This window comes from Scleropages formosus, unplaced genomic scaffold (genome assembly GCF_900964775.1).
Source record: "Scleropages formosus unplaced genomic scaffold, fSclFor1.1, whole genome shotgun sequence".
Classification (NCBI taxonomy): Eukaryota; Metazoa; Chordata; class Actinopteri; order Osteoglossiformes; family Osteoglossidae; genus Scleropages; species Scleropages formosus.
In genome coordinates this window covers 58,872-130,960 of record NW_021641040.1, presented here as the reverse complement: position 1 = coordinate 130,960, position 72,089 = coordinate 58,872, and the positions used below count along the sequence as shown (strand labels likewise).

General features: G+C 47.1%; 2 pseudogenes; one reads left to right on the top strand and one right to left on the bottom strand.

Moving 5' to 3' along the window:
* Window positions 1-21,390, bottom strand: part of LOC114909708 (plexin-B2-like) — a 21,914-nt pseudogene extending 524 nt beyond the window's left edge.
* Window positions 21,391-49,743: 28,353 nt separating this feature from the next.
* Window positions 49,744-71,676, top strand: LOC114909707 (plexin-B2-like; annotated as a pseudogene).
* The last annotated feature ends 413 nt before the right edge of the window (window positions 71,677-72,089 follow it).

Sequence of the window (72,089 nt, the reverse complement as noted above, 5' to 3'; positions counted from 1 at the left end):
GTCCCATCCTTCCCATCATTGAACAACTGGAGAACATTTATCAGGCACAAAAATATGACATATCAAAAACAAAAAATGTAAATATATAAGGCTTTCTGGGTAAAAAATGCACAATAAAAACTATAAACTTAATTCTTAATCTTATTCTAATATTCTGTACTATTCTTAAACTTTTTTTATACTGGAAGAAATTGAACATTTAACTGAACAACAACAACTAACAACAGCTGAACAGATAAAGCCTGCAATTAAGGAAGGGCTTATTTCAAAGGCCGGGCTGCAATGGTCACATGTCTCATCATTGAGAACGTCTGGTGTGGTGTCTCCTGCAGATCCCTCGGCCCCTTGGCACGTGTTGTATGATCTGGACCAGCACAGGGAGGGGGATCGACTTTGAGAACCGTTAGGGAATTGTGACACCGTTTCAGACACAACAAACATTTAAGATGGGGGGGGAGCTTCCTCGGAACAGCCCCATTCCTTCCCTTCCCCACGTCTTTGCTATTCCACTCAGGACTCAGGCCATATGAAATAAACTCCGCTTTAATTTCTGGCCCCACAGTACCAAAACCGGCCCCCGCCCTCCTACAGAGGTTAGGGGTCTGTCACTTTGTTCTCCAGTACAGCCACTATCTGCTGCAGTCTCAGAGCAAGCTGTTTATTCTGGGCAGCGGGGTCCTCGTCAAAGGAGGTGATGATCTGGAAGGAAGGCAAGAACAGATTCCGTTAGAGAAGATGCACAGCGTCGTGTTCGATCTCAGATCCTTGTGTTCATATGTGTCTGACAGGAAAGGGAGAGTGAGTCACATACCACATCATAGTACTTGTTTGCATACTGGTACAGCTGATGCAGAGCCACCTGGGTGCTGAGTTTGTCTGTGTGAGACTGCGAGACAAAGAACAACTTGAAGTAAGGAACTTCTAGGACTGACCAAAACCAGCCGAAGCAGCCATATCTACACCCCCTTTGAAGGTAAGATCTTCTGGCTCCTCACTGTGTCCACATAAGACATAACATCACAACCTCACAGAAGTATCTATTCTGCACTTACGTGAGCGATGAACATCGGTGCATCAAGTGGATAGTAACAAACTAGGTTTACTTAATTACATGTCTACAGCCATGTCTCCTTCTCTTAATGTAACGCACAAATTGTATTTTTGCTGAGATGTATGTCACTTTGGAGAAAAGCGTCTGCTAAATGAATAAATGTAAATGTAAGTACAAGGGCAATAGTGGAAGACTCACTCACCCGTGACACCTTCGCTAAGTGGGTGTTCATATGCTGGTTGCTGACGGGCACCATCTCCCTGATGCCCTTGTAGTAACTATGGACAAATACAAGCCGAGACAGGTCATCTTGATTAAAGGCAAAGGGATTTTTGCAGATGGTAGGAAATGGTGAGATTACCAAGTGGTAGCCCTGACAATACTTACTCCTCCACCATCTTCTTGTATGTGGAGATTTCCTTTGCATAGAGTAATTTGTGATTCGGGGAATCCTGTAAGGAATAAAGCAAAAGGAAAATGGTTACAGAGGGATCATGGGCTGGAGAAAAAAATGAAGTCCTGGCTCATGGATCCTTCCCTTTGCTTAACATCAACAATGGGGTAATGTCAAGGCGCTCCCAGGCTCACCCTGCTCAACTTGCGCTCGCTCTTGGTGCAGGCATCCATGAAGGTCTGGACAATAACAAACAAGGAGGCGTCCACCACTTCGTTCACGTGAATGTCGAAGATGAAGTGGGGGTTCCTCAGGATGTTCACCCAGAACCTCAAAGGCAAGCTGTGGAGACACAAGCCTTTTCAAGAAACACACACTAGCACTCACACTCATTCCATGCAAATATAACTGTGGCCTCATCTTTAACCCTGTTTCTGCATGTTATTCCTGTTCTCAGCTCTCATATGTCCCAATGAATACTCCCACAATTAATCAGAGTTAGAATCTGGCTGCAATTCACTTTGCCTTATCAACTGAGTACCGAGGCACACGATACAGGGATCATACAAATGCATTATTATGTTGCAGATTAATTTTAAAAATGCAGAAAATAGACACTTCTTCCCCCAGATTTATTTAAGAGTTGAGGCATCTGAGCCAAATAAGTTTGGAATTCATCTCTGATTTAATACCCAGAGAGATGTTCCAAACAAATGAACAGAAAGAAGTGGATTTAATAAATTAGCAGGGGACATAATTATGCTGTCTGTTCAGCATGTAATAGTACACAAATTCATCAGTAAGCCAAAAGTGTTGTAATTACACTGTTCATCACTCATTCTCACAATACCAACACTTCTAGTCTATGCTGCCAGAAGAACCTGTCAATCAAAGATAAATGTATATGACGCAGATGGTTTACTGCGGTATAAATTCCACATCAACGTATCCAGTGTGTACGGAGCTCTCAGTAGGAATTTTAAACGAAAAATACAGTGTCAAGCACGCACACGCACTGTCTGAAGCTGCTCGTCCTGAGCAGGGTTGCGGCGAGCCGGAGTCTAATCCGGCAACACAGGGCGCAGGGCTGGAGGGGACACACCCAAGACGGGATGCCAGTCTGTCGCAAGAAACCCCAAGCAGTACCCCCACGCCCTTGCGCCTCCCCTCACCGTGAAGCATTTGTCTCTGAAAACTGACAGCTCCAGCGCTGCTTTCTCGGGAATTCTCTCTGCCAGAGACGGCAAGAGCACTCTACCTGCTGGTCTTCCAGATGTCAATGGTCTGGTCATCCACGTTGTCGTGCTTCTGTGCCTGTTCGTCCAGGAAGTCAAAAAAGTACTTGACTGCTGGGGGCCCAACGAATGAACAGAGGACACTGCGGAAGAAGTCGTCCACAAACTGTTGTAGAGTGCCCTGAAACAAACACATTTGCGCATATGTAAGCAAGTCCAGGTGAGGAGGAGCCGTTTTCAAAAGCATAGCAATCCTGTATTTCTGTCATGAAATCTGATAAATATATTGTAATGACCTGCGTTACAGTTTTGAGGGGGAAATATGCTTATTGTCATGGGTTAGCGTTTGGTGACGTGCGGGGGATATAAGGGGCTGATTGCGTCTGCCAGGGGAGAAAGAGGAGTGAGCCTGGGGGTGCTAAGCAGGGTGGGAAGGCTGGCGAGACGCGCAGGTCCTGGAGGAAACGGGGTCCCTGGTGCCGGTGTTCAATAAAATGTTCGAGATGAACGGTACCTCTGCGTCCTTCTTCGCCCCAACCAAGCCCACGGCGCTGCGTGTCACAATATGATATCCAAATACTAATCCAAATATTTCACTTTGCATTCCAAATACAGATTTAATTATTAGAACTATCTTTTACATATTCAGGGCTAGAATCTAGAAGTATGATTGGATTCTTAGCAATGCACAACCAAATTGCTGCATATTAATGTATTGTAGGCTTCACCAGCCCAGTGTATTTAGCATTCTAACTGCAGCAGGCTATTAACAAACCAACCTTGACAGACAGCAACCGCATCAAATAAAGCTCTGTGATGGCTTTGGTCATCGACTTGTCCTTCATGTTGCCCCTCTTGGATTTGACCTCATCCACCTCCTCTGCTGGCCGCACCAGGTGGAACACCTTGTCCTCTTCAAGCAGAGCATTTCCTGAAGGAGTAGGTAGAGTAGGGTTGTCAGCAAGACCATGGGAACACTACGGAAGGCAAGAAGTAGTACAGGAGCACCACTCACTCTCTTCATGACTGTCCTGGTGCTGGTCATAAGACTGCAGAGGATGCAGGACCCTAGACAGGACGAGAGTGGCGTTGTCTCGCACCTGAAACACAAGAACTGTGTTCAGCCCGAGCTGGATACAGTCTGACAGATTTCAGGTCTGGAGCAGACACGACACAGACATTTGGTCACCACGTAAGGGGCAAGCCGTGACTCAACCTGTACCGTTAGAATCGATGCGTCCATTTCTTAAGCTGTAACTCACGTCATAGTGGGCCAAAGTGTTCATGCGCTTCCATCTGCCCTCCTTTTGCGATGTCAAGTCAAGGTCCGACAGAATCTGCCCAGCAGATTCTACAGAGCAGAAAGACTATTTCAACATTCATTTTATATCCCAATCATATGCAGACTGGTGCAATCCAAGCAAGGAAACCCTTGCCTATAAAACAGAAATAATGTCATACCTACTTCAGTAATAAACAATTCATGTCATGAATCGTTATATTATGCAACTGTGCTCCAGCTCAGTTGGTCCTTACCGAGAGTGACGCTTTCCACCTTGGGCCTCTGAGAATAGGGCACATTTTTGTACACTTGCTCAAGGATCTTCTCCTTCACTTGGGAGATGGTGTCACAGTTGAGTACCTTGACCAAAGTGACACCTGGCCCTTCCCCGTGAACGAGGACCTGCAGAGTCTAAGGCGAAAAGGGCGGTTAGCACTTGGCCTTCTGTGCATGCATCCAGTTCCCACACTGTAGATTTAACATGCATCTTCAAAACTGTCATAGATCACAAGGATTCTGCTGATCACGAAAGTGTCCACCGGTATTGTCTTCTTCCCATTTCTTGGAGTTCATTTAGCACCACAGATAATCCTTTCAAAATGAAGCATTCATACCCCAAGCGACTGCCGACGTGTGATCGGGTTCAGCCTACATAATACTCACCAGCATACAGTACTCCACGTCGTCCCCCAGCAGGTCAGTGTCATTCAGCGTGTACTTGGCCTTTTTCATGACAGCATCCACTGGGCCTTTCTCCACTTGGTGTTTGACGGCTTTGAACAGCTTGTACAAAGGCTCTCCTGCCGAGTCCTGCCCGCACAAGAATTCACCATCAAGCTTCTTTCAGAACAAAACCGTTCCCTGTCACTAAAGCAAAAACCTTCATTTTGTTCAAACAAAGATCTGAACCAGTAGAAAATAAGATTAATCCACAGAGTGGAATCAAATGAGATTAATTTTGTGTCACAAAAGATGATACCTTCAAGAACTGATAGAGACAGATAGACATCCAGTTGCACAGCATTTTCTCCACCACCGTCTCTGACCTACAAGTAAGGGGCAGAGAAATTACTTTTTTAAAGTGGGCAGGGGAAGATCACATTATTTACAAAAAAAAAAAGGGCCGTTCTGAGACACCTTAAAGATACGCTGGTCTTATACACCTCACCTGTGCAGCATGAGCTTGGGGTTCTTGCTCCGGGCATATTGTTCCATGAGTTCTAACAGGAGTGTCCTCATGATGTCTGTGTAGTAGTCCAACTTGCTGTGAAGCGCCACCGTCAGCAGAGAGGCAAAGTAGCCCTTTGACCGGGCATTGAAGTCAGGATGCCCCTCTAAGGTGCGGATGAACTGACAAAGGCACGATCTGCTATACACCTCATATATCATTCTAAATTGTGTGCTATACAAGCTGGAAAACACATAAAATCCATTAACTTTTATGCTGTGAAAGCCAGTCTGATGATTGTGATCACACACAGGCTGAAATCACTTATCCCAACAGGGGTCACGGCAAACCGGAGCCTAACCCGGCAACACAGGGCGCAAGGCTGGAGGGGGAGGGGACATACCCAGGACGGGACGCCAGTCCATCGCAAGGCACCCCGAGCCCCCTCTCTTTCAAACACAGGGGAAACGTATGAACTCCACACAGACATTTGAATTTGAACTCGCACATAAACCCACAGCCCAGGAGTCACCCATTGAATGACAAGAGCACACTCGAATCCCCAGACCTGCCAGAGAGCGGGACCTGGCCAAGGCCGCTGTGCCACTGCACTCCCCAGTGATGATTGTGAGGATTGTATTAATTTCACATTAAAAAAGAACTGGAGCAGCAAAGAACAGATGGGAAAAGACACAAATATGCAGTTTTTAGGCACTTGTGACAATAAGGAAAGGTTTTGGGAGCTGCACTGATGTCAGGACCTACACTGAGAAGGAAAGGCTTGCTATTCAGCAGGTTGAGGAACTGGTTGAGGGCCTGCGTCACTGTGGCCCTCCTCGCCTCAGGAATGTCCAGCTTGCCAGTGATCATCACGTCACTGGCGCTGTTCTTGAAAGGCAGGAAGAAAACGCGGTCTGTGTAGGTCTTGTAGTCCAGGAAGGGGATACAGGGTTCACTGAGGTCACTGGTGTGGTCCTCCATTTCAATCATGAGCTCTGAAAAGGGTTAGGAATAAAACTTTACATGCGCTATACAGGGGATTGTGCAACTGTAGATTAAAGGGCTCTTGCAAGTGGTAAGAGCCAGAGTAAAGACTGCAGATGAGCAGAATATTAGTTATGGAAAAGACCTGTGAACTCCTTCTTGCAGCGGTCACGAACGCTCCCCTCCAGGTTCTCGAGCTGCTGCCTCAGTTTCTCATATTCTCTCTCAGCTTGCTTCCTGTGCACACGCATGGAAATGATCAAATTACAAAATTGCCTCAAAAGAAGAAGCAATAAAATTCATACACTGAGTAACGGTGTTATGTAACTCCCTACCCACAGTTTTATCTTTATTTTTTTTTAAAGAAAACTCAGGATGTGTGATAACTTATGTTCTCTCAGTTGACATTACATTTACATTTATTCATGTAGTAGACGCTTTTGTCCAAAGCGACATACATCAGCAAAAGTACAATTTATGCATTGCATTGAGAGAAGGAGACATAGCTGCAGACATGAAAGTCTCAAGCAAACCTAGTTTGTTACCTACCACTTGCTGCACCGAGGTTCATCATTCGAATAGGTGCATAAAACACAGGACAGACAAATCCCGATACCCTCCCACCATTTTTTTTTTTAAATATTATAAGATATGACCCAGAACAGAGAATCTCCAAGCTTTACCTTTCGTGCGCGGGACCACCAAGCGAGCAGAAGTAGACAAGCGAAGGGGCCTGCTGGGGTGTAGCAGTTGAAGGGCATACGAGCAGCAATGTTCCAAATTTGGAATTCATGCTCTGAGGTTTAAAACAAAGTCACTTACCTGTAGCAGCACACTGAGGCTATGATTATGATTATGGTGATCCCCACCATCGGGGCAATCACTTCAGGAATTATGATGTCCAGGGGAGATGTCCAGGATGCCTCAGTCTTCTTTTCATACTCCACTGAGCCTACAATCCACTGCCCATGGCCGAACTTAATCTGAAGGAAGCAGAAACGATACAGTTGGAGTAGAATTAAACCATAGGCATTCAGGCAACTCCACTAAAGCTGTAGTTTTATTTAGCAACTTCAGTAAAGCTGAGTAGCCTTTTCTCCTCTTCAAGCTTCAATTCAGGAATCCTTCTCTGCACAGCACAGTGCCTTACCTTAAGTTCCAGCAAATCTGCCTTTGTGTCTCTCTTGGGCCTCTTGAAGCAAGATGTTGGTTGGGTCCAGTCCAGGAAGAGCATGTCATCCTGTAAGATGCTGACCCCACAAGAGACGTCTCCCACAAAGGCTTCTGCTTCTTGGGCTGTCATTGCTTTGGCGAAACCTTTACCCTTGGGTGCGAGAGACAAGAAGATGGCTTAGCCACACTGTTCTGTGTGACCTGCAAAAGCTCTAATACTGAGAAAGAGAATTTATTGTATTTCAGAAGTACTGTATCAATTGGGTTTCATCAAGAAAACTGGGGACATTACATCACCTGTAACCGTTGCTTTTCTCAGCTGTAATTTTACATGTTAAAACAGACAACAAAAACAGTATGCAAACGTTTGGTGAATATAAAACAATTTTGCAGGAATTACTCCTAAATAATGCCAACAGAAGATTATATTTACAGTTACAGATATGATGCTGTTCTCTGAAACAACCCTTTTCTGGTTCTCTTCAAACGTAGGATCCGGGTGGTAGTCAAAAGGCTTGAGCTCAAGCTCAATGTTGTCCATGACGATGTAGGTCCTGAGAGGCGCTATCCCATCGGTCACGTTCACCGTCGGGGAGGAGAACTGCATTACTGTGTCATTTTCGCCTTTTACCTCCACTTCAGACTGCAAGGGAAGGATCAGACTGAGAGAGACACCAGAGTAGAGTCCATGGCTCCTACCTGACCCACAACAAATGTATACACACACATTAAAATACTGGTGGAATGCTGGTGCTATAGGTGCTCCATTACTTAAAACCCCTACTGCTCCAAAAAGCAGAGAAGACAGGCACTGCACACTGGGAATGGTCTTTTGGTAAGAAGCCTTTCATCGGACACAAACCTTCAGTGGACTGATGACGCCTGACTGCTCGCTGGAGGGCACCACTTTCACGGCAGTGTTCTGGACGAGGTCAAACCCGGTGCCGACGATAAAAATGATCCGCCCCCCACTGAAATTAGCACAACACTAATGTCACCCTAAATCTGTACAATATGATCAATAAACACCAGCTTTCTTCTCAAGGATTTGACACGTATATGAATATAGCACGTGCATGTTTAACTCCGTAGGTAAGGATAGGAAGTCGAACCCAAAGCAACCATTGTCTCATATGAAGCTGGCACAAAGCAAGGAGATGAGCTAAGGTGAGAAAATGCCACCAGTCATACCCATTGTTCATCACCTAGTGATGAGTGATCTGTATAATCTACTGAAAAGATGTCACACAATACGGTTCATTACAGCATAGTATTACATCTCCTGCTCAGTCCAGACCTATGGGAATGTGGTCCATTACCAGCATAATGCTTCAAAAAGATTACATGTTGTGTAGTTCTCTCACTCTCCCAGTAAGAAGGGAAAAAGAAGTAGAGGACAGACTCACCATACAAAACTTGTGTCTGGATAGTGGTGATCCAGTTTAGGATTCTCAAAGAACCTGAACGGCGTAGGCACATCTTTCGTGGTGTGCTTCCCGTACTTCACTGTCACTGTCAGGTTATCAGAGGGGACCTTCTGTACCGTGTACTCTCCGGTTTTGCAGGTTATATTTTTCTGGAACGTCTCCCTGTGGACGGGAACGGTGGGTGCAGTTTGTGGTGGAAATTTACACTGGGGTTCAGCAAAGAGAGGTGCGAAGACAACAGACATCTCGTGTCTCAGTGACCTCTCATCGCTTCTTCTCAGAAGCAAACTGGGAATTGCACTGCAGAAACTCAGACTCGGAAGAGCATCGCTAAGGCTTGGTGTCATGTCTCCAGGGCACAGAGTACTTACATGATACACACCACCCCACCGACAGTGATGCTGACGTCATCCTTGGTACCGGTTTCCAGGTCCGTTCCTGTTATTGTGATAAGAGTTCCTCCCGCCCGTGGGCCTCGGTTAGGCTGGACCCTTTCGGGTCTGGGATCCTACAAGCGTTTGGTAGGACAAAAAACCTTCAGGACTTCTTGGAAATATGAATCCACACGACACAAAGTACTCAGCAGTGAACAAGTGAGCAAGTTCTCGACACGGACTGACAGCGACCGGGGCGACAGCTGGTACGGGAACGACGGTATGTTTACGTCAGCCTCAGTGACGCTCTCACCCTGTATGTGAACATGACACTCGACGTCCCGCTTTTCCCTCCTTTCACCTTCACCTCCACAACCCCTGACTGCTTCTGTTGGACTCCACCGATCTCACACACCACGCTGAAGCAGGAAGGGAAGAGGAGCGGCAGTTACAGAAATGCTGCGGCGCAACCAACAATGCCTGTTTGCAAAAGTGCAGGTGACCGGGTGCTCTGCTGTACCTGGTGGACACGGAGTACTTCTCTTCCTGGTGCACGCAGGGCTCTCCGGCCACTCTGATGCTCTCTATGTCCTCTTTCACGATACCCAGGTTGGAGCCTTTGATGGTCACTGAAATCCCCCCAGGGGGGTGCGGTGGCACAGTGGGTTAGACCGCAGTCCTGCTCTCCGGTGGGTCTGGGGTTTGAGTCCTGCTTGGGGTGCCTTGCGGCGGACTGGCGTCCCGTCCTGGGTGTGTCCCCTTCCCCCTCCGGCCTTACGCCCTGTGTTGCCGGGTAGGCTCCGGTTCCCCATGACCCCGTAAGGGACAAGCGGTTCTGAAAATGTGTGTGTGTGTGTGTGTGTGTGTGTGTGTGTGTGTGTGTGTGTGAAATCCCCCCTTTCAGAGGCCCATACTGAGGTATGATCTGAAAAAAGAGCATTTCCTCTTCAGATACATACTTACAATGTACAGACAGGTTATCTGCATTTTGTAACGATTAGAGAGCCCGTGGGGGGGGGAAATGTTTGCCAGAGTTTATCCCTTCTTGTTATTACTTTCGGTAGAAAAACGATAAGGTAAATTTGTGTATTTGTGAGATGTTTGTTTTGTACATGCATTTTTCGTGAGGGAAAAAGCCATTCATTCTAATAAAACCATTACCATCCTGCTCCAAAGGGACAGGTGTGTCACTAATAGAAATAACCAGATTACTTTTGCCTTGGTAGAAATAAGCCAATGCCAGCATTAGGATTGCCAAAAGTGTTTATGATTTGTTAACAAATCGGATATAGAATAGTATTCATGGTAGGAGATTAGACACCAAGTGAACTGTTAGACACGAGATCTGGCAGTTTTTAGCTATGACCAAAAGGAAATTTATTAATTTGCTTGGATAGATAAAAGGACAGGAGGTAATAAATGTGCTATTTTTTGTATGATACAGAGAAAACATGGTGCAGCGTCTCCAGAAACTCACATCAGTGATTTCAGGGTTGGGACAGTCCCTCCTCCGCTCACCACTCGGGACACCTTTTCCGATACTCGCAGGACTTGGTTTTATCGCACCACACACAACTGTACATGGGGTCTGCACTCTTGCACAGGCTGCAGTCCTCACGGCCCACAGCACAATTGTATAGCGTCACTGCAGGTGAGGGGTGGACACCACCATCAGCACACCGCACACGACACCAATTTCCATTCATTTTTTGACGACTTCCATGCGCAAGGTCTCTTAACTGAACAGTCAGTTATAAGAATCAGTTCAACTCATTGTTTTTACCATCCCCTGTGCGCACGGCTGCAGTCCGAACAGTCCACGTCTGACTGTCAGGCCTACCGTTTAGTTTGCTGTCAATCTTCTTATGTGTCTTTCTGTCCTTGATGTAGAAGAGCACGTCAACTGTTCGTGTTTCATCATAGGCAAACTGGTCCTGGGAACGAAGAAAAAGCAACATTAACATTTGGTGCTTGCAAACTGCAAAAATTCCGAGAGGTCTTGATATTACGATGATCTATTATCCAGGCATCAACGCTTACATTACCATTTAGACATTTACACACAGGCCAGCTGGTAGCATACTGGTTAGCGCTGCTGTTTTTGGACCCAAAGGTTGCAGGTTTGAATCCCACCTGTAGTACCCCAGTGAAAGGTACTTACCCTGAGTAAAGAGCAGTAGTTACTTAAACATTTACCATTATAGTTATTTAAATGTTAGTCATAAACACCATTTAGCTGCTTACACTGATTGTACCCATTGATACAGTTGGGCAGTTTTACTGGAACAATTAAGTAGCTTGCTCACAGGTTCTACAACAGCAGGAGGTGAGATTTGAACCTGGGTCTTTAAGGCTCAGCTATGAGCCCTTGCACATCTGCTGCTAGCACATTGGGCATCCACATGTGACTGAAAGTCTTCCATCAGAAATAGTTCACCACTGTGTGAGTAAACAATTCTTTAACTGACAGATATTGAAAAACAGGAGAGCCAAGCAGCACCCAAGCACATTAACCCAAAACGTCTGCTGTGTTCATAAGGGGCTGCTACAATATCAAACTACTTTGGTACAACCTTTTTTGCCACAAAAGCCACCGAGTGAGCAGAAGGCCAGGCCCTGAGGGACAGCTGGTGCACTTACTGGCAGCTCAGCTCCGCTCCCTCCTCCTTCCCTCCCATACAGGCAACAGAAGGAAGGTGTTCTGGGGCACGTTGTGCAGTACAATACATCCCTGGCTGCAGGACACTGTTTGCGAAGGAAAAGCTGGGACTCTCACATACTTGGTGGTTGCTTTGCGCTTTCATCTATGCATGTCAAACCAGACACCTAGGAGATGAGCTCGGAAGCTGCTCCACAGGCTACTCCGTGGTATTCCACAGCGCTAGTGTGGCCCTCTGCTCTGGTCAGCATGGCGCAAGCGAAGGTAAGGGCAACAGAGCCGCTCAGAACACCAAGGCAATGAAATTCGGTCCAACACTGACCTTGCATCCCTTTAAACTGTAGTTTGAATCTTTTATAGTGACCATTTCCTCAGTGGGCACCATCAGCTCGGTGCCAATCTTGAATCTCTGCCCTGGAAGAGATAAGGTAGACAAACAGTGTAACCCAGAATCCACTATAATCTTTAAGGCAATCTCTACTTTAAAAAAAAAAAAAAAAAGGCAACGATAAATTATTTTATTACTTATCACAGTCAACAGGTAGATATGAGGAAAAATCTTTCACCTCATAAACACGGAGGTTTTTTCCAGTGAACTCGATGGAGGTTTCGTAACCCACAGGAATGAGAGACGGAGTCGCATTCTCAAATACTGGGCACTTACTTCCCTGCGAATGTCAAACACAGGGCATTTTTTCATTTTTAAGACACCTGGCAGACAGGAATAGGTGAGATGCTGCTGCTGCCTCATTTCTTACTTCTTTATGTTTGATAATGTGATCACCCATGGAGTCATCCCTGTTGAATTCCTGAGTGTTCTACTGGCAGCTCCACTCGCTGTCCACACACGACATGCACCTGTTAGCAAACGCAAACAACCAAGGTGAGAACATTAATACTGTCTTGACTGATCTTCTCCTTCCCAAAACCTGTAGTATTAACAGAGACCAGTCATCCAGATTTACACACACTTTCAGAACCACTTGTCCCATACGGGGTCGCAGGGAACCGGAACCTACCCAGTAACACAGGGCGTAAGGCCAGAAGGGGAGGGGGACACACCCAGGACAAGACACCAGTCCGCCACAAGGCACCCCAAGCGGGACTCGAACCCCAGACCCACCAGAGAGCAGGACTGCAGCCCAACCCACTGCGCCACCACACCCCCATCCAGATTTACATTTTCATTTATTCATTTAACTGACGCTTTTCTCCAAAGCAACTTACGACGTTACGGTACTTACAGCTATTTACAATTTATACAGCTGGGTAATTTTATTGGAGCAATTACCTTGCTCAAGGGTATTACAGGAGTGTAACAGGTGAGATCTGAACCGGTACTGAACCTTTGGATCCAAAGGCAGCAGCTCTAAAGTCAACGCTATCAGCTGCCCCGTAAAATGGATACAGGGATGGATGGATGAACGAACAGGTGGCACAATGAGTAGCACTGCTGTCTCACAGTGCCTGGGTGGTGCGAGAGGGTGTGGGCTCGATCCCCACTCAGCCTGTGTGGAGTTTGCACGTTCTCCTTGTGTCTGCATGGGTTTCCTCCCACAGTCCAAAGACATACTGTTCAGGTTCCTCCATAGTGTGTGAGTGACAGAAGAAGAGAGAGTGTGTTTCACTGATGTATGGATGAGTGAGCCCTTGTAAGTAGTGTACCTAGCAGTGTAAGTCACTTTGGTGTCCAAAGTGTGTGGACTTGTAACACCACCTAGAGTTCAGTAGCAGTTGCTCTGGAGACAAGTGTCTGCTAAGTAAATATAATGGATGGATATATATATAGATGTTTGTAGATATTCCAAGAATCCCCTCAAGAACAATTCTTGCCCATGCAGTCAAAGTGAAAGACAAAAGCAGAGACTGATTTCAAAGAAGTGCCATCATGACATTATGCTGTAATAGGCACCCGCCCCCCCCTGACGCCGCCACTCACGGTGTGTTCTCCGCCTGCCTCGCGGCTGCGCTGCAGTTATAAAAGGTGAAGTAGCTGGACGCCAACTCCACCTCGTCATTCACAAAGATCTTCGCGGCCACTTGGACGAAATCTGAAGGCACACGGGTTAGCAATGGGTTACGTCGCCTGCCGGCAAGACCTCTCCGGGAAAGGTATTTAAAAGCTACAATGACTTTGCTCACCGTTGCACCATGGCACACAGCTGGGAAACTCACCTTTATTTTTGGGAGTGACAGGAATCTCGGTGACTTTCGGCAGATCACAAGTGACCTTTGAGTCGCCCATTTTCGCTTCACTTTCAAAATTGCCAAAAATGCATTTCAGACTGTCATCCCCTCCAATGCTGGGGAGAGAAGCCACGTTGATGTCAACCTGCAAATAAAGCACACAGATCAAGGACCTCTGACATGCACACACTATGTGATCCAAGATCAAACTGAATATGGAGACAATATTGAAATAAAAGACATTACACACTGTAAACAGCGCTATTCTGAACAGCTCTACAAACAGTGTCATAGCACAGTTAGTCAATAAAACATCCAAGTTCGTGGGAGTAAAGTTTACATTAACATAACTATTAAATAGCTCAAAAATCATCTGAACGGTCGGAACTGCGGAATTTATGAATTTCAACGTCAAATGAATCAAGTTAAATGATTAGCAACACTTTTAATTGTGAATCTCCCTGAAGTGTTTGCATATCTCTTACAAAAGAGGAGACATATCAACAACCTAAAACGGGGAAAACTGTACTTTACAAACCTCCAGTTAATGTAAACTCAGGTACGTATACAAATAACCACATCCTAAAAAACTGCAGTCGCCGTAACCTTCGACTTTATTTTAAAGTGTTAGAAAGATAGCGTGTCTGTGTGTCTCTCCCATGTGCACTGGATGAACGACATGATGCAAATTCTAAAACTGGAAATGATAAGATACTCATTGTGGGGTTCTTCTGCAGAATTTTCCAGTATCTGGCAATGTCTCTTCTCCTATGTTGAAAACATGCCCTTTGGTAAAATCTGGGCAAGGGTCAAAAGTGTATGTTCCTTGGCGTAGGAGATACAGGCAAAGTCAACCTCTCATACCTTCTGCATCTTCTTGCAGCTCAGATTTGGTGGCTGGAAAGATGTTATTTCCACACACTGGTTCTGAGGACTCCACAGCCAGTGCTTCTCCTCTTCTGCCTTCCTGCAGTCAGACTTCCTGGTGCACCTGCAGCAGAAAGGATACCCATGAGCCACTGCTCCAGCCCACTCTGTATGAACCACTTCCAAAGCCTTCCGTCTACACAACTCCAACAGTGGGGATTCCAAGACCTTCTCAATATTGCTTTTAACTATGAGGTGAAGATGTAAGTAGACAGACAGAATCTTTGGCAGGGAACCTTTGGAATTTAACAACTCTGCCCAACTACTTGTCCAGGCCATGGTGACATCTTGTCTGGATACTGCAACTCTCTCCTGCCTGGCCTTCCTGCTACTGCCACCAAACCTCTACAGCTGATACAGAATGCTACTGCGCGAGTTGTGTTTGACTTGCCGAAGCGTTCCCATGTATCTCCTCTACTCGTTTCTCTGCACTGGCTTCCTATAGCTGCCCACATCAAATTCAAGATCCTGGTTATTGACTACAAATGCATCAATAGAACTGCTCCCAGGTATCTACAAGACTTGATCATCTGCTACATGCCAACCAGACTTCTATGCTCTTCCACATCTGCCAGCTTGGTGCTCCCACGCGCGAAAGGTAAAGCGAGGTGGTTCTCAGTTCTGGCTCCGTTGTGGTGGAATGACCTCCCCCTCTCGCTCAGAACTGCTGAATCTCTGTCCACATTTAAAAAGGGTCTTAAAACTCATCTCTTCCAGACTCACTTCACCCATGATGTCTTAAGTTCATGTAAGGCATAATTGTTCAAGATCATGCTCGAATCAATCCTTTACAGAACCACTGCAATGTAACATAAATGTTTATATGCATCTCAAAAAAAAAGAAAGGTGACTAGAAATCGGCGATATTCTGGTAAAGTTTTATGCAGCTACTTATGTGATGAAGGCCGGTGCGTATGGTGAAGGAAACAAACTGTACTTAAGAGTCAATGTTCATCAGTCTTTTAATAGACGTCGTCACACATTTTACATGACCATATCCTTATTGAGGGGGTGTGGTGGTGCAGTGGGTTTGACCGGGTCATGCTCTCCGGCGGGTCTGGGGTTCGAGTCCCACTTGGGGTGCCTTGTGACGGGTGTGTGTCTCCCGCCCTCCAGCCATATGCCCTGTGCTACTGGGTTAGGCTCTGGCTCCCTGCAACCCCGCATGGGACAAGTGGTTTCAGATGATGTGTACAATGTGATATCTTTATTGAACAAACAGTTTAAAAAAATCAGTCACTGATGGAAATAAAAAAAAGTGAAAAATATTTTGTATCGAGTGGAACGTCCTTTATTGGCAATAAGTTCAAACATTAGACCTTTACAACACACACACACATTTTCAGAACCCCTTGTCCCTTACGGGGTCACGGAGCCTACCCGGCAACACAGGGCGTAAGGCCGGAGGGGGAAGGGGACACACCCAGGACGGGACGCCAGTCCGCCACAAGGCACCCCAAGCGGGACTTAAACCCCAGACCCACCGGAGAGCAGGACTGCGGTCCAACCCACTGCACCACCACACCCCTTCTACCTTTACAACAGTAGGGAAGAATTTTGGCCCATTGCACTACAAGAAAATGTTTCAGTTCATCTATATTTTTGTCCTGCATGAGCAGCCTGCTTGAGATCACACTACAGCATTTCAGAGGGATTGAGGTCAGGACTCTCTTCTGATCATTGTAAAATATGGAACTGCTTCTGTCCGAGCCAATCCGTTACTGATTTACTCCTGCGTTTCGGATCACAGCCATGACCAAACTTCTTCTGTGTTTCAGATCAGGGGTTTTCAATCTTTTTTAATCCCGAGGACCCCCAAATATGATGATTCTGTGCAAGGGACTCCCTTGCCTAAATTATAAAGGCAACAATATATTTTTATGTGTAAAGACTTTTCTATAATGTAAAGACATATTACAATTCACATTACAATAAATGCACATCTGAAATGCTGTTTCAGTAATTTTCTTTTATTTGGCAACTCGCTGTAGCCAAAAGTCTCTTTCACTCTCTCTCACTTATACACACAGCCTGAAACAGCTTGCCCAAAATGGGGTCGTGGCAAACCAGAGCCTAACCCAGCAACACAGGGTGCAAGGCTGGAGGGGGAAGGAACACCGCCAGGATGGGACTCCAGTCAGTTGGAAGGCACCCCAAGCAGGACTCAAACCCCAGACCCACCAGAGAGCGAGACCCAGCCAAACACGCTGCACCACCACATCCTCCAGCAGGGAATGCATTTATTGTAAATAGTTGCATTATGGGGAAAATGTGAATAAAGAGTGCAACCCTTGGGGGGGACTTGAGGGGATAATAAAGGGGTGTCTCTGTTTGCCAATGGGGGGGGGAGAAAAAACAAACAAACTGAACCAACCTGGTGGTGCTAAGCAGGCTGGGACAGTCCTTTTGGGTATGTTGGTGTGGGGAAGACAGGGGTCAGTTATATTCTTTGAAGCCAGAAAGGGGATTGTTATGGGAAAGACTTTGTCTTGACAATGTATTTTATGTAATGGTTGCTTTGTGATTTTGTTGACCAACTGTAGGAAAACGGTGTTGGATTTGTTTGATTGTGGATTTTAATGTATTGTTTTGGTTCTATGTATTATTGATAACTTTATTAAATAAAGTTTGAAAAAAAAAAAAGCAGGCTGGGAAGGCGGGCTTGAGGTGCAGGTTTTTTTTTTTTTAGTGTGTTAAAGGTTCTGCCATGCGTTTTTTTTTTTTCTCTCATGTTTGTTGGACTTATTGATCTTATTGTTTTATTTAATTTTATTTTGGCATGGCAGTTTTTCAGGATTTACTTATTGAATAAAGATTTTAATTATCGGAAATGATGAATGGAGATATTAGTTCCTGTCGCTTTGGACAGTATGTGGAGTCAGACACCTTTGGGTAGGCTGGTGACCCATTCTGATCCGTAAGAAAAGGAAAAAAAAAATAAAATGAGGTGCAGGTTCTTGAGGAAATGGGATCCTCGGATCGCGAGCATCATTTCCCCGTATGCCGGTGTTCTAGTAAAACGTTCTTCCTGAACGCTGCCTGCGCGTCCTTTTTCGCCCCATCCGAACCCAGAGCGCCGCGCGCCACAGTATTCGTTGGCCTGCACTTGTTGTAAAAGCTGCAAAGCAATATTGTTGGCCATGTCACCTATGCATCTGCTCACTGCGTTATTGTCTGACACAAGCACGCACTCTACTTTTCGTGCTGCTCCCTCTCCCAATAACTCCCTGACAATGTCTTTAGTATCTGGTAACAATAAGGCTTCGCCAGTCGTGCGCAGCTTCTTAGCACGCGCCATGTGCGCAAAAGTGCAAAATGTAAAGAGCGCAAAGCATTTTGGGATAAACACGTTACAAGGAATCACTCATAAATCACGAAACTATACGTAGATTACGTAAAAAATTATATTACTGTAATATTTTTTTCTGTCAAGTTTTCCGCGGACCCCCTAACTCCCTCTTCCGGACCCCAGTTTGAAAACCCCTTTTTTTAGATCACAGGATTGGCTGCTGATGTGGGTATGCAGTGTTTGGCTTTCTCTAAAAATAATACTGTATACAGTTACCAGAAAAGGTCAGATTTGTTTCACCTGTCCACATAATGCTGTTCCAGCTGTGAACACCCGGCTGACAGCAAAGGTGAGATGGGCAGTAATGTCTTTCTGGAGAGCACTGCTTTCTTCCATGGTAACCTCCCACAAACACAGCTCTTGTTCAGTATTTTTCTTATGTAGGCTTGATCAGGCTATTGTATTTCAACTGAATTGTGTCGTGAAGAGCAGGTACTAAAAACCGTGTGTATTTTCTTTTTACGGCAGGGCAGGCCAAACTCACACCTCAGTCGACTGGAACACCCAATGCATTGACTGCAGACTCCAATTACCCTCTTTTCAGCATGTCATTACCCTAGAAGTTCACATACTTTTTCCATCAATGACTTTGATCAAACCATTTATTCAATTAAAATATGGATACGTGAAATGTGGCGTGTTGTTAAATAGGACTGTCTGCATTTATTATGCCTTAGACAAAGGAGCCATTCATGCAGAAAGCAGTAGGAGCAAACTGTTGTGTAGAAAGTAGTGAATATCTCACTGCTAACTGGGTGTGAACTGAGTGCTTACCTGCCCTCCAAGGCACACCAGCCACAGTAGGGATCCTTGAGGTCCATGCAAGACTTGCAGTCCTTCATCATATCACATTCCTCCACTGGTACCATTGAGATCTGACACAGAGCCAAGGATATCCAGCATCAAGCGTCTTACACAGAGTACAAATACAGTCCACTTCCCAAGACGGTACCTTTTTTTCCTGTGGTGACGTACAGATGCCTGTGGTTTCTGTCGAATAGCAGGTGTTTGTTCACTGCCTCACCAGAGCTGGGTCCAGGGACAGTTCGGTACACCTCTGGTGTGCTGGACAGGTGTACCTGGAAGTTTACCTGTGTTCTAGTTTCACACCATTTTCTTTCCTATGAAAATGAGTTTGACCACAGTGGTACCTGGGACTGCTCTCAGATACCGTACACCCTCTGCTGCTGTACTCACGTGGTACACCTTCCCATTGCTGGTTCCCAGAAAGGCCACCGTGCGCTCAGCCTCCACAGCAACGGCGACAGCCATGAGCAGGCCTCTGGTGGTGTGGACAGCTTGGGCAGCCAGCGCAAAGCCTGGTGTGCTGGCCAGCGGTGAAGGCAGGAAATCGGCACTACATTTGTACTTTGTCAGCGTGTCTTGCTGATGGGCACAGAGAGAGAAGTCTTTAACGTCAGCTTCCTCATACAATCACTTTGTCAAGTGTGCAAGAGGGGATACTCAGGTTTTCACTTTTAGAAAATTCTAATAAAGACAATAAACCTTAAGGTGAGCTATCCCATTTCACTGTTCCGACTTTACAGAACCTCAAGACACTACTGAAAACATTGCTAATGTCATGTTTGAAACGGAGCGCTACTTACACGGACTGATACTGAACATAATAGATTTGCTGAGGTTGTGTACGGAGAATCAACAGCTACTTTGTTTCCAATTTTCCCATTTTTTGTATAGCAGGCACTGATGATTTCCATAATTCGTTGGTTGATATATCTCAGGGGGTACGTGCAGAGCCCCGAACGGGGCTTGTCTTCATCGGTGCTGGACACTACGAACAGAATCTTGTCCTGCGACCGCACTTGGCCGTACTGACCGGATGCGCTCAGGTTTCGGGCCAGTTCCTCCGCAGGGGAGGAGACAAAGGCAGCCTGCGCCTTGTTGTACATGTTGTTGGGGCCACAGCTGAGCTGCAGTTCCATGTAGGAATAGTAATGGTGATCATCCTCACAAAGGCGGGAGATGAAGGTAAAGTTTTTGTTATGTAGCCCCCCCTCTTGTGCGGGTGAAGAGGAAGTAGATGAAGCCACTTTCCTTGAATGAGTAGCGAAAATTGTGCCTGTACTTCTTGACAAATGGAGTGACCTGAACAGCAGGAGCCTCAACAATGTCCTCAAACACATCCCAATTGCCAAAGTCCTGCAGGATGCGGGTGCTGATAAGCTTCATGTTGCCCTGGCTTCCGTAGCCTTTCCCCACGACAAACACATCAAATGTATCATTCTCTTTGGTGAAGGTTGACATCACTCCTACTACAGACACCATCTCCTCACTGCTGACCACATAAGCCTTTTCACCCTTGCTGTCGTTATAGTAGATCAGGTGGTCAATGCTGCTGAGTTTCCGCAGGGAGCAGATGCCCTTGAAGAGGCTTCCACACACGATGAGCGAGCCGTTAGACGGGTGCACTAGCAACAGCTTGTTGGTGTTGTCTGTCATCTTGGCATCGTGGCAGGACTGGATGGGGGGTGTGCAGTGGCGGCTGTCCCTCTTGGGACCAGTCTCTACTTTCTTCTCCTGCTTGAGCAAGGAGTCCAATTGGTAGATGGCATTGATGGCTCCCACATAGATGTGGCCTGTGAGGGGGTCCTGCACCACGTTATTGATGAGGGTGCTGGATGTGAACTCCTGGATGGATTCCGCACAGCAGACTATGGAGAGAGACAGCAGCAGAACTGCCAGAGTCCACCACGCCATTTCTGAAAGAGGACATTAAGTGCGAGACTGTTAGTCATCTCTCAATATAGTGAGACAAACATGTAGACATGAACACATGCTTCACTGTCAGCTCTACACACTTTCACGAAATAGCAGGATCCGGTCTTTCGTTTTCACAATACATCTGTCATCAATACACCTGCTCACTGAACATCTGGCAATGATTTGCTTCACACAAATTTGTTAAAGCAGGCAGCAATTTTGTACTCCAATCTATTAAATGTACAGTTAATGCCTATAATTTCTACAGTTTTGCCACAGGTTTTCTGGTAAGAGCAGTAATTCCGAGTCCCACTCTCTCCACCAGCAGAAAGGAAAACTAAGGAGCAACGCCCAGGTCCTCATAAGTAATAAGTATAGATTTTTTTTTTTTTTAATTAAGTTTAGCTTATGTTACTTGAACACAAGCACTGCAATACCGCAACAGTCGATCATCTGGTAACCGCGACGCCACTAAGTGACGAACGGGCGGGTAGCGGATTATTTTACAGCATGCATACGCTGAACAAAGGGATGATTCACGTCCCGGGCGGGACGGCACGAGATTTCATATTTTCGGGCCGCGGGGCAACTCCGCAGGTAACGGAGATCACTGTATATGAGTACACGTAGTATCAGAATAAGTGCAGCAAGCAGACACCGAAAAGATGTAAAATATACATACATACATACTGTATATATATTACTATCAGCAATTAGCTACTGTTTCCTTGAGGGGAACCTACTCTTGCTTATTGGATAACCCCTCCACGCCACGGGGCACTGCTCTGCTGCTCTGAGTCTGAAAAGTACAGAGAAGCCCACTGTAGAATTCGGACCCAAACAGCTACACCGCTTCGCAGCAGGAGGAATAGTGGTTAGAAGTAACACATAGATTGATTGAAGCAGTTTTAAGAAGAGAGCCGCTCTAATCCTGCTCTGCTGGAATTTCCACAATTTTAAGGAACACACGTTTTTCAGTGCAAACGTCTTTTTTTTTCCTTTTTAAATAACGTACCACAGTCTAGCACACACTACAGCGGCCCGACGCCGGACTCACGCGCTGGGATTTGAGGAATGTGAACGCAGCGGCTGTATGTGCTTCACAAACTCTAGCGGATCTGCAGCGTTCACGTGCATGAGAGAGGCAGCGCGACCTGTCGGAGTGCAACGTTAATCCGACAGGTGGTGCGCAGCTACAGCTCCCTCTGCTGGGGGAACAGACCCACATTGGACGGGTTCTCTGCTGACATGCTCTGTGGTGCAGGTTGCACATGTGTATATTTTGGTGCTTAAAATGTAAACATCACCATATCAAACAAAGTGATTCTCCTATTAAAGGTTCTTTCATTTATTTATGTAGCGGACACTTTTCTCCAAAAGCGACTTCCACTTCACTCTGTGTAGTGTTATCAGCCCACACACCTTATTCACCAAGGTGTGAAAAATTCTGATTAAAAGGCCTCTAAACTCCTTTTCTCAGAGAACTTCAATACTCACCTTCCAGTAGCCCCAGCCATGGGTCGGGGCCAAGATGGAAATCATGGCCTCGACCATTATATGGTTCATGGGCCACTGGGCAGTTAAGAGACCCTTCTTAAAAGTAACAGAGGGCGATGCTAAAATGTACTGTAAACGACTACGGGCACCGCGGCTGTTGAGCAAGGCAATACCCAGATTGGTGGGGTTGCATTTCCTAAAACTATCAGTGAGGTTAAAACTGCTAATAAAGTTTTTAAAATGTTTGATATTAGCATAGGGGGTGCGGTGGCGCAGTGGGTTGGACCGCAGTCCTGCTCTCCGGTGGGTCTGGGGTTCAAGTCCCGCTTGGGGTGCCTTGCGGCGGACTGGCGTCTTGTCCTGGGTGTGTCCCCTTCCCCCTCTGGCCTTATGCCCTGTGTTGCCGGGTAGGCTCCGGTTCCCTGTGACCCTGTAAGGGACAAGCGGTTCTGAAAATGTGTGTGTGTGTGTGTGTGTGTGTGTGTGTGTGTGTGTGTGTGTGTGTGTGTGTGTGTGTGTGTGTGTGTGTGTGTGTGTGTGTGTGTGTGTGTGTGTGTGTGTGTGTGTGTGTGTGTGTGATATTAGCATTGTCCTTGCCCTCAAGAAAAATGTTGAAGTCTCCTCCTATTATTAGATGTCTATCGGTCACACAATGAGGGACCAACTCGTCAAACAGAGCGATGCGGGACTTGACCTCCACCAGAGCGCAGACGCACAGAACACACAAGTGCAAACTTCTCCACGTGACGTCCACTCCCAATACTCAGCCGGCATGAACAATGAAAGGTCTTACCTTCTCAAAGGCACGGTCCCCAAAAAGTATTCCCATGCCTTTAGAGTGGACACCACCTACGCTCCAGTAGGACTCACCCTTCCTCCATTCTTGAAAGACAAGAGTCACGTCCCTCTGGTCCCGGCGATGGACTTCCTGCAAAAAACACAGGTTGAAGGCATAGGACTCAAACTGGTTAAACAAAGCAGTTCTTTTTACTTTGTTTTTTTTAACCCCCTGACATTAAGAGTTAATGGGGAGGAGGAACACCCTCGGCCTTCTTCCAAAGGGGGCCCCTCTGGTGCCGCAGCCTCCCTTCCAGACTTTTCTTTTTCTTCTTCTTTTTTCCGCTGTTGAATCTCCGCCAAGGTAGGGGCAGGGCTTGCACCCCGGACATCGCTGGCTTCGCTAAGGGCTTCTCCAGCCCCCGCCGCCATTTCCATCGCCGTCTCCATCACTTCAGTTTTGTTCTCCACCAGTGATAATGCCTGAAGACACTGCTCCACAGAAACCACGCTTCCAGACAAGACATTCGCATACGAGGGTCTGTACTGCGGACAGAGACGGCCAGGTGGTCTTCGCTGCTGCAAATGTTGCAGCGGCGGGGGCCCTTGCAGTCTCTGGCAAAATGTCCTGTCTCTAAGCAGTTCCTACATTTCTTGATTTTGCACGCTTCTGCTGTATGCCCCTGACCCTGGCAGAGCCTGCAGAAGGGGGGCTGCTGGGGGTAAAAGAAGTAAGCCTTACTATTCTGTATATTAAAATATGCCGGAGGATGATGGAGCTCGTCAGGGGCCACAGGGTCGGGACGCAGGCGCGCCTCGAACTGCCTGCTCTCATTCCATATGCCAAACACATCTCTGATATCCCTGTGGCCCGGTAGGAGGTCGATGTGGCGCTGAAGAAAAGCACGGATGGCCTCGGCGGGGACGAAAGGGTTGAAGACATGGACAGTGATTATCCTTCTATCTGTCCACCAAAGGTGCTCAGTCTTGTATTCTTTCAACCCCCCGTCTGCCCCGTTAGTGCTACTGGCACAACGAGCTGCACCTGGGAACCAGTCAGGGCAGGGGCATAAAAGGCAACGCCGAAACCGAATCTGACGCGGGACCTTGTTCGCCTCAGTCCCAAGTTTCCCACGAGACACCTGCTCTACTGCCCCGCTCCTCGCCCGGTTTTCCCTGTTGCTTGTTCCCCAATCCAAGTTCCCTTCTACCTGATTGGCTTTCCTGTTTACCGATTTTTTGCCTCCCTCTCGACTTCGCTTCCCGGATCATCCCCTTGAACGACGTTAGCCCCTCGGTGACCTTTGCCTGTCTGAGACAACGACTTTGGAGTTCCCTAATAAATGTTCTGTTTGTCTTGCACTTGGGTCCGTCCTTTCTAACGTGGACACGGAACATGGCACCGTCCTTCTCCTTCTTACAAATTTCCACCATTTTCTGGTAGGTTTCATCTGCAAGAACAGTGACGGCGACAAACCGCTGGGGTCCATTTCTTTGGATGCAAACAACTTGTGCGGCGGCCAGACCAAACTTTCTAAAGATGACTTCCCTGATGAACCCTGCACAGTTCAGGAAGTCCTCTGCTGCCTCCGAGTTTCGCCATCTGAAGCGAGTAGTGTGCGTCATCCTAGGAGCCACTAACAATGCAGACTGCTCCTCCTCCTCTGGAGATCCACCGGGGCAGCAGGGCTCTTCTTGGGCCTGACCGCCTCTTCTGCAGGCGAGGCCGTCGTCGCTTCCACCCTTACAATTGTCATCTCCTCCCTTGTTGGCTCCGCCGCGATCTTCAGGTTCGCCGCTGCCACCACCTCCACCACCGGTCCTCTTCCAGCCGGTGTTGACATTGCGGCTCCCTCGACGAGGGGCACCAACGTCCCTAATGAGCCTTCTTCTTCTGGGGAGCTCTTCTGAGTGGGTAACTCCTCAGGGAGAGCAGCATAATGCCGTCGTCTTCGTTTCCATCGCCGACCTCCCTCCTGACATCTGTGATGCCTTCATCCCCCGGCACAACCCACAGGTGGGTCAAGAATGATGTTGAAAGCCCTTAAAAGGGCTACGTTGTAGAAAAGCTCTCTTATTCCCCCAGCATCAAAACTGCAGTACTGCACTTGATCTTAGCCAAAATGTTAAGAAGTGACATCACGCATAGTGAAAAGCACACACACACACACACACACACACACACACACACATTTTCTGAACCGCTTGTCCCACAGGGGGTCACGGGGAACCGGAGCCTACCCGGTAACACAGGGCGTAAGGCCGGAGGGGGAGGGGACACACCCAGGACGGGACGCCAGTCCGTCGCAAGGCACCCCAAGCAGGACTCGAACCCCAGACCCACCGGACAGCAGGACCATGGGCCAACCCACTGCGCCACCGCACCCCCTCTAGTGAAAAGCATGCCTTTCTTTTTTTTTTTTTTAAATTCCAAACTTTATTTAATAAAGTTATCAATACAATACACAACCAAAACAAACATCAAAAAAATCCACGATCAAACAAACCCAAAACCATTTTTCCTAATAAAACAAGGCCATTAAAATCTGTAAATAAAATGCCATACAGGTAAAACACACACAAATTAAAAGAATGAATGAGTTAAAAGTGCACAAACCTAATAAAACAAGACTATAATCTGTGAATAAAATACTACACACGTAAAAGCCACACATATTAAACAAATATAAAAGAAAATAAATATACAAGGGGGTAGGATACAGGAAAGTAGAATATGTTTTAAAAGAATACAGTTCCATAAAGCAGACGTCCATCCTCAGAGCTTCAGGCACATTTTTCCACGAGGCCTTTCCATCTGTCCTTTGTTTCGTGGTAGCCCCAGGCAATCACATCCCGCTTTATTCTGAACTTCAGTTCAGCTCGGATTTTCAAAAAGACACCATCGGCTCCCATTTTCAACCCCTTTCGGACAAGGTTAATGCGTCCATTTCACAATTCTTTCTTTGTCAAACTCATAATCAACCAAATCCTACCGGAGGTTGCTTTGTTTACCTTGGAGGGACAGCCCCTTCGTGATATTATCAAAAGTCAATGCAATCTCGCCATCTAACTCTCCGCACAAGGGCTCAACCAGTGACCAGACTGTCCCGGCATAACCGCAATCCCAAAAAACACGTTTAATCGTTTCCACACCTAAACACTGGGGTTGCGGGCAGTCGGGACGTCCGGTCAACCCGTACCTGTAAAGTTTCTCCATTACGAGTAATCTTTCATGGAGGCACGGCCAGTTTAGATCTTGCAGCCTATTGTCGAGCCCCTTTGGCTGAATTCGGGCCCAAATGTCTTCCCCGAGGCCCAACATCACTCGCATTCCCCTCCTCTCCAATAAAGCATTATATAACACTTTGTGCTCGAGGAGGGTATTTGCGTCAGTGTCTGCCGGAATGATCTTCTTCTATTTTACCATCTGTTTATAGTGGTCTGGCAGAGACTCGGCCTTTGGTCCAACATTGGACCACGAATTCACCAAATGCCGCAACGGGAAAGACAGCCAGAGGTGAACAAAATGCTGATGTGGGTGTTCCAGGGGAGCTGCCAGACGGAAGCAGTGCTGCGCGAGAAAGAGCCAAATAAAGTAAGGTCAGGAGGACGTCGACTTTCAAAATCAGTACCTTACTCAAGAAGGACAATGACCTTGCTTTCCACAGCCCCATCTTCCGCCTGGCTATCGCAAGACGCTCCTCCCAGTTGACCCGGGCCGCTCCTTCTGAAAGAAAAATCACACCCAGCACTCTGAGGGGACCGCTACAAAGCGAGAGACCACCAAAGGTATCTTTTCGCGCTCACCAGAATCCAAAGTACTTCACCTCTGTCTTCCCGAGGTTGAGCGCTGAACCTGAGGCCCTACCGAACGTCTGAGTCAGGTGCAACGCTTGGGCAAGTGAGCGGTCGGAACATGCAAACAGGACTGTCATCTGCATACTGGGCCAACTTGACGGTCCTGCCCCCGCCTCCCGGAACGGGCAACCCATCTATTCCCGGGTGGGCCCGAATTGCTGCCACCAGCGGCTCCACGTACAAAACGTAGAGGAGGGGAGACAGCGGACACCCCTGTCTTACCCCACTCGTCTGGGGAAACCACTCCCCGAGAGAGCCGTTAATAGGAACCCGGCTGCCAACCTCATTATAGAGTGTTCGGACCCACCTGAGAAAAATGGGGCCCAATCCCAATCTGCCCAAAACATTAAACTTTAAATTGTGGTCCACCCGATTGAACGCCTTCTCCTGGTCCAGTCTGACCAGCGCCAGGGGTCTTCATGGACCAGGAGGGCTATAACCTTCCTCAGATGCTCGGTTAGGACTTTAGCAACTAACTTTGAGTCAACGCGGAGCATGGTCAGGGGCCTCCAGTTGCTCAGATCAGCTCTATCGCCTGTCTTATGCAACAACGATAAAACCCCCAACCTCATGCTCTCCGTTAGCTTACCTCGGGTCAGTACTTCTTCCACAACCTCAAGGAAGACAGGGCCCAGGACATCCCAAAATGTGGAATAAAATTCCACCGGCACTCCGTCCAAGCCTGGAACTTTCCCCCGGTTCATTCTGGAGAGCCCCTCAGACAGTTCCCCCAGGGTGATGGGTGCCTCTAGGCAAGCCCGGAAATCAGCCGGGAGGGTCGCCTGCAAATGCTGTAAAAAAGAATCCCCTGTGATGGGGTCGGTTTCCCTAACCTTAAAAAGACTTTTATAAAACTCTGTAGCAACCTCAATCATCCAGGCCGTTTCGTTAACCAGCTCTCCTTGCCTAGCTCGTAAAGAAGTAAAACCCATATCGTGTTGAAAGCCCCTCGTTTTATTAAACAAAAAGGAGGAACATTTTTCATCTTCCTCCAATTCTCTTATTCGGGCTCTTACAAGGAGCCGTTCGCCGTTCACTAGCTCACTGGTCATAAAGTCACCTTAATTCCACCTTTAGTTCCGCTTCTCTGTCGCTATTAAAATCTTTTCCATTGTTATGGTGGGCATAGAGCTTTCCCAACTTTTTCTCCACTTTCCAAATAGCTCTGCAAGATCGAGCCTTCCTACGAACACAATACTGCCTAGTAATAGTTCGCACCTTCGTTTTGGTGGCTTCCCACCAATCCAAAGCAGAGCTACAGAAAGGTTTGAGCTCCTGCCACACCTTAAAATGTTCATAAAAAAGGTCCCTTTACTCTTTCTCCTTGAGAACATCTACGTCCAGTTTCCAGTACCCAGGACCGTGCAATGAGGCCTCTATGGAAACTGTGGCGTCTACCATCAAATGGTCCGTCGGCAAATGAGGAGAGAGATGATCCCGTTTAAAAACAACAGAGTCGGAAGCTAAAATATCATCCGGGCGACTTTGTGCTCCTCTACTATTAGACCAGGTAATGCCCGGATGACTGGCGTTGCATGCTTTAAAACCATCAGAAAGACCAAATCTGAGCATAAAATTCTTAAAATGTTTAATGCTAACATCCTCTTTACCCTCCAGATATATAGTAAAATCCCCACCAATTATTAAATGTCTATTACAGACACAAAAGGGGGCCAACTCTTCTAAAAGAGATATGCGGGATGCGGCCTCTACCGGAGCATAGACGCACATCGCACGGATGCGCTGTCCCCTCCAGGTGGCGTCCACTCCCAATACTCTACCCTGTAGAACAGTAAACGTGCTTACATTCTGAAAACTTTGTTCGCCAAAGAGAATGCCAACACCTGTTGAATGGTCGCCACCCACACTCCATTATGATCTACCTTTCCTCCAACCCGAAGAGAAAACGGCCACATCCCACTGGTCTCGAAGGTGGACTTCCTGTAAAAAACATAACTGGAAGGCAGAGGATGTAAGCTTGTCAAACATCGCTGCTCTTTTCAAAAAATTCTTCAGTCCTCTGATGTTTAAGGTTAAAATTTTAAAATCAGCCATAAAAGGGGGCAAATTAAGTTTCAAGTTTCAAGTTTATTGTCATAGATACAAGTACCAGGTACGTGTATCATGAAAATCTTCCTGAATGCTTCTCCACAGACTATGGGCAAGGACAATAGAAATACTGCACAAACAAAACAATGACAAACAAAACAGTGTCAATGACAGAGAATGAGAATGCTTAAAGTGACAGTGTAATTTCCCAGTGTGCTTAGGTGGAGCAGTCCAACTCTAGTTACTAAAGGTGTCACATTGGTTTGTGTTGTATAGTCTTACAGCAGTGGGGTTAAAGTTGTTCCTGTACCTAGCTGTGCGGGTTCGAATAGACCGAAGCCGTTTTGCAGATGGCAGGGAAGAGAAAAGTGCCAGTGCGGGGTGACTACGATCTCTTGTGATGCTCATCGTCTTTCGGAAGCAGCGTGTGGTGTAGGTGACCTCGACTGCTGGTAGCTGTGTACCGATGATTTCCTGAGCTGTTTTGACCACCCTCCGTAGGGCTTTCTTGTCCTGTATGGAGCAGCTGCCACCCCAGGATGTAATACACGCTGTGAGGACAGACTCCACAGCACACCTGTAGAAAGTGGTGAGGACGGTAGTGGACATCCTGGCTTTCTTCAGACGCCTGAGGAAGTGGAGGCGTTGATGGGCCTTTTTGATGGTCGATGCTGTGTGCTCAGTCCATGTGAGTTTGGCAGTGAGGGTGACCCCGAGGAATTTGAAGCTGTTGACCCTCTCTACATTGTCCCCTCCTACGTAGATGGGTGTCTGAACCGTATCCTGTTTCCTGAAGTCAATCACCAGCTCCTTAGTTTTACTGACATTTAGAGACCGGTTGTTGTCCTGGCACCACTCTGCCAGGAGCCTCACCTCCTCTCATCATTGTTGGTGATCAGACCCACAATGGTGGTATCGTCAGCAAACTTTGATGGTGCTGGAGCTGTGACCGGCCACACAGTCATGTGTGAACAAGGAGTACAGCACTGGGCTCAGGACGCTTCCTTGTGGAGTGCCAGTGTCGAGGATCAGTGGGGAGGAGGTATTACTGCCAATCTGCACACGCTGGGGTCTGTTGGTGAGGAAATCCGGGATCCAATTGCACAATGAGGCACTCAGTCCCAGCCCTAGTAGTTTCTGGATCAGCTTGGTTGGGATGACAGTGTTAAATGCTGAGCTATAGTCTACAAACAATAAGTGTGAAGTGTGTGTGATATTGCATCTTCAGTGGATCTGTTGTGGCGGTAGGCAAACTGCAGTGGATCCAGAGTGTCTGGGATTGTGTCTTTGATGTGTCCCAGCACCAGCCTCTCAAAGCATTTCATTGCAGTGAGGGTCAGTGTCACCGGGCGATAGTCATTAAGGCAGCTCACTTTGTTCTTCTTAGGAACGGGGATGATGGTGGTGTTTTTGAAACAAGTGGGTACAGCTGAGTTTTTTAAGGAGGTGTTAAATATGTCCGTGAAGACAGCAGCCAGTTGCTCACTGCATGTTTTTAAAACTCGCCCTGAAATTCCATCCGGTCCAGCAGCTTTGCGGACGTTGACTTGGCTAAAAGTTCTTCTCACTTGTGCCACAGAGACGGTGAGACTGGTGTTATCATGTTCTGTGGGGATGCGCAGTGGGGGGTCTTCGTTCTCGAACTCGAAGCGGCCATAAAACGCATTCAGTTGTCTGGGAGAGAATCAGCGGCACCTGTCAATGACCGCCTTTGTGGTTTATAATCCGTTAGTGTTTGGATTCCCTGCCACAGCCTACGTGCATCTTTAGTACAGTTAAACTGTGATTCCACCTTCCTGCTATATTCCCGTTTCGTGCTGGCGATGGCTTTGCGGAGCTCGTACTTGCTCCTCTTGTACGCGTCCGTGTCTCCGGACTGAAACGCGCAAGTTCGCGTGCGGATCTTATTTCGGATTTCGGTAGTAATCCACGGTTTTTGGTTGGGGAATAAGCGGGCTGTTTTATGTGGTATGTAGACATTTACACAGAACCCGATGAAGTCCGTGACCACTGTGGCATACTCGTCCAGATTGGAGGATGAGTTTCTGAACATGTCCCAGTCCACGGAGTCAAAGCAGTCCTGGAGCCTTTCCTCCGCTTCTGGTGTCCAGCGCTGTACAGTGCGCGTCGTCACAGGTTCCTCTCGCTTCAGTTTCTGCCTGTAGACCGGGAGCAGTAGAATCGAGGCATGATGTGACTGCCCGAGGTGTGGACGCAGCAGGGAGCGGTACGCACCTTTGTGTGAAGTGTAGCAGTGGTCGAGGGTGTTTGAGCCTCTGGTGGGGCAGGAGATGTGCTGATGGTACTTGGGGTACACGTTCCTGAAATTGGCTTGGTTAAAGTCCCCAGAGATAATGAACAGTCCACCTGGGTGCTTGTTCTCGTACTTAGTGACGACGTGGTACAGTTTGTTCAGCGCGCTGTGTGTGTTCCCTTGGGGTGGGATGTAAACTGCGGCCATAAGCACAGCCGAGAACTCCCTGGGCAGGTAGAGAGATCGGCATTTGATCAGGATGTATTCAAGGTCCGGAGTGCAGTTCTGTGCAATCACTTCCACATTCGTGCACCATGCGTTGTTAATAAGAAAGCATACGCCCCTCCTCTCTTTTTCCCCAATGAATCAGTCCAATCTGCGCGGTAAATTGAGAAGCCCTCGGGCTGCAGTGCGTGGTCCGGTGTGCTGGCGGTGAGCCACGTCTCCGCAAAGCAGAAAACGCAGCAGTTCCGTAAATCTCTTCGGAATTTAAGTCGCCCTCTGAGATCGTCCAGTTTGTTGTCCAGAGACTGAACGTTGGACAGGAAAATGCTGGGCATCGGAGGTCATAGCCCTCGGCATTTCGCTCTCACCTGAATGCCGGCCCTGCGGCCCCGTTTCCGAGATCGCGTCTTCTGTGTGGTCTCAGGTGGGACGCGGTCATGATATTGTTCGCGGCAGAGCGAAGGTACCGAGTTCAGCTCTATAAACGCTAAGAATTGCATCTAATCGCACTGTTTCACGTATTTGCAGAAGTGTTTGGCGGTCATGAGTAATAAGAGAATAAACTGGCTGGACAGTGACACAAACAAAATAATATACACTAAACTAACAAGTCTGCGAGGAGGAGCAATCAACACGTCTCCTTGTGCCGGCGCCATGTTGAATGTATTAAAATAATTAAGTAATTAAAATAAATTAACCAACCATAAGAGCAATAAAAACCCTATTAAAATTCATTAAAAACAAATTTAAAAATAAAATTCATTCCCCTCCTGACATTTTTATCATACTCTGAAAATCTACAGTAACATATGGCTGCTCATTAATATCATCATTCTGGTCTGAATAAAGAGGGGAACTCATCATACTGTAGGGGGGTGCAGCCACAACCGGCCAGTCCGTATAACTTCCATCCCCTACCAGCAAACATCCGTCTCGGTCCTCCTCCATCTTTGCTGCTGGCTTTTCCTCTTTCCTGCTCACCCCCTCCTCTCTTCTGCTCTTCTTGTACTCCTTTGGAGTAGGGCCTTTGCTCCGCTTCCTATTTGTATCCTTTGGGGTACTCTGGGCTTTGGTGGGTGAGGTCCTTGGGGTCACACACATCAGGTGTCCCTTCTCTGCTCCTAACTCTGCATGCATCTGCTCCTCAGCAACATTACGTTGGACAAACATCTCTTCCTCCCTTCCGCCAGACACCCGGCTCCCCGACACGGCGTCAGCATAGGAGGGTTTCCTCTGAGAGCAGGTGCGGGCAAGATGCTTTTCTGCCCCGCAGATATTACACCTGCATGGACCTTTACAATCTCTAGCCATATGGCTTTCCTCCAGACAGTTATTGCACTGCATGTTGGTGCACTCAGCCCCCGTATGCCCAAACCCCTGACACATTCGACAGAAAGGTGGCTGGTTAGAATAAAAAAGATAGCCCTTGCTTGTACCCAAATTAAAAGTAGCGGGTGGGTGGCAAAACCCATCTAAACCTTGTGGATCAGGGAGCAAACGGATCCGAAACTGTCTTTTCCCTATCGACTCCGCCAAAATAAAAGGGTTAAAAACATGCACAGTCACTATGCGCTGGTTATTAACCCAACGGTTCTCGACATCATAGAATTTCAATGCAGAATGATTGGCGAGGGTTCTGCAGTTCTCAAAAATCCTTTTAAAACAAAGTTCTGTAGTTAAAGTGAAGTCAAAGAACTGCAGCAGATTATTCCGTTGAACGCAAATAACATCCTCCACAGTAAGACTGAGGAGACCCAAAATTACCTCTTTTATAAAGGTAAGTCGGTCACGGAAGTCTCTGTCTTCCTCCTAGGATCTCCAGTAAAATCAAGCTGTGTTTTTCAACGGTCCTCCATCCGCTATCCGCATTCCATTCGGCGGAAAAGAAGTTCTGCCGGTGTCCATTGTTTTCGCCAGTGGTCCATCTGCAGTTTTCAGGGGTGTACCCATCGAAGGTTCCTCCCTTGCAGATGGAGTTCTTCCTGGCAGAAGCTTCATGTATAAACTAATAAAGGGATACTCGATTGCAGGACACCAAATGGACAAACCGTGCTGCTGAAGTCCGAACCAATCCGTCCCTTGGAAAAGCATGCCTTTCAACAGCAGTCTTGACAAAGACACTTTAGACAGTACAAGTAGTACAGAACATTGGAGAATCTCCCTGGGTCACTCCCAGCCTCCCTACCGCGCCCCACGGTTAAGGGGCCACCCCAGAACTCCCCAGAATTCCCCTCTTGACCACAGAACGACAATCAATCAGAACATCACACACTCAACTATATACATACATGAACACTAATATCAACTATTTACACGAAGCTATTACAACTCTCCTCAATACAACTCCATAGCCCCTACGTTTAATTCCACTTCTGAAGTAAGTTTAAATGAAAGTTTACTCTCCGCAGTTTCTTTTCTGCTCCTTGAGCCCATCTTGGGCGTTGATGTCACAGCAAACCTAACATCCAGTCACTCACTTTCATTTAACCAAATCTGTGCAATGCATGGATTGATCATGCACTGATTGTAATGGGGAGAGCACAAAAAAATGACTGCCACTTATATGCAATTTGTATATGAGAGTTGATTTTATGTGATTTCCCTTCTTCTGTGCGTTACTCAGGCAGTGAGACTGTTGAAACTTAAAAGTGTATCATTTCATCTCACAAATGCAGCATTTAAAACACAAATTGAATGGGACGTGTGGAATGTGAAAAATTGATTCTACAGCTTTGCTGTGCGCTATATGCTTTTGTATTAGAATATCTAATTAGTGAAACGGCCTCTGCAAGAAGGCGCCACATTCCAGGCAGCAGTTTGGTTCCAGTCCGTCCCTTTCTGTGTCAGCCTGGTCCCACAAGATATCGGGAGGAATACAGAATTACGTAGTTCACGTGAGACTGTGCGTAATGAGAGAGATAACACTGGGGACGGCTTTCTGTTTTCATGAAAGGATGGGAGATTGGGGGGCACCTTGACCTGTTTGGAATGATGAAACAAAACATGTATCTCACCCATGCTTGCGAAGAACCGCCCTAGAATGTGTATAAATGTCTGCTTGCTTAGCTGCTGAGGTGTGACTCTCTCTAGGAGGCTCACCCATGTGCGCACATGAATAAATGAACTTTTCTGTAATCTGACTGTCTTGTTGAACTGAGTCTTTTCTTCCTACCGCAGATGCCAGGAGGCCCGAGGTGGGCCTTTAACCCCCCGTATCCGCAGGAAGAGAGGAATGGGGCCGAGGTCCACAATTGTCCTCTCAATTAAAAATAAATTGAACGGGATTCTACACATCTCCTACGTGAACCGCCACCTTACTGTGGTGGAGGGGTTTGAGTGCCTGAATGAGTCCAGGAGCTATGTTGTCTGGGGCTATATGCCCCTGGTAGGGTCTCCCATGGCAGACAGGTCCTGGATGACAGACGAGACAAAGCGCAGTTCAAAAACCCCTTATGACGGAAAAATCAAGGCTTTCGTTTACCCCGCCCGGTATGGGGTCACCGGGGCCCCACCCTGGAGCCAGGCCTGGGGGGGGGGGCTCGCATGCGAGCGCCTGGTGGCCAGGTCTATGCCCACGGGGCCTGGCCGGGCTCAGCCCGAAGCCATGACGTGGAGCCGCTCTTCGGTGGGCTCACCACCTGCCGGAGAAACCGTAAGGGGCCGGTGCGTTGTGATTTGGGCGGTGGTCGGGGCCGAGTGCCCGGCCGACCCAAACCTCGGGCGCCAACTCTAGTTTTTGGGAAAATGTCACCTCACTGGCGGGGAAGGAGCCTGAGCTGGTGCGGGAAGTCGAGAGATACCGTCTAGATATAGTCGGGCTCACTTCCACTCACAGCTTGGGTTCTGGAACCACTCTCCTCGATCGGGGGTGGACTCTCCACTATTCTGGTGTTGCCCAAGGTGAGAGGCGGCGGGCTGGTGTGGGCTTATTAATAGCCCCCCAGTTCAGCCGCCATGTGTTGGAGTCTACCCCGGTGAATGAGAGGGTCGTCTCCCTACGCCTTCGGGTCAGGGAACGGTCTCTCACTGTCGTTTGTGCTTATGCGCCTAGCGGCAGTGTAGAGTACCCGGCCTTTTTAGAGTCCCTGGGGGGCGTGCTGGAAAGCGCTCCCACTGGGGACTCTGTCGTTCTACTGGGGGACTTTAACGCCCACGTGGGCAGCGACAGTGATGCCTGGAGGGGCGTGATTGGGAGGAACGGCCTCCCTGATCTGAACCCGAGCGGTGAGTTGTTATTGGATTTCTGTGCTAGTCGCGGTTTATCCATAACGAACACCATGTTCATGCATAAGGGTGTCCATCAGTGCACTTGGCACCAGGACACCCTAGGTCGGAGGTCGATGATCGACTTTGTAGTCGTTTCTTCTGACCTTCGGCCATATGTCTTGGACACTCGGGTGAAGAGAGGGGCTGAGCTGTCAACTGATCACCACCTGGTGGTGAGTTGGATTCGATGGCAGGGGAAAAAGCTGGACAGACCTGGCAGGCCCAAACGCATAGTGAGGGTCTGTTGGGAACGTTCGGCGGAGGCCCCTGTCAGAGAGGTCTTCAACTCCCACCTCCGACAGAGCTTCAACCAGGTCCCGAGGGAGGTGGGGGACATTGAGTCTGAATGGACTATGTTCCGCGCCTCCATTGTCGGGGCGGCGGTTCGGAGCTGCGGCCATAAGGTCTCCGGCGCCTGTCGCGGCGGCAATCCCCGAACACGGTGGTGGACACCGGAAGTAAGGGATGCCGTCAAGCTGAAGAAGGAGTTCTATCGGGCCTGGCTGGCTCATGGGACTCCTGAAGCAGCTGACGGGTACCGACGGGCCAAACGGAGCGCGGCTCTGGCAGTCGCCGTGGCAAAAACTCGGGCTTGGGAGGAGTTCGGTGAGGCCATGGAGGAAGACTTTCGGTCGGCCTCAAAGAGATTCTGGCAAACCGTCCGGCGACTCAGAGGGGAGAAGTGGTGTTCCACGAACACTGTTTACAGTGGAAGTGGTGCGCTGCTGACCTCAGCTGAGGATGTTCTCGGGCGGTGGAAGGAGTACTTTGAGGATCTCCTCAATCCCTCCGACACGCCTTCCGTAGAGGAAGCTGAGGCTGGGGACTTGGAGGGGGACTCGTCCATTACCCTGGCTGAAGTTGCTGAGGTAGTCAAAAAACTCCTCGGTGGCAAGGCTCCGGGGGTGGATGAGATCCGCCCCGAGTTTCTCAAGTCTCTGGATGTTGTGGGGCTGTCTTGGCTGACACGCCTCTGCAGCATCGCGTGGAGTTCGGGAACGGTGCCTCTGGACTGGCAGACCGGGGTGGTGGTCCCTCTTTTTAAGAAGGGGGACCGGAGATTGTGTTCCAACTACAGGGGGATCACACTCCTTAGCCTCCCTGGGAAAGTCTATGCCAGGGTACTGGAAAGGAGAATCCGACCGATAGTCGAACCTCGGATTCAGGAGGAGCAATGCGGTTTTCGCCCTGGCCGTGGAACACTGGACCAGCTCTATACCCTCACTAGGGTGCTGGAGGGTTCGTGGGAGTTTGCCCAACCAGTCCATATGTGTTTTGTGGACCTGGAGAAGGCATTCGACCGTGTCCCTCGTGGCATCCTGTGGGGGGTACTTCGGGATTATGGGGTTCGGGGCTCGTTGCTACGGGCTGTTCGTTCCCTGTATGACCGGAGTAGGAGCTTGGTTCGCATTGCCGGCAGTAAGTCAGACCTGTTCCCGGTGCATGTTGGACTCCGCCAGGGCTGCCCTTTGTCACCGGTTCTGTTCATTATCTTTATGGACAGAATTTCTAGGCGCAGTCAGGGAACGGAGGGTGTCTGTTTTGGTGGCCGCGAGATCTCGTCTCTGCTTTTTGCGGACGATGTGGTCCTGTTGGCTTCATCAAGTCAAGACTTGCAGCGTGCACTGGGGAGGTTTGCAGCCGAGTGCGAAGCGGCGGGGATGAGAATCAGCACCTCCAAATCCGAAGCCATGGTTCTCAGTCGGAAAAAGGTGGATTGCCCCCTCCGGGTTAGGGGGGAGTTGCTCCCTCAAGTGGAGGAGTTTAAGCATCTCGGGGTCTTGTTCACGAGTGAGGAAAAAATGGAGCGGCAGGTCGACAGACGGATCGGTGCGGCGTCCGCAGTAATGCGGTCATTGTACCGGTCTGTTGTGGTGAAGAGGGAGCTGAGTCGTAAGGCGAAGCTCTCAATTTACCGGTCGATCTACGTTCCTACCCTCACCTATGGTCATGAACTCTGGATCATGACCAAAAGAATGAGATCGCGGATACAAGCGGCAGAAATGAGTTTCCTCCGCAGAGTGGCTGGGCGCACCCTTAGGGATAGGGTGAGGAGCTCAGTCACCCGGGAGGAGCTCGGAGTAGAGCCGCTGCTCCTCCGCATCGAGAGGAGCCAGTTGAGGTGGCTCGGGCATCTGTTCCGGATGCCTCCTGGACGCCTCCCTGGGGAGGTGTTCCGGGCTTGTCCCACTGGGAGGAGGCCTCGGGGCAGACCCAGGACACGTTGAAGAGACTATGTCTCCCGGCTGGCCTGGGAACGCCTTGGGGTTCCCCCAGAGGAACTGGAGGAGGTGTGCGGGGAGAGGGAAGTCTGGAGGACTCTGCTCGGACTGCTGCCCCCGCGACCCGGCCCCGGATAAAGCGGAGGAAGATGGATGGATGGATGGATGGATTCTACACATTTTTTCTTCACCAGAAGAACACTGTTCTTGCTTGATTTTCACTACTATCCATAATATCGTTGGGTTATATGATTGGTTGTGGGTGTTTTAATATAAAATGATAAAGTAACATTGGAAGGCCTACTTTTTGGACTTTAGGCTTTCACTTTTCCCGTCTTTTCTGAAATTAAGGTAATACACATTTTTTTCCCAACGTAGTGAGCTCGAGGGCTGCCCATAGCTGCCACAACCCCGTTGTGAGAGAAAATTTCATCAGTTGTTTATTTTGCTTTTTGTAAGGCTCTTTGTTTGCCTTTAAACTATGAATTAGGGATTGTTGGGGCCTCGGGTTCCTCTCGGTGTGAAGGAACGGTCTCATGAGACAGTGACTGAGGAGGAGGAGGAGGAGCGAGTCCAGCGGCAGATAATGCGCTGATGCACAGGTGCTGCAGCGCGAGCATGTGAGCAGAAAATGTCCCTGTCCTTTGTACAGACCGCCCGTCGCCACTGCCGATTGGATGGTTTAGTAAGGTCTTTGGGTCGCCGAGAAGATGATCGAACTTGACTATCTAGAGGAGGTTAAAGTCGTAACAAGGTTTCAATAGGTGAACCTGCAAAAGGATCATTAACGGGCAGCCGGAGCGGCCTCCTGTGTGCAGGTGCGACCAACCGACCATCATGTTGCTACAGATTCAACGATTCTGCCCTCTTTCAAGTCCAACATTTGATTAAATCCCCACTTGTTGTAGCTCAAAATAAAGATAATAACCTGTAGAATCAAAGTAAATTCATCTGGTAGCTGTGGGGTGCTGCATTTGTGATGTATCAAGCAAAAAACTAGTGGGTTTATCCTGTATATGGGGAAAGTGTGCAATGAATTGTGTGCCCTGGCAAGCCCAAAAACTGCTTCAAACCCCCTACCTAATGCCATTGCTAACACTTTCCATATGATACTTATATAATATATACGCATATAACAAGGCATATATATGAAATGCACCATAAATGCACCATACCACAGCTACCAAGCAAATTTACTTTGGTTCTACAGGTTATAACCTTTAATTGGACGTATAATATCTGGGGTTTGAACAACTTTCGGAGACTGAATGAGGATGCAATTTATTGCACAATTTTAGCACATACTGGACATAGCCACTATGGTTTTTGCACAAAAAACTCACAAATGATGAATCCGACAACTACAAGACAAATTTAATTTGATTTTACAGTTTATTCCCTTTACTTTGAGGTAAAATATGTGGGGTTGGAAGCAGATCTTGAGGGTCCCTGAGCACACAATTCATAACACACTGTTTCCACACACTGGGCAAACCCCTATGTTTTTGCAAAACCTCTTACGAATACAGCATCCCACAAGTACAAAACAAATTTTATTTGATTCTACAGGTTATTTCTTTTACTTTAGAAAAGAAAAGTTCCAAAGCCTAAAGTCTAAAAACTAAATGTTCCAGTGTTCCTTACATTTACTTGTATTCATTTAGCAGACGCTTTTCTCCAAAGTGACGTACTTCTCGTAGAAAATACAATATGTGCATTACATTAGCAGAAAGAGAGTCTTAGGTGCAGATGCATGATTCTTAGGTACAGTTAGTTTGTCTCTTTCCACCATAAGAACCAATGTACATCACACAAATGCTGCATAAAACTTTGTCAGAATATCCACGATTCTTAGCCACCTTCCTGGTAATATTTTTTGTTTTTTCTTTTTAATATATAAACATTTAGGTGACATTACAGGAACAGATGTGTGAAGGTTTATCCATTGTTTAACAGGTATGATCTCAAAGTTAGAGTGCATGAACATTTACGTCTCACCTGAACTTAAGAGATCATGGGTGAAGTGAGTCTAGAAGAGGTGAGTTTTCAAACCCTTTTTAAATGCAGACTGTTCTGAGTGAGAGGGGGAGGTTGTTCCACCAGAACTTTTGTGCTCTTGTAGATAGCTGGGAGCAGTTCCACTGATGTTTCTGTAGGCCACAACCAAGGTCTTAAATTTGATCCGGGCAGTCATGGGAAGCCAATGCAGAGAAACAAGTAGAGGAGATAATGCGAATGCTTCGGCAAGTCAAACACAACTCGTGCAGCAGCAGCTTTCTGTATCAGCTGTAGAGGTTATATGGCAGTAGCAGGAAAGCCAGACAGGAAAGAGTTGCAGTAGTCCACAAGGGATGTCACCATGGCCTGGACAAGTAGCTGTACAGAGTCGGTTGTGAGATAAGAACGGATTCTGCGGCTGTATCTGCAAGTTTTGGTTTTGATGTACCGAGAGAAAGCTTGACTCAAATCCAGTCGAAAGAGACTGAGGAGAAGAGCAGGAACCCCCTGTTATCTGGAAACATTACTTCAGCTGAAACGCCTGCACCATGTTGGAGTAATCTGAAATATGACTTGGACTTTTTTTTAATTAAGCTTTACATACACCTCAACAACAGTCTTTTTATAACCGCGCATTGCATTTAAAACTCGTAACTGGTACAAGTGATTTCTGTCTACTGGCTGAATTGAATGTTATTTTTTTCCAGGTTTGGTTTTTCTAAACTTCTTCCTCGGTTTTATGTGTTCACTTTCTCCCCCATTTTTAGATTCACGAATGGCTGGAGCGCAAAGTTGCGGACCTTAGAGATGCAAAAGGCCACTGTGTGGTGAAGGAGGCCATTGTTGCCCTGTCGGAAGAAGAGTAAGCGGTTAGTATGCAATGTACAGTTGTCAGTGCATTTTGATTGTTTGTTCCAATTCCAATCTAGTTCCAGTGACTTCTAATACCTTGTTTTAGTTCTACAATAGTGGTTCAATGCATACTTTGCAAGGGAAAGTGCTGGCGCAGCGGGTTTGGCAGGGTCCTCCTCTCTGGTGGATATGGGGTTCGAATTCTGCTTGGGGTGCCTTGTGATGAACCGGTATCCTGTGCTGGCTGTGTCCGTTTCCCCTTGAGCCTTGCACCCTCTGTTGCTGGGGTTGGTGCTGCTGCAACCCCTGCTTGGGATAAGCAGTTTCAGGCTGTGTGAGTAAGTCCCTCTCATATTGCAACACATTATACATATAGTGCATTTGACTAAAAACTACTTTGTGTGGTGTAAAAATTAATATGTTCTAGTGTGATGTGAAAGTTAATATGTTCAGAAAGTGTATGCTGTACCCTGGCTTCATGCACTGTGTGACAGCTTAACGCAATGGGAAATGTTGGTAGGGAAACAAGATCCATCTATCTTCTGTCCCGCTTGTCCTAAAAGGGTTGCAGTGGCAGCAGAGAGAGCAGAGCGGCCCAGCTGCCCCTGTCCCCTGCAACTTCCTCCAGCTCAGCCTGGGAGATCCCCAGCCGTTCCCAGGCCAACTGTGAGATATAATCCCTCCAGCGAGTCCCGGGCTGATGTTGGGGCCTCGCCCCAGTTGGCCGTGCCTGGTATTTCTCCAAAGGGAGGCGTCCAGGGGGCATCCTTATCAGATGCCCGAACCATCTCAACTGGCCCCTCTCAATGTGAAGGAGTAGGGAAACAGGATGCAAAAGAATAACAAGGAGAAATTTTTCGGAGTAGATCACTTTTGCATCGGATGCAGGGGAAGTTTCGAGAGTATTGCCACGCCTTGTGATGACTTATATGAGCATGCAAACAAAACAAGGCAACACGAACCAATTAGGGAGAGATATCCAGCTGTCGTGGGGGGTGCAGTGGGTTGGACCACAGTCCTGCTCTCCGGTGGGTCTGGGGTTCGAGTCCCGCTTGGGGTGCCTTGCGGCGGACTGGCGTCCTGTCCTGGGTGTGTCCCCTCCCCTTCCGCCCTGTGTTGCTGGGTGGGCTCCGGTTCCCTGCGACCCCGTATAGGACAAGAAAATGTGTGTGTGTGTGTGTATCCAGCTGTCTGGAGCTCTCCCATCGACCGATATTGTTGTGAAAAGTGTCTGAGTGTTTCGTACTGATCTCCTGCGGCCGACCGAGTCTGGGGGCAGAAAATTTCTTCCACAGGGGACATTGTAAGGGCATCAATATCAAACGAGATAACAGACAAATAAATCACTTTTGGCACTTTGAAACGTTCTCAAAAAGGACTTTTTTACTTTACATTTCTCATGAGAATAAGCAACGGCTGGTTCTTTTGGACTGTTACGTAGTTCTTAGAGCAAGTGGAGTACCACATGACAGAATGACAGCCAACGCAAGCGGGATCATTGGTGGTGGGACCCATACCTGGAGAGAGCCCACAAAAAACCCCGGTAGTTATGAAATTATTTTATCCTAATACTTGATGGCTCTATTAAATGGGACTACTGGTAGTGTAGTGGTTTGAGCTGTAAGAGAAGAGCATTTTGGAAAGTACGGACTGATATAGTTCAACGTAAATAGTTGGTGTTACTGTCTGTTTCTGTACGTAGTCTACCAGTTACTGTTGGAAAAGCCCCGTCTGTTTCTGTTTTAAAATCCCGACTTAAGACTTATATGTTCACTCAGGTATTCCACCTCATAATGTAATTTGACCTGCCTTGGTTGTTTATTTTATCACCTTTACAAAAATGCATTTTAAATTTACTTATGTAACAAATTACTAACTCTGTCCTATCTTCTCGTTGAGCACTACCTCGCTACATAAGACCTGAGGAGGCTGGCCAGTGGTGACATACAAATCCCGTGCTGACAGAGGATGATGTCCATCTGCCATGACGATCGAGATGTTCCATGCCAAGCTGGGGATCCAAGATGCCATTTACCAACATTATAATTACTTGTTAAACACTGGCTTACAAACTGTTACTTTCTAGAATGCCCGGGAGGGGTGGGCAACCACTGGCCCATGGACCCCCCAGAGATTTTTTCTCCCTCAACCTTCAGTTGGGAGTTTTTGTTCCTTTCCCCGGTGGCCAGTACGTATACTTGTAGTTCTATAATAAGTTCTTCATTATGGTAGCCATTAGTTGACTGTCTTCTTTGTTTGTATCAATTTTTCTTGCTGTATGCCTGTGTTAAAGCGCTCTGTGTCACTACGTGAGAAGAGCGCTCTATAAAAAAAAAAACAAAAAAAAAATAATAATAATAATAATAATAACATAGTCGTGTGTTCTCTTCTGATTGGCTGTGGTTTTGTTTATGCGTACTTTGCCACGGGGGGAGGGGGATTCTGGGGAGTTCGCCCTAACCATTGTGTGGGGAAGGGTGCTTAGAGTGACCTGGGGGAGCTCCCGACTGTTGTGGGACTGTCTGCTATTGTTTTTGTTAAGACAGCTATTGAAACCAGAACAGTGTGTACATGTTTAGTAACTTTGTTGACCAACTGTAGGAAAATGGTGTTGGGTTTGTTTGATTGTGGATTTTAATGTATTGTTTTAGTTGTGTATTATTGATAACTTTATTAAATAAAGTTTGATTAAAAAAAAAAAAAACTGTGTACATGATGTCTACATATATGTCATCTTGCCTGTCTCTGTTGCTGGCAATAGTTATCAATGACTTTATGTCAGCCTGGTGCATGCAAAATGACAATAATACTGCAATACAACAGTGAATAGTACAGTAAGACAATAATGAATTTGTCCCAATAATTTATTTCTGCTTAAAGGGGGAAATGGCCCGAAGACATGATGTTCAGGTTCCCACATAGTGTGTGAGTGTCACGGAGTGAGTACGTTTCACTGATGCCTGGATGAGTAACCCCTTGTACGTAGTGTATCTAGCAGTGTAGTCACCTTGGTGAATAAGGTGTGTGGGCTAGTAACACTACATAATATCCATTGTAAGTTGCTTTGGACAAAAGCATCTGCTAAGTGAATAAATGTAAATGTAATAAATGTAAATGTAGATGATCGCTTCTTGGCCTTTTGGCTAAGATCGAGTGTAGTACTGTGGTTTTCTTTTTGCCAGGGGGTATAAGATAGCTTTCTACATCATTCTCAACCCGCCCTTGGGTTGTGCCGAGGGATGAAGCCATCACAGACATCAGCAGGGAGGTCGGCGATGGGAAGGAAGATGATAACAACTACAGCCACAAAGAAGAAGACGACAATGGCCTCGGCGGAGAAGACAACGGCAAGGATTAAGACGACTGTTGGGGGGCAGGTGAAGCTGTCTCCTCCTGGGAAGCAGCATTATGCTGCTTTTCCTGAGGAGTCGCCCACTCTCAAGAGCTCCCCAAAAGAAGAAGGCTCATTAGGGACGTCGGAGCCCCTCGTCGAGGAAGCCGCAACGCCAGCGCTGATTGGAGGATGACCAGTGGTGGAGGTGGCGGCAGCGGCGAAGCTGAATATCGCAGCGGAGCCGACGAGGGAGGAGACGACAATTTTAAGGATGGAAGCGACGACGGCCTCACCTGCAGAACAGGCCGCCAGGCCCGAGAAGAGCCCTGCTGCCCCAGGTGGGTCTCTAGAGGAAGAGGAGCAGTCTGCATTGTTAGTGGTCCCTAGGATGAAGCACACTACTTTCTTCAGATGGCGAAATTCAGGCTCGCCCATGTCCTGACCCTGAGGCCCCCGACGGGCTTCATCATCCTCCGGCATACTTCACTTTACAAAATAGTCAGGCTTACCTCTTTTACCCCCAGCAGCCTCCCTTCTGCAGGCTCTGCCGGGGTCAGGGGCATACAGCAGAAGCGTGCAAAATCAAGAAATGTAGGAACTGCTTAGAGACAGGACATTTTGCCAGAGACTGCAAGGGCCCCCGCCGCTGCAACATTTGCAGCAGCGAAGACCACCTGGCCTGTCTCTGTCCGCAGTACAGACCTTCGTATGCAAATGCCTTGTCTGGAAGGGACTGGAGAAGCTCCTGGCAAAGCCAGTGATGTCCGGGGTGCATGCCCTGCCCCTACCTTGGCGGAGATTCGAAAGCGGAAAAAAGGCGATTCAACTCCGAAGGAAAAGGAGAAGTTTGGAAGGGAGGCTGCGGCATCAGAGGGTGGCCCTTTTATTTTTTTATTATTATTATTATTATTATTATTATTATTTAATATTACATTATTTAATATTATATTATTTAATATTGAAGTTTTGGAAGAAAAGGAGTTTAGAGAACTTTTTTATGAGAATTTTTCGTTGTGGCAGGATTCCATGGATTTTTACCCCTCAGCAGCTGTTTGGTGGGAAGGGATCAAGGCGAAGGCCAGGACCCTCACCATCACCTATTGTATCCGTCGTGCCGCTTTGCGACTCCAGGATATCAGCTAGCTCGAGGAGGAACTCCAGAGGATTTATTCTTGCCACACTAACGGAGGGACTTTTGATTATGATAGGGCCGTGGAGATAAAGGCTATTTTGAGGCGGCTGCATGAGCAGCAGGCCAAAGCCTTTCTGTTTGGCACCAAAGTTAAGGAGGTAGAGGAGAACGAGAAGTGTACCTCTTACTTTTTTAATAAGGTGAAGGACTTGAAACGTAAGAGAGGTTTTACTTCTCTGAAGAATCAGCACGGCGAGTCCTTTGCCGACACCATCCAGATTTTGGAAGTTGCATCCTGTTTTTATAGAAATCTTTTTAAAGTCAGGGAAATGGACCCGGTGACTGAAAGGAGCTTTCTAGATAATTTGACGTCACATGTTCCTGAGGACGCCCTTGGCAACTTAGAGAGCCCCATTACTTTGCACAAGCTGTCGGAGGTGCTTGGCAAAATGAATCGGCGCAAGGTTCCCAGCCTTGATGGTTTAGCAGTGGAATTTTATTCCACGTTCTGGGACGTCTTGGGGCCGATTTTTCTGTGCGTTGTTGAGGAGGTGCTGGGCAGCGGCTTGCTCACTAAGAGTATGAGGACAGGGGTGCTCTCCTTGTTGTACAAGAAAGGTGATAAAGCCGATCTTGCCAACTGGAGACCCCTCACGATGCTTTGATGCAAAGATCATAGCGAAAGTCCTGACTGAGCGCCTGAGGAAGGTAATGGCCGACCTGGTCCACTGGGACCAGACGTGGGGAGTACCCAGGCGTTCTATGTTCTGGAATTTGCACCTGGTCCGGGACGCGATCGCCTGGGCGGAGGACCGAAAGGTCCCCCTCGCGCTGGTCGGTTTGGACCAGGAAAAGGCGTTTGACCGAGTGGATCACCGCTTCCTATTTAATACCTTGAGCAGATTGGGCTTTGGCCCTAACTTCCTGAGGTGGGTACGTGTGCTCTACACTGAGGTAGTCACCATCAATGGCTCCCTCGTGGGTGCCCCAGTGGAGTGGAGTGAGGCAGGGTTGCCCGCTCCTTTATGTTCTTTATATTGAGCCGCTGGCGGTCACCATACGCGCCCACCCAGGGATTGATAGTCTGCTTCTGCGAGGGTCCTCTTAAGGTGTTGGGGGTCAACTTTCTTGCAGAAGGTGCAGCCAGGGTTAATTGGGAAGAACGTTTGACCAAAGCCAGACGGAAAATGGGTTTGTGGAGGACAAGGTCCCTCTCCTTAATAAGGAAAATATTGGCGCTGAAGGTGGACATCTTCCCCACTTTGCTCTACCTTGCGCAGGTGCACCCCTTCCCCCGCACGATGTGGAGAGGCCTCCCAAAGGACGTTTTCGATCTCGCCTGGGGGGGCAGGTATGAGTATGCGAGGAGGGAGGTCATGACCTTCCAAAGGAAGAGGGAGGGAGGGATGTGCCTGATATTCCTCTTAAACTGGATTGTCTCTTCCTCTCCCAGTTATGTAACCGACTGGCAGCTCCGATTGAGCATCCCCACCAGGACTTTGTGCGTCTTTGGTTGGCCCTTCCGATGCGCCAGTTGGTGAAGTCCTGGTCCAACACCGGGCCTAATGCCGAGACACGGCCCGCCCATTACAGCCAAGCTGTAAAGTGGAGTAAGACCATGGCGGCCAGGGTTGAGGCAGAGACCCTCCTTAAGCACAGGGCCTTCTATAAGATTTGAACTGGTGTTGTATACACAGTAAGTTGCCGGTCAAAGTAGTCCTGTACAGGCACAAATTGACCAGCCACCCACTCTGTCCGCGACTCCAGCGTGGCGAGAGTGAAACTCTCGCACATGCCTTTTGGGACTGCGGGCAGATACGAGGAGTCTGGCATTTGGTGACTCGCCTGTGCAGGAAGATTGATCCGCAGATGGTACTGACGTACGACAAAGTCTTGGGGGGGATGGGACCCTGGCGTTCAGAATGCAGCAGCCGCCCGGACGTGGCTGGCGATTAGTGTGGCCAAGCAAATGCTTTGGAACCCCAGAACCCAGCTGGTCCAGACAGAGGTAGACTTGGGCGTCCAGGGTGTGTATCATAAAATCCGGGCCGACCTAACGTTTAGGATGGAGAAAGACATCACTCAGTGGGGTTACTCAGAAGGCAAAGAGAGGTGGAAAGGCTTCTTTTGGCTGTGACCCCACAGGTTTGTGAGAGATCCTCCATCCTGGGGTAAGTAACACACGTCCTTTCGCACTTACAAAACACCGCAACCCCTATTTTTGGTGAATGTAAGTGTTGCGTTTTGTGATGTGTTATATGTTTTATGTTAGGTGTAGGATTTCTCATTTCTATGGCACATTTTATTTATTTTGCACTATTTTAAAAATCTATAGCACTGATTGCACTTTTAAGTAGTCACCTATCAATGACTACGTGTGGGTTGCGTTTGTGTTTTCTTATTTATGTATTTATTGTTATCTATCTATTAATTGACTTTAGTGTAGTGTAGATTTAGTTTTGTTGTGCGGTGCATGTTGTGTTTTAAGTCTGTATATGTACTTTATCATTCACCGACTCTACTAAAACAACAATAGGGGAGACGTGTTGCGAAAAGGGAATCACCCAAAAAGAGTAGGTAAGGTGTATGGTAACACCCTGGGAACAGGCCAGGGGATCATCCATCTTGAGCGGTAAATGTTACCGGGTAAGTTTTCCTTTAATTATTTATTAAGTATGGTTTTAAGCCTTGGGGTATGTCCTTTAGTGTTTTACAGGTTCTGCCATGGGGTTCTTATATTAGTTGGTCTTATTGATTTTAGTATTATTTTGAATTTTATTGTTTGCATGGCAGTTTTTAAGATTAATGTATTTACTGAATAAAGATTTTAATTATCAGAAATGATGAATGGAGAAATTTATTCCTATCGAGTAAGACAGTGTGTGGAGGCAGACACCCTTGGGTGGGTTGGTGATCCATTCTGATCCGTAAAAAAAAAAAAAAAACATGTAAATGGCCTGGCTGGCACAGCAAGCAGTGGGCAGTGCGAGAGGACGTGGGTTCCAGCCCTCTTCAGTCAGTGTGGAGTTTGCATGTTCTCCCTGTGTCTGTCTGGTTTCCTCCCACAGTCCAAAGACATGCTGTTCAGGTTTCCCCCATAGTGTGTGAGTGACACACAGAGAGTGTGTTTCACTGATGTATGGATGAGTGAGCCATTGTGTGTAGTGTATCTAGCAGTGTAAGTCACGTTGGTAAATAAGGTGTGTGGTGGAAGTCGCTTTTGGAGAAAAGTGTCTGCTACATAAATGAAAGAACCTTTAATAGGAGAATCACTTTGTTTGATATGGTGATGTTTACATTTCAAGCACCAAAATATACACATATGCAACCTGCACCAATGGGGGTGTGGTGGCGCAGTGGGTTGGACCACAGTCCTGCTCTCTGGTGGGTCTGGGGTTTGAGTCCCACTTGGGGTGGTGGACTGGCGTCCCATCCTGGGTGTGTCCCCTCCGGCCTTACACCCTGTATTACTGGGTAGGCTCCGATTCCCTGTGACCCCGTCTGGGACAAGTGGTTCTGAAAATGTGCATGGATGCAACCTGCACTACAGAGCATGTCAGCAGAGAACCTGTCCAATGTGGGTCTGTTCCCCCAGCAGAGGGAGCTGTAGCTGCGCACCACCTGTCGGATTAACGTTGCACTCCGACAGGTCGCGCTGCCTCTCTCATGCACGTGAACGCTGCAGATCCGCTAGAGTTTGTGAAGCACATACAGCCGCTGCGTTCACATTCCTCAAATCCCAGCGCGTGAGTCCGGCGTCGGGCCGCTGTAGTGTGTGCTAGACTGTGGTACGTTATTTAAAAAGGAAAAAAAAAGACGTTTGCACTGAAAAACGTGTGTTCCTTAAAATTGTGGAAATTCCAGCAGAGCAGGATTAGAGCGGCTCTCTTCTTAAAACTGCTTCAATCAATCTATGTGTTACTTCTAACCACTATTCCTCCTGCTGCGAAGCGGTGTAGCTGTTTGGGTCCGAATTCTACAGTGGGCTTCTCTGTACTTTTCAGACTCAGAGCAGCAGAGCAGTGCCCCGTGGCGTGGAGGGGTTATCCAATAAGCAAGAGTAGGTTCCCCTCAGGGAAACAGTAGCTAATTGCTGATAGTAATATATATACAGTATGTATGTATGTATGTATATTTTACATCTTTTCGGTGTCTGCTTGCTGCACTTATTCTGATACTACGTGTACTCATATACAGTGATCTCCGTTACCTGCGGAGTTGCCCCGCGGCCCGAAAATATGAAATCTCGTGCCGTCCCGCCCGGGACGTGAATCATCCCTTTGTTCAGCGTATGCATGCTGTATAATAATCCGCTACCCGCCCGTTCGTCACTTAGTGGCGTCGCGGTTACCAGATGATCGACTGTTGCGGTATTGCAGTGCTTGTGTTCAAGTAACATAAGCTAAACTTAATTAAAAAAAAAAAAAAAATCTATACTTATTGCTTATGAGGACCTGGGCGTTGCTCCTTAGTTTTCCTTTCTGCTGGTGGAGAGAGTGGGACTCGGAATTACTGCTCTTACCAGAAAACCTGTGGCAAAACTGTAGAAATTATAGGCATTAACTGTACATTTAATAGATTGGAGTACAAAATTGCTGCCTGCTTTAACAAATTTGTGTGAAGCAAATCATTGCCAGATGTTCAGTGAGCAGGTGTATTGATGACAGATGTATTGTGAAAACGAAAGACCGGATCCTGCTATTTCGTGAAAGTGTGTAGAGCTGACAGTGAAGCATGTGTTCATGTCTACATGTTTGTCTCACTATATTGAGAGATGACTAACAGTCTCGCACTTAATGTCCTCTTTCAGAAATGGCGTGGTGGACTCTGGCAGTTCTGCTGCTGTCTCTCTCCATAGTCTGCTGTGCGGAATCCATCCAGGAGTTCACATCCAGCACCCTCATCAATAACGTGGTGCAGGACCCCCTCACAGGCCACATCTATGTGGGAGCCATCAATGCCATCTACCAATTGGACTCCTTGCTCAAGCAGGAGAAGAAAGTAGAGACTGGTCCCAAGAGGGACAGCCGCCACTGCACACCCCCCATCCAGTCCTGCCACGATGCCAAGATGACAGACAACACCAACAAGCTGTTGCTAGTGCACCCGTCTAACGGCTCGCTCATCGTGTGTGGAAGCCTCTTCAAGGGCATCTGCTCCCTGCGGAAACTCAGCAGCATTGACCACCTGATCTACTATAACGACAGCAAGGGTGAAAAGGCTTATGTGGTCAGCAGTGAGGAGACGGTGTCTGTAGTAGGAGTGATGTCAACCTTCACCAAAGAGAATGATACATTTGATGTGTTTGTCGTGGGGAAAGGCTACGGAAGCCAGGGCAACATGAAGCTTATCAGCACCCGCATCCTGCAGGACTTTGGCAATTGGGATGTGTTTGAGGACATTGTTGAGGCTCCTGCTGTTCAGGTCACCCCATTTGTCAAGAAGTACAGGCACAATTTTCGCTACTCATTCAAGGAAAGTGGCTTCATCTACTTCCTCTTCACCCGCACAAGAGGGGGGGCTACATAACAAAAACTTTACCTTCATCTCCCGCCTTTGTGAGGATGATCACCATTACTATTCCTACATGGAACTGCAGCTCAGCTGTGGCCCCAACAACATGTACAACAAGGCGCAGGCTGCCTTTGTCTCCTCCCCTGCGGAGGAACTGGCCCGAAACCTGAGCGCATCCGGTCAGTACGGCCAAGTGCGGTCGCAGGACAAGATTCTGTTCGTAGTGTCCAGCACCGATGAAGACAAGCCCCGTTCGGGGCTCTGCACGTACCCCCTGAGATATATCAACCAACGAATTATGGAAATCATCAGTGCCTGCTATACAAAAAATGGGAAAATTGGAAACAAAGTAGCTGTTGATTCTCCGTACACAACCTCAGCAAATCTATTATGTTCAGTATCAGTCCGTGTAAGTAGCGCTCCGTTTCAAACATGACATTAGCAATGTTTTCAGTAGTGTCTTGAGGTTCTGTAAAGTCGGAACAGTGAAATGGGATAGCTCACCTTAAGGTTTATTGTCTTTATTAGAATTTTCTAAAAGTGAAAACCTGAGTATCCCCTCTTGCACACTTGACAAAGTGATTGTATGAGGAAGCTGACGTTAAAGACTTCTCTCTCTGTGCCCATCAGCAAGACACGCTGACAAAGTACAAATGTAGTGCCGATTTCCTGCCTTCACCGCTGGCCAGCACACCAGGCTTTGCGCTGGCTGCCCAAGCTGTCCACACCACCAGAGGCCTGCTCATGGCTGTCGCCGTTGCTGTGGAGGCTGAGCGCACGGTGGCCTTTCTGGGAACCAGCAATGGGAAGGTGTACCACGTGAGTACAGCAGCAGAGGGTGTACGGTATCTGAGAGCAGTCCCAGGTACCACTGTGGTCAAACTCATTTTCATAGGAAAGAAAATGGTGTGAAACTAGAACACAGGTAAACTTCCAGGTACACCTGTCCAGCACACCAGAGGTGTACCGAACTGTCTCTGGACCCAGCTCTGGTGAGGCAGTGAACAAACACCTGCTATTCGACAGAAACCACAGGCATTTGTACGTCACCACAGGAAAAAAGGTACCGTCTTGGGAAGTGGACTGTATTTGTACTCTGTGTAAGACGCTTGATGCTGGATATCCTTGGCTCTGTGTCAGATCTCAATGGTACCAGTGGAGGAATGTGATATGATGAAGGACTGCAAGTCTTGCATGGACCTCAAGGATCCCTACTGTGGCTGGTGTGCCTTGGAGGGCAGGTAAGCACTCAGTTCACACCCAGTTAGCAGTGAGATATTCACTACTTTCTACACAACAGTTTGCTCCTACTGCTTTCTGCATGAATGGCTCCTTTGTCTAAGGCATAATAAATGCAGACAGTCCTATTTAACAACACGCCACATTTCACGTATCCATATTTTAATTGAATAAATGGTTTGATCAAAGTCATTGATGGAAAAAGTATGTGAACTTCTAAGGTAATGACATGCTGAAAAGAGGGTAATTGGAGTCTGCAGTCAATGCATTGGGTGTTCCAGTCGACTGAGGTGTGAGTTTGGCCTGCCCTGCCGTAAAAAGAAAATACACACGGTTTTTAGTACCTGCTCTTCACGGCACAATTCAGTTGAAATACAATAGCCTGATCAAGCCTACATAAGAAAAATACTGAACAAGAGCTGTGTTTGTGGGAGGTTACCATGGAAGAAAGCAGTGCTCTCCAGAAAGACATTACTGCCCATCTCACCTTTGCTGTCAGCCGGGTGTTCACAGCTGGAACAGCATTATGTGAACAGGTGAAACAAATCTGACCTTTTCTGGTAACTGTATACAGTATTATTTTTAGAGAAAGCCAAACACTGCATACCCACATCAGCAGCCAATCCTGTGATCTAAAAAAAGGGGTTTTCAAACTGGGGTCCGGAAGAGGGAGTTAGGGGGTCCGCGGAAAACTTGACAGAAAAAAATATTACAGTAATATAATTTTTTACGTAATCTACGTATAGTTTCGTGATTTATGAGTGATTCCTTGTAACGTGTTTATCCCAAAATGCTTTGCGCTCTTTACATTTTGCACTTTTGCGCACATGGCGCGTGCTAAGAAGCTGCGCACGACTGGCGAAGCCTTATTGTTACCAGATACTAAAGACATTGTCAGGGAGTTATTGGGAGAGGGAGCAGCACGAAAAGTAGAGTGCGTGCTTGTGTCAGACAATAACGCAGTGAGCAGATGCATAGGTGACATGGCCAACAATATTGCTTTGCAGCTTTTACAACAAGTGCAGGCCAACGAATACTGTGGCGCGCGGCGCTCTGGGTTCGGATGGGGCGAAAAAGGACGCGCAGGCAGCGTTCAGGAAGAACGTTTTACTAGAACACCGGCATACGGGGAAATGATGCTCGCGATCCGAGGATCCCATTTCCTCAAGAACCTGCACCTCATTTTATTTTTTTTTTCCTTTTCTTACGGATCAGAATGGGTCACCAGCCTACCCAAAGGTGTCTGACTCCACATACTGTCCAAAGCGACAGGAACTAATATCTCCATTCATCATTTCCGATAATTAAAATCTTTATTCAATAAATAAATCCTGAAAAACTGCCATGCCAAAAATAAAATTAAATAAAACAATAAGATCAATAAGTCCAACAAACATGAGAGAAAAAAAAAAAACGCATGGCAGAACCTTTAACACACTAAAAAAAAAAAAACCTGCACCTCAAGCCCGCCTTCCCAGCCTGCTTTTTTTTTTTTCAAACTTTATTTAATAAAGTTATCAATAATACATAGAACCAAAACAATACATTAAAATCCACAATCAAACAAATCCAACACCGTTTTCCTACAGTTGGTCAACAAAATCACAAAGCAACCATTACATAAAATACATTGTCAAGACAAAGTCTTTCCCATAACAATCCCCTTTCTGGCTTCAAAGAATATAACTGACCCCTGTCTTCCCCACACCAACATACCCAAAAGGACTGTCCCAGCCTGCTTAGCACCACCAGGTTGGTTCAGTTTGTTTGTTTTTTCTCCCCCCCCCCCCCCTCATTGGCAAACAGAGACACCCCTTTATTATCCCCTCAAGTCCCCCCCAAGGGTTGCACTCTTTATTCACATTTTCCCCATAATGCAACTATTTACAATAAATGCATTCCCTGCTGGAGGATGTGGTGGTGCAGCGTGTTTGGCTGGGTCTCGCTCTCTGGTGGGTCTGGGGTTTGAGTCCTGCTTGGGGTGCCTTCCAACTGACTGGAGTCCCATCCTGGCGGTGTTCCTTCCCCCTCCAGCCTTGCACCCTGTGTTGCTGGGTTAGGCTCTGGTTTGCCACGACCCCATTTTGGGCAAGCTGTTTCAGGCTGTGTGTATAAGTGAGAGAGAGTGAAAGAGACTTTTGGCTACAGCGAGTTGCCAAATAAAAGAAAATTACTGAAACAGCATTTCAGATGTGCATTTATTGTAATGTGAATTGTAATATGTCTTTACATTATAGAAAAGTCTTTACACATAAAAATATATTGTTGCCTTTATAATTTAGGCAAGGGAGTCCCTTGCACAGAATCATCATATTTGGGGGTCCTCGGGATTAAAAAAGATTGAAAACCCCTGATCTGAAACACAGAAGAAGTTTGGTCATGGCTGTGATCCGAAACGCAGGAGTAAATCAGTAACGGATTGGCTCGGACAGAAGCAGTTCCATATTTTACAATGATCAGAAGAGAGTCCTGACCTCAATCCCTCTGAAATGCTGTAGTGTGATCTCAAGCAGGCTGCTCATGCAGGACAAAAATATAGATGAACTGAAACATTTTCTTGTAGTGCAATGGGCCAAAATTCTTCCCTACTGTTGTAAAGGTAGAAGGGGTGTGGTGGTGCAGTGGGTTGGACCGCAGTCCTGCTCTCCGGTGGGTCTGGGGTTTAAGTCCCGCTTGGGGTGCCTTGTGGCGGACTGGCGTCCCGTCCTGGGTGTGTCCCCTTCCCCCTCCGGCCTTACGCCCTGTGTTGCCGGGTAGGCTCCGTGACCCCGTAAGGGACAAGCGGTTCTGAAAATGTGTGTGTGTGTTGTAAAGGTCTAATGTTTGAACTTATTGCCAATAAAGGACGTTCCACTCGATACAAAATATTTTTCACTTTTTTTTATTTCCATCAGTGACTGATTTTTTTAAACTGTTTGTTCAATAAAGATATCATCACATTGTACACATCATCTGAAACCACTTGTCCCATGCGGGGTTGCAGGGAGCCAGAGCCTAACCCAGTAGCACAGGGCATATGGCTGGAGGGCGGGAGACACACACCCGTCGCAAGGCACCCCAAGTGGGACTCGAACCCCAGACCTGCCGGAGAGCATGACCCGGTCAAACCCACTGCACCACCACACCCCCTCAATAAGGATATGGTCATGTAAAATGTGTGACGACGTCTATTAAAAGACTGATGAACATTGACTCTTAAGTACAGTTTGTTTCCTTCACCATATGCACCGGCCTTCATCACATAAGTAGCTGCATAAAACTTTACCAGAATATCGCCGATTTCTAGTCACCTTTCTTTTTTTTTGAGATGCATATAAACATTTATGTTACATTGCAGTGGTTCTGTAAAGGATTGATTCGAGCATGATCTTGAACAATTATGCCTTACATGAACTTAAGACATCATGGGTGAAGTGAGTCTGGAAGAGATGAGTTTTAAGACCCTTTTTAAATGTGGACAGAGATTCAGCAGTTCTGAGCGAGAGGGGGAGGTCATTCCACCACAACGGAGCCAGAACTGAGAACCACCTCGCTTTACCTTTCGTGCGTGGGAGCACCAAGCTGGCAGATGTGGAAGAGCATAGAAGTCTGGTTGGCGTGTAGCAGATGATCAAGTCTTGTAGATACCTGGGAGCAGTTCTATTGATGCATTTGTAGTCAATAACCAGGATCTTGAATTTGATGTGGGCAGCTATAGGAAGCCAGTGCAGAGAAACGAGTAGAGGAGATACATGGGAACGCTTCGGCAAGTCAAACACAACTCGCGCAGCAGCATTCTGTATCAGCTGTAGAGGTTTGGTGGCAGTAGCAGGAAGGCCAGGCAGGAGAGAGTTGCAGTATCCAGACAAGATGTCACCATGGCCTGGACAAGTAGTTGGGCAGAGTTGTTAAATTCCAAAGGTTCCCTGCCAAAGATTCTGTCTGTCTACTTACATCTTCACCTCATAGTTAAAAGCAATATTGAGAAGGTCTTGGAATCCACACTGTTGGAGTTGTGTAGACGGAAGGCTTTGGAAGTGGTTCGTACAGAGTGGGCTGGAGCAGTGGCTCATGGGTATCCTTTCTGCTGCAGGTGCACCAGGAAGTCTGACTGCAGGAAGGCAGAAGAGGAGAAGCACTGGCTGTGGAGTCCTCAGAACCAGTGTGTGGAAATAACATCTTTCCAGCCACCAAATCTGAGCTGCAAGAAGATGCAGAAGGTATGAGAGGTTGACTTTGCCTGTATCTCCTACGCCAAGGAACATACACTTTAGACCCTTGCCCAGATTTTACCAAAGGGCATGTTTTCAACATAGGAGAAGAGACATTGCCAGATACTGGAAAATTCTGCAGAAGAACCCCACAATGAGTATCTTATCATTTCCAGTTTTAGAATTTGCATCATGTCGTTCATCCAGTGCACATGGGAGAGACACACAGACACGCTATCTTTCTAACACTTTAAAATAAAGTCGAAGGTTACGGCGACTGCAGTTTTTTAGGATGTGGTTATTTGTATACGTACCTGAGTTTACATTAACTGGAGGTTTGTAAAGTACAGTTTTCCCCGTTTTAGGTTGTTGATATGTTTCCTCTTTTGTAAGAAATATGCAAACACTTCAGGGAGATTCACAATTAAAAGTGTTGCTAATCATTTAACTTGATTCATTTGACGTTGAAATTCATAAATTCCGCAGTTCCGACTGTTCAGATGATTTTTGAGCTATTTAATAGTTATGTTAATGTAAACTTTACTCCCACGAACTTGGATGTTTTATTTACTAACTGTGCTATGACACTGTTTGTAGAGCTGTTCAGAATAGCGCTGTTTACAGTGTGTAATGTCTTTTATTTCAATATTGTCTCCATATTCAGTTTGATCTTGGATCACATAGTGTGTGCATGTCAGAGGTCCTTGATCTGTGTGCTTTATTTGCAGGTTGACATCAACGTGGCTTCTCTCCCCAGCATTGGAGGGGATGACAGTCTGAAATGCATTTTTGGCAATTTTGAAAGTGAAGCGAAAGTGGGCGACTCAAAGGTCACTTGTGATCTGCCGAAAGTCACCGAGATTCCTGTCACTCCCAAAAATAAAGGTGAGTTTCCCAGCTGTGTGCCATGGTGCAACGGTGAGCAAAGTCATTGTAGCTTTTAAATACCTTTCCCGGAGAGGTCTTGCCGGCAGGCGACGTAACCCGTTGCTAACCCGTGTGCCTTCAGATTTCGTCCAAGTGGCCGCGAAGATCTTTGTGAATGACGAGGTGGAGTTGGCGTCCAGCTACTTCACCTTTTATAACTGCAGCGCAGCCGCGAGGCAGGCGGAGAACACACCGTGAGTGGCGGCGTCAGGGGGGGGCGGGTGCCTATTACAGCATAATGTCATGATGGCACTTCTTTGAAATCAGTCTCTGCTTTTGTCTTTCACTTTGACTGCATGGGCAAGAATTGTTCTTGAGGGGATTCTTGGAATATCTACAAACATCTATATATATATCCATCCATTATATTTACTTAGCAGACACTTGTCTCCAGAGCAACTGCTACTGAACTCTAGGTGGTGTTACAAGTCCACACACTTTGGACACCAAAGTGACTTACACTGCTAGGTACACTACTTACAAGGGCTCACTCATCCATACATCAGTGAAACACACTCTCTCTTCTTCTGTCACTCACACACTATGGAGGAACCTGAACAGTATGTCTTTGGACTGTGGGAGGAAACCCATGCAGACACAAGGAGAACGTGCAAACTCCACACAGGCTGAGTGGGGATCGAGCCCACACCCTCTCGCACCACCCAGGCACTGTGAGACAGCAGTGCTACTCATTGTGCCACCTGTTCGTTCATCCATCCATCCCTGTATCCATTTTACGGGGCAGCTGATAGCGTTGACTTTAGAGCTGCTGCCTTTGGATCCAAAGGTTCAGTACCGGTTCAGATCTCACCTGTTACACTCCTGTAATACCCTTGAGCAAGGTAATTGCTCCAATAAAATTACCCAGCTGTATAAATTGTAAATAGCTGTAAGTACCGTAACGTCGTAAGTTGCTTTGGAGAAAAGCGTCAGTTAAATGAATAAATGAAAATGTAAATCTGGATGGGGGTGTGGTGGCGCAGTGGGTTGGGCTGCAGTCCTGCTCTCTGGTGGGTCTGGGGTTCGAGTCCTGCTTAGGGTGCCTTGTGGCGGACTGGTGTCTTGTCCTGGGTGTGTCCCCCTCCCCTTCTGGCCTTACGCCCTGTGTTACTGGGTAGGTTCCGGTTCCCTGCGACCCTGTATGGGACAAGTGGTTCTGAAAGTGTGTGTAAATCTGGATGACTGGTCTCTGTTAATACTACAGGTTTTGGGAAGGAGAAGATCAGTCAAGACAGTATTAATGTTCTCACCTTGGTTGTTTGCGTTTGCTAACAGGTGCATGTCGTGTGTGGACAGCGAGTGGAGCTGCCAGTAGAACACTCAGGAATTCAACAGGGATGACTCCATGGGTGATCACATTATCAAACATAAAGAAGTAAGAAATGAGGCAGCAGCAGCATCTCACCTATTCCTGTCTGCCAGGTGTCTTAAAAATGAAAAAATGCCCTGTGTTTGACATTCGCAGGGAAGTAAGTGCCCAGTATTTGAGAATCCGACTCCGTCTCTCATTCCTGTGGGTTACGAAACCTCCATCGAGTTCACTGGAAAAAACCTCCGTGTTTATGAGGTGAAAGATTTTTCCTCATATCTACCTGTTGACTGTGATAAGTAATAAAATAATTTATCGTTGCCTTTTTTTTTTTTTTTTTAAAGTAGAGATTGCCTTAAAGATTATAGTGGATTCTGGGTTACACTGTTTGTCTACCTTATCTCTTCCAGGGCAGAGATTCAAGATTGGCACCGAGCTGATGGTGCCCACTGAGGAAATGGTCACTATAAAAGATTCAAACTACAGTTTAAAGGGATGCAAGGTCAGTGTTGGACCGAATTTCATTGCCTTGGTGTTCTGAGCGGCTCTGTTGCCCTTACCTTCGCTTGCGCCATGCTGACCAGAGCAGAGGGCCACACTAGCGCTGTGGAATACCACGGAGTAGCCTGTGGAGCAGCTTCCGAGCTCATCTCCTAGGTGTCTGGTTTGACATGCATAGATGAAAGCGCAAAGCAACCACCAAGTATGTGAGAGTCCCAGCTTTTCCTTCGCAAACAGTGTCCTGCAGCCAGGGATGTATTGTACTGCACAACGTGCCCCAGAACACCTTCCTTCTGTTGCCTGTATGGGAGGGAAGGAGGAGGGAGCGGAGCTGAGCTGCCAGTAAGTGCACCAGCTGTCCCTCAGGGCCTGGCCTTCTGCTCACTCGGTGGCTTTTGTGGCAAAAAAGGTTGTACCAAAGTAGTTTGATATTGTAGCAGCCCCTTATGAACACAGCAGACGTTCTGGGTTAATGTGCTTGGGTGCTGCTTGGCTCTCCTGTTTTTCAATATCTGTCAGTTAAAGAATTGTTTACTCACACAGTGGTGAACTATTTCTGATGGAAGACTTTCAGTCACATGTGGATGCCCAATGTGCTAGCAGCAGATGTGCAAGGGCTCATAGCTGAGCCTTAAAGACCCAGGTTCAAATCTCACCTCCTGCTGTTGTAGAACCTGTGAGCAAGCTACTTAATTGTTCCAGTAAAACTGCCCAACTGTATCAATGGGTACAATCAGTGTAAGCAGCTAAATGGTGTTTATGACTAACATTTAAATAACTATAATGGTAAATGTTTAAGTAACTACTGCTCTTTACTCAGGGTAAGTACCTTTCACTGGGGTACTACAGGTGGGATTCAAACCTGCAACCTTTGGGTCCAAAAACAGCAGCGCTAACCAGTATGCTACCAGCTGGCCTGTGTGTAAATGTCTAAATGGTAATGTAAGCGTTGATGCCTGGATAATAGATCATCGTAATATCAAGACCTCTCGGAATTTTTGCAGTTTGCAAGCACCAAATGTTAATGTTGCTTTTTCTTCGTTCCCAGGACCAGTTTGCCTATGATGAAACACGAACAGTTGACGTGCTCTTCTACATCAAGGACAGAAAGACACATAAGAAGATTGACAGCAAACTAAACGGTAGGCCTGACAGTCAGACGTGGACTGTTCGGACTGCAGCCGTGCGCACAGGGGATGGTAAAAACAATGAGTTGAACTGATTCTTATAACTGACTGTTCAGTTAAGAGACCTTGCGCATGGAAGTCGTCAAAAAATGAATGGAAATTGGTGTCGTGTGCGGTGTGCTGATGGTGGTGTCCACCCCTCACCTGCAGTGACGCTATACAATTGTGCTGTGGGCCGTGAGGACTGCAGCCTGTGCAAGAGTGCAGACCCCATGTACAGTTGTGTGTGGTGCGATAAAACCAAGTCCTGCGAGTATCGGAAAAGGTGTCCCGAGTGGTGAGCGGAGGAGGGACTGTCCCAACCCTGAAATCACTGATGTGAGTTTCTGGAGACGCTGCACCATGTTTTCTCTGTATCATACAAAAAATAGCACATTTATTACCTCCTGTCCTTTTATCTATCCAAGCAAATTAATAAATTTCCTTTTGGTCATAGCTAAAAACTGCCAGATCTCGTGTCTAACAGTTCACTTGGTGTCTAATCTCCTACCATGAATACTATTCTATATCCGATTTGTTAACAAATCATAAACACTTTTGGCAATCCTAATGCTGGCATTGGCTTATTTCTACCAAGGCAAAAGTAATCTGGTTATTTCTATTAGTGACACACCTGTCCCTTTGGAGCAGGATGGTAATGGTTTTATTAGAATGAATGGCTTTTTCCCTCACGAAAAATGCATGTACAAAACAAACATCTCACAAATACACAAATTTACCTTATCGTTTTTCTACCGAAAGTAATAACAAGAAGGGATAAACTCTGGCAAACATTTCCCCCCCCCACGGGCTCTCTAATCGTTACAAAATGCAGATAACCTGTCTGTACATTGTAAGTATGTATCTGAAGAGGAAATGCTCTTTTTTCAGATCATACCTCAGTATGGGCCTCTGAAAGGGGGGATTTCACACACACACACACACACACACACACACACACACACACACACACACACACATTTTCAGAACCGCTTGTCCCTTACGGGGTCATGGGGAACCGGAGCCTACCCGGCAACACAGGGCGTAAGGCCGGAGGGGGAAGGGGACACACCCAGGACGGGACGCCAGTCCGCCGCAAGGCACCCCAAGCAGGACTCAAACCCCAGACCCACCGGAGAGCAGGACTGCGGTCTAACCCACTGTGCCACCGCACCCCCCTGGGGGGATTTCAGTGACCATCAAAGGCTCCAACCTGGGTATCGTGAAAGAGGACATAGAGAGCATCAGAGTGGCCGGAGAGCCCTGCGTGCACCAGGAAGAGAAGTACTCCGTGTCCACCAGGTACAGCAGAGCACCCGGTCACCTGCACTTTTGCAAACAGGCATTGTTGGTTGCGCCGCAGCATTTCTGTAACTGCCGCTCCTCTTCCCTTCCTGCTTCAGCGTGGTGTGTGAGATCGGTGGAGTCCAACAGAAGCAGTCAGGGGTTGTGGAGGTGAAGGTGAAAGGAGGGAAAAGCGGGACGTCGAGTGTCATGTTCACATACAGGGTGAGAGCGTCACTGAGGCTGACGTAAACATACCGTCGTTCCCGTACCAGCTGTCGCCCCGGTCGCTGTCAGTCCGTGTCGAGAACTTGCTCACTTGTTCACTGCTGAGTACTTTGTGTCGTGTGGATTCATATTTCCAAAAAGTCCTGAAGGTTTTTTGTCCTACCAAACGCTTGTAGGATCCCAGACCCGAAAGGGTCCAGCCTAACCAAGGCCCACGGGCGGGAGGAACTCTTATCACAATAACAGGAACGGACCTGGAAACCGGTACCAAGGATGACGTCAGCATCACTGTCGGTGGGGTGGTGTGTATCATGTAAGTACTCTGTGCCCTGGAGACATGACACCAAGCCTTAGCGATGCTCTTCCGAGTCTGAGTTTCTGCAGTGCAATTCCCAGTTTGCTTCTGAGAAGAAGCGATGAGAGGTCACTGAGACACGAGATGTCTGTTGTCTTCGCACCTCTCTTTGCTGAACCCCAGTGTAAATTTCCACCACAAACTGCACCCACCGTTCCCGTCCACAGGGAGACGTTCCAGAAAAATATAACCTGCAAAACCGGAGAGTACACGGTACAGAAGGTCCCCTCTGATAACCTGACAGTGACAGTGAAGTACGGGAAGCACACCACGAAAGATGTGCCTACGCCGTTCAGGTTCTTTGAGAATCCTAAACTGGATCACCACTATCCAGACACAAGTTTTGTATGGTGAGTCTGTCCTCTACTTCTTTTTCCCTTCTTACTGGGAGAGTGAGAGAACTACACAATATGTAATCTTTTTGAAGCATTATGCTGGTAATGGACCACATTCCCATAGGTCTGGACTGAGCAGGAGATGTAATACTATGCTGTAATGAACCGTATTGTGTGACATCTTTTCAGTAGATTATACAGATCACTCATCACTAGGTGATGAACAATGGGTATGACTGGTGGCATTTTCTCACCTTAGCTCATCTCCTTGCTTTGTGCCAGCTTCATATGAGACAATGGTTGCTTTGGGTTCGACTTCCTATCCTTACCTACGGAGTTAAACATGCACGTGCTATATTCATATACGTGTCAAATCCTTGAGAAGAAAGCTGGTGTTTATTGATCATATTGTACAGATTTAGGGTGACATTAGTGTTGTGCTAATTTCAGTGGGGGGCGGATCATTTTTATCGTCGGCACCGGGTTTGACCTCGTCCAGAACACTGCCGTGAAAGTGGTGCCCTCCAGCGAGCAGTCAGGCGTCATCAGTCCACTGAAGGTTTGTGTCCGATGAAAGGCTTCTTACCAAAAGACCACTCCCAGTGTGCAGTGCCTGTCTTCTCTGCTTTTTGGAGCAGTAGGGGTTTTAAGTAATGGAGCACCTATAGCACCAGCATTCCACCAGTATTTTAATGTGTGTGTATACATTTGTTGTGGGTCAGGTAGGAGCCATGGACTCTACTCTGGTGTCTCTCTCAGTCTGATCCTTCCCTTGCAGTCTGAAGTGGAGGTAAAAGGCGAAAATGATGCAGTAATGCAGTTCTCCTCCCCGACGGTGAACGTGACCGATGGGATAGCGCCTCTCAGGACCTACATCGTCATGGACAACATTGAGCTTGAGCTCAAGCCTTTTGACTACCACCCGGATCCTACGTTTGAAGAGAACCAGAAAAGGGTTGTTTCAGAGAACAGCATCATATCTGTAACTGTAAATATAATCTTCTGTTGGCATTATTTAGGAGTAATTCCTGCAAAATTGTTTTATATTCACCAAACGTTTGCATACTGTTTTTGTTGTCTGTTTTAACATGTAAAATTACAGCTGAGAAAAGCAACGGTTACAGGTGATGTAATGTCCCCAGTTTTCTTGATGAAACCCAATTGATACAGTACTTCTGAAATACAATAAATTCTCTTTCTCAGTATTAGAGCTTTTGCAGTTCACACAGAACAGTGTGGCTAAGCCATCTTCTTGTCTCTCGCACCCAAGGGTAAAGGTTTCGCCAAAGCAATGACAGCCCAAGAAGCAGAAGCCTTTGTGGGAGACGTCTCTTGTGGGGTCAGCATCTTACAGGATGACATGCTCTTCCTGGACTGGACCCAACCAACATCTTGCTTCAAGAGGCCCAAGAGAGACACAAAGGCAGATTTGCTGGAACTTAAGGTAAGGCACTGTGCTGTGCAGAGAAGGATTCCTGAATTGAAGCTTGAAGAGGAGAAAAGGCTACTCAGCTTTACTGAAGTTGCTAAATAAAACTACAGCTTTAGTGGAGTTGCCTGAATGCCTATGGTTTAATTCTACTCCAACTGTATCGTTTCTGCTTCCTTCAGATTAAGTTCGGCCATGGGCAGTGGATTGTAGGCTCAGTGGAGTATGAAAAGAAGACTGAGGCATCCTGGACATCTCCCCTGGACATCATAATTCCTGAAGTGATTGCCCCGATGGTGGGGATCACCATAATCATAATCATAGCCTCAGTGTGCTGCTACAGGTAAGTGACTTTGTTTTAAACCTCAGAGCATGAATTCCAAATTTGGAACATTGCTGCTCGTATGCCCTTCAACTGCTACACCCCAGCAGGCCCCTTCGCTTGTCTACTTCTGCTCGCTTGGTGGTCCCGCGCACGAAAGGTAAAGCTTGGAGATTCTCTGTTCTGGGTCATATCTTATAATATTTTAAAAAAAAAATGGTGGGAGGGTATCGGGATTTGTCTGTCCTGTGTTTTATGCACCTATTCGAATGATGAACCTCGGTGCAGCAAGTGGTAGGTAACAAACTAGGTTTGCTTGAGACTTTCATGTCTGCAGCTATGTCTCCTTCTCTCAATGCAATGCATAAATTGTACTTTTGCTGATGTATGTCGCTTTGGACAAAAGCGTCTACTACATGAATAAATGTAAATGTAATGTCAACTGAGAGAACATAAGTTATCACACATCCTGAGTTTTCTTTAAAAAAAAATAAAGATAAAACTGTGGGTAGGGAGTTACATAACACCGTTACTCAGTGTATGAATTTTATTGCTTCTTCTTTTGAGGCAATTTTGTAATTTGATCATTTCCATGCGTGTGCACAGGAAGCAAGCTGAGAGAGAATATGAGAAACTGAGGCAGCAGCTCGAGAACCTGGAGGGGAGCGTTCGTGACCGCTGCAAGAAGGAGTTCACAGGTCTTTTCCATAACTAATATTCTGCTCATCTGCAGTCTTTACTCTGGCTCTTACCACTTGCAAGAGCCCTTTAATCTACAGTTGCACAATCCCCTGTATAGCGCATGTAAAGTTTTATTCCTAACCCTTTTCAGAGCTCATGATTGAAATGGAGGACCACACCAGTGACCTCAGTGAACCCTGTATCCCCTTCCTGGACTACAAGACCTACACAGACCGCGTTTTCTTCCTGCCTTTCAAGAACAGCGCCAGTGACGTGATGATCACTGGCAAGCTGGACATTCCTGAGGCGAGGAGGGCCACAGTGACGCAGGCCCTCAACCAGTTCCTCAACCTGCTGAATAGCAAGCCTTTCCTTCTCAGTGTAGGTCCTGACATCAGTGCAGCTCCCAAAACCTTTCCTTATTGTCACAAGTGCCTAAAAACTGCATATTTGTGTCTTTTCCCATCTGTTCTTTGCTGCTCCAGTTCTTTTTTAATGTGAAATTAATACAATCCTCACAATCATCACTGGGGAGTGCAGTGGCACAGCGGCCTTGGCCAGGTCCCGCTCTCTGGCAGGTCTGGGATTCGAGTGTGCTCTTGTCATTCAATGGGTGACTCCTGGGCTGTGGGTTTATGTGCGAGTTCAAATTCAAATGTCTGTGTGGAGTTCATACGTTTCCCCTGTGTTTGAAAGAGAGGGGGCTCGGGGTGCCTTGCGATGGACTGGCGTCCCGTCCTGGGTATGTCCCCTCCCCCTCCAGCCTTGCGCCCTGTGTTGCCGGGTTAGGCTCCGGTTTGCCGTGACCCCTGTTGGGATAAGTGATTTCAGCCTGTGTGTGATCACAATCATCAGACTGGCTTTCACAGCATAAAAGTTAATGGATTTTATGTGTTTTCCAGCTTGTATAGCACACAATTTAGAATGATATATGAGGTGTATAGCAGATCGTGCCTTTGTCAGTTCATCCGCACCTTAGAGGGGCATCCTGACTTCAATGCCCGGTCAAAGGGCTACTTTGCCTCTCTGCTGACGGTGGCGCTTCACAGCAAGTTGGACTACTACACAGACATCATGAGGACACTCCTGTTAGAACTCATGGAACAATATGCCCGGAGCAAGAACCCCAAGCTCATGCTGCACAGGTGAGGTGTATAAGACCAGCGTATCTTTAAGGTGTCTCAGAACGGCCCTTTTTTTTTTTGTAAATAATGTGATCTTCCCCTGCCCACTTTAAAAAAAGTAATTTCTCTGCCCCTTACTTGTAGGTCAGAGACGGTGGTGGAGAAAATGCTGTGCAACTGGATGTCTATCTGTCTCTATCAGTTCTTGAAGGTATCATCTTTTGTGACACAAAATTAATCTCATTTGATTCCACTCTGTGGATTAATCTTATTTTCTACTGGTTCAGATCTTTGTTTGAACAAAATGAAGGTTTTTGCTTTAGTGACAGGGAACGGTTTTGTTCTGAAAGAAGCTTGATGGTGAATTCTTGTGCGGGCAGGACTCGGCAGGAGAGCCTTTGTACAAGCTGTTCAAAGCCGTCAAACACCAAGTGGAGAAAGGCCCAGTGGATGCTGTCATGAAAAAGGCCAAGTACACGCTGAATGACACTGACCTGCTGGGGGACGACGTGGAGTACTGTATGCTGGTGAGTATTATGTAGGCTGAACCCGATCACACGTCGGCAGTCGCTTGGGGTATGAATGCTTCATTTTGAAAGGATTATCTGTGGTGCTAAATGAACTCCAAGAAATGGGAAGAAGACAATACCGGTGGACACTTTCGTGATCAGCAGAATCCTTGTGATCTATGACAGTTTTGAAGATGCATGTTAAATCTACAGTGTGGGAACTGGATGCATGCACAGAAGGCCAAGTGCTAACCGCCCTTTTCGCCTTAGACTCTGCAGGTCCTCGTTCACGGGGAAGGGCCAGGTGTCACTTTGGTCAAGGTACTCAACTGTGACACCATCTCCCAAGTGAAGGAGAAGATCCTTGAGCAAGTGTACAAAAATGTGCCCTATTCTCAGAGGCCCAAGGTGGAAAGCGTCACTCTCGGTAAGGACCAACTGAGCTGGAGCACAGTTGCATAATATAACGATTCATGACATGAATTGTTTATTACTGAAGTAGGTATGACATTATTTCTGTTTTATAGGCAAGGGTTTCCTTGCTTGGATTGCACCAGTCTGCATATGATTGGGATATAAAATGAATGTTGAAATAGTCTTTCTGCTCTGTAGAATCTGCTGGGCAGATTCTGTCGGACCTTGACTTGACATCGCAAAAGGAGGGCAGATGGAAGCGCATGAACACTTTGGCCCACTATGACGTGAGTTACAGCTTAAGAAATGGACGCATCGATTCTAACGGTACAGGTTGAGTCACGGCTTGCCCCTTACGTGGTGACCAAATGTCTGTGTCGTGTCTGCTCCAGACCTGAAATCTGTCAGACTGTATCCAGCTCGGGCTGAACACAGTTCTTGTGTTTCAGGTGCGAGACAACGCCACTCTCGTCCTGTCTAGGGTCCTGCATCCTCTGCAGTCTTATGACCAGCACCAGGACAGTCATGAAGAGAGTGAGTGGTGCTCCTGTACTACTTCTTGCCTTCCGTAGTGTTCCCATGGTCTTGCTGACAACCCTACTCTACCTACTCCTTCAGGAAATGCTCTGCTTGAAGAGGACAAGGTGTTCCACCTGGTGCGGCCAGCAGAGGAGGTGGATGAGGTCAAATCCAAGAGGGGCAACATGAAGGACAAGTCGATGACCAAAGCCATCACAGAGCTTTATTTGATGCGGTTGCTGTCTGTCAAGGTTGGTTTGTTAATAGCCTGCTGCAGTTAGAATGCTAAATACACTGGGCTGGTGAAGCCTACAATACATTAATATGCAGCAATTTGGTTGTGCATTGCTAAGAATCCAATCATACTTCTAGATTCTAGCCCTGAATATGTAAAAGATAGTTCTAATAATTAAATCTGTATTTGGAATGCAAAGTGAAATATTTGGATTAGTATTTGGATATCATATTGTGACACGCAGCGCCGTGGGCTTGGTTGGGGCGAAGAAGGACGCAGAGGTACCGTTCATCTCGAACATTTTATTGAACACCGGCACCAGGGACCCCGTTTCCTCCAGGACCTGCGCGTCTCGCCAGCCTTCCCACCCTGCTTAGCACCCCCAGGCTCACTCCTCTTTCTCCCCTGGCAGACGCAATCAGCCCCTTATATCCCCCGCACGTCACCAAACGCTAACCCATGACAATAAGCATATTTCCCCCTCAAAACTGTAACGCAGGTCATTACAATATATTTATCAGATTTCATGACAGAAATACAGGATTGCTATGCTTTTGAAAACGGCTCCTCCTCACCTGGACTTGCTTACATATGCGCAAATGTGTTTGTTTCAGGGCACTCTACAACAGTTTGTGGACGACTTCTTCCGCAGTGTCCTCTGTTCATTCGTTGGGCCCCCAGCAGTCAAGTACTTTTTTGACTTCCTGGACGAACAGGCACAGAAGCACGACAACGTGGATGACCAGACCATTGACATCTGGAAGACCAGCAGGTAGAGTGCTCTTGCCGTCTCTGGCAGAGAGAATTCCCGAGAAAGCAGCGCTGGAGCTGTCAGTTTTCAGAGACAAATGCTTCACGGTGAGGGGAGGCGCAAGGGCGTGGGGGTACTGCTTGGGGTTTCTTGCGACAGACTGGCATCCCGTCTTGGGTGTGTCCCCTCCAGCCCTGCGCCCTGTGTTGCCGGATTTGACTCCGGCTCGCCGCAACCCTGCTCGGGACGAGCAGCTTCAGACAGTGCGTGTGCGTGCTTGACACTGTATTTTTCGTTTAAAATTCCTACTGAGAGCTCCGTACACACTGGATACGTTGATGTGGAATTTATACCGCAGTAAACCATCTGCGTCATATACATTTATCTTTGATTGACAGGTTCTTCTGGCAGCATAGACTAGAAGTGTTGGTATTGTGAGAATGAGTGATGAACAGTGTAATTACAACACTTTTGGCTTACTGATGAATTTGTGTACTATTACATGCTGAACAGACAGCATAATTATGTCCCCTGCTAATTTATTAAATCCACTTCTTTCTGTTCATTTGTTTGGAACATCTCTCTGGGTATTAAATCAGAGATGAATTCCAAACTTATTTGGCTCAGATGCCTCAACTCTTAAATAAATCTGGGGGAAGAAGTGTCTATTTTCTGCATTTTTAAAATTAATCTGCAACATAATAATGCATTTGTATGATCCCTGTATCGTGTGCCTCGGTACTCAGTTGATAAGGCAAAGTGAATTGCAGCCAGATTCTAACTCTGATTAATTGTGGGAGTATTCATTGGGACATATGAGAGCTGAGAACAGGAATAACATGCAGAAACAGGGTTAAAGATGAGGCCACAGTTATATTTGCATGGAATGAGTGTGAGTGCTAGTGTGTGTTTCTTGAAAAGGCTTGTGTCTCCACAGCTTGCCTTTGAGGTTCTGGGTGAACATCCTGAGGAACCCCCACTTCATCTTCGACATTCACGTGAACGAAGTGGTGGACGCCTCCTTGTTTGTTATTGTCCAGACCTTCATGGATGCCTGCACCAAGAGCGAGCGCAAGTTGAGCAGGGTGAGCCTGGGAGCGCCTTGACATTACCCCATTGTTGATGTTAAGCAAAGGGAAGGATCCATGAGCCAGGACTTCATTTTTTTCTCCAGCCCATGATCCCTCTGTAACCATTTTCCTTTTGCTTTATTCCTTACAGGATTCCCCGAATCACAAATTACTCTATGCAAAGGAAATCTCCACATACAAGAAGATGGTGGAGGAGTAAGTATTGTCAGGGCTACCACTTGGTAATCTCACCATTTCCTACCATCTGCAAAAATCCCTTTGCCTTTAATCAAGATGACCTGTCTCGGCTTGTATTTGTCCATAGTTACTACAAGGGCATCAGGGAGATGGTGCCCGTCAGCAACCAGCATATGAACACCCACTTAGCGAAGGTGTCACGGGTGAGTGAGTCTTCCACTATTGCCCTTGTACTTACATTTACATTTATTCATTTAGCAGACGCTTTTCTCCAAAGTGACATACATCTCAGCAAAAATACAATTTGTGCGTTACATTAAGAGAAGGAGACATGGCTGTAGACATGTAATTAAGTAAACCTAGTTTGTTACTATCCACTTGATGCACCGATGTTCATCGCTCACGTAAGTGCAGAATAGATACTTCTGTGAGGTTGTGATGTTATGTCTTATGTGGACGCAGTGAGGAGCCAGAAGATCTTACCTTCAAAGGGGGTGTAGATATGGCTGCTTCGGCTGGTTTTGGTCAGTCCTAGAAGTTCCTTACTTCAAGTTGTTCTTTGTCTCGCAGTCTCACACAGACAAACTCAGCACCCAGGTGGCTCTGCATCAGCTGTACCAGTATGCAAACAAGTACTATGATGTGGTATGTGACTCACTCTCCCTTTCCTGTCAGACACATATGAACACAAGGATCTGAGATCGAACACGACGCTGTGCATCTTCTCTAACGGAATCTGTTCTTGCCTTCCTTCCAGATCATCACCTCCTTTGACGAGGACCCCGCTGCCCAGAATAAACAGCTTGCTCTGAGACTGCAGCAGATAGTGGCTGTACTGGAGAACAAAGTGACAGACCCCTAACCTCTGTAGGAGGGCGGGGGCCGGTTTTGGTACTGTGGGGCCAGAAATTAAAGCGGAGTTTATTTCATATGGCCTGAGTCCTGAGTGGAATAGCAAAGACGTGGGGAAGGGAAGGAATGGGGCTGTTCCGAGGAAGCTCCCCCCCCCATCTTAAATGTTTGTTGTGTCTGAAACGGTGTCACAATTCCCTAACGGTTCTCAAAGTCGATCCCCCTCCCTGTGCTGGTCCAGATCATACAACACGTGCCAAGGGGCCGAGGGATCTGCAGGAGACACCACACCAGACGTTCTCAATGATGAGACATGTGACCATTGCAGCCCGGCCTTTGAAATAAGCCCTTCCTTAATTGCAGGCTTTATCTGTTCAGCTGTTGTTAGTTGTTGTTGTTCAGTTAAATGTTCAATTTCTTCCAGTATAAAAAAAGTTTAAGAATAGTACAGAATATTAGAATAAGATTAAGAATTAAGTTTATAGTTTTTATTGTGCATTTTTTACCCAGAAAGCCTTATATATTTACATTTTTTGTTTTTGATATGTCATATTTTTGTGCCTGATAAATGTTCTCCAGTTGTTCAATGATGGGAAGGATGGGACCTCTGTTTTGAAGTGAGATATAAAGTTAAGGGTCTGGAATCTGTGTATTGGACCGCCAGTGACCAATGTGTTCATTTCCTTGCCTGTTGGGCCTTCTTGTCCTCATCCCCTGTACAAGGGGGTTGTGCAGAAAACAGCACTGCAGCATGGGAGAGCACATATCGCAGTTAATCATACTGTCATAAGAGGCACCTCTGTCACTCTGCGGACACCCCCATCTCTCATTTTTGGTGGAGTAGATGTATCTATTCATGATTAGATCTCACTTTTTTATTGTTACTTTATCATTATTATCTTTGCGACAGCTGTTGTTGCTCTCGGCTCTTTTTCCAATGTCTACTTCAAAGTTTAAAGGAGTCATACTGACATTCTGAAAAATGTTAGAAGTCTTTCACATTGTCACCAGCCTGTTTCGGTATGAGCCATATCCTTTCTGATGACGATGACATACTTAGTTCTGTTTTTCTCTGACTAAATGCTTGTAAATTGTTGCATTTCTAATCTTCAGTAAACTGGTACCGTAAAATGTATGATTACTAACCAATTATTTTACTGAGTCTTGTGAATCAGGTAGCTCTTACCAGGTGATTTGGTGCGGTTCCCTGTCTACCCTTTAGTCTCTCTCGACTGCTGTTGCCCAGGTCTCAGTGCTGGGCCCCTTACTCTTCTCTATCCACATGTTCTCCCTTGGCTGTCATCGAGTCTCATTGACTCTCCCATCAGTCCTATGTCAATGATATCCAGCTCTGACTCAAGTATGTTCTTCTTTCAGCTCACTGAAGGCATAACCTAGTCCAGCAGATACATCCTGCACAACTTCAGCTGAATAAACATTTGGCTTACAACACACTCTATGCAGCTTCTTCCTGGTCCAGGCCATTGTAATATCCTACCTACACTACTGCATATCCCTTGTGTCTGCTCTTCTGGCCTCTAC